This window comes from Sitophilus oryzae, unplaced genomic scaffold (assembly GCF_002938485.1).
Source record: "Sitophilus oryzae breed Bouriz unplaced genomic scaffold, Soryzae_2.0 scaffold_1440_pilon_pilon, whole genome shotgun sequence".
Taxonomy (NCBI): domain Eukaryota; kingdom Metazoa; phylum Arthropoda; class Insecta; order Coleoptera; family Curculionidae; genus Sitophilus; species Sitophilus oryzae.
Window position 1 is genome coordinate 6,618,694 of NW_022146105.1, and position 57,771 is coordinate 6,676,464.

Here is a 57,771-nt window from a genome sequence, read left to right on the forward strand (position 1 = left end):
TTTAACGATATTGAGAAGAACTTCAACGCACAAGTCACAGTACAGCTATCTAGCAACTAACGCAACGTTCAAACTTGTGGCAAGTGAAAAAATACGTAAACATCTAGAAATAATAAGAAAAACAGCAAATTGATCGGAGGAATTATTCTTATCATTTACTCTGATAAATGTTTAAATAAACTTTTCAAATTTCAATCCCTCATATTTTCTCAATGACTCGAGCCATTTTCAAAAACAAAGCGGGGAAATATAGAGAATAGAAAGCTATTTTCATTGCGGTGCCACTTGACCCCCCTTCCCATTTGAAAAAAGTTGGGGGATGACACCCCCGCTTAGAGTATTTTAACACACACTAAACCAATGAACATTGGACAACAACCAAAACATGGAATATACAAAATACCGTGTGAATGTGATAAATTTTATAATGGTGAAACATCTAGACCCTTAAATGTACGAATTAAAGAGCATAAAGATTATATTTAAGAAAGAGCGATTTTCACAAATCTAAGATTTGTCTGCATTCATGGAACACGGGGCACAGTGTAGATTTTAACAATGCAAAAATTATTATGAAGGAAGCGATAGCCCCTAAAAAAAAATCAGACTTTTAAATCCAGTATATCAATCAATTGGTCAATCAAATTCAGTCTATGAGTTGAAAATAAACCTAAAGTTTCCTTGAATAGCTGCATTTAGGTATTTTAATAATAATAGTATTTTTTTGTAGTGAAAACTAGCAGTGATTTCCTCCTTGTATTCTGTAGTAAGCGTCATTAAAAAATAAAAAAGAATACAAGACAAGTAAATGACGCCTAGGGTTTGAACTCGTCAAAATTATCATCGATTGTCGTTTCCCAGCCATCTTTGACGCGGTTTTTTTCGATCGCACGGTGTAAGTTCGTAAGTTTTTTGATGTCTGCATTATGGGATGAAAAAATTTGAATACTAATTAATTAAAAAACAATTTAGGTCACTTTTTTGAGTTTCACTTAAATCAGTAAATTGTTAAATTGTATTAATTAATTAGTATTCTTATTGAAATCCTGTCTGTCTGCCGTTTCCATAATTTAAAATATTAAATTAACTTTGGATATTATATAAGTAGAATTGTTCTTTCTTTGTCACTCGTTTTGATAGTCAGAATATTTTTGAAGAGTGGTTGTTAATAGGTTATTGATATACAGTGAAGAGTTATTTAGATAGTTTTCATATCGCCCAATATTAAGAATATTTTGATTAGTAGAATTTATCCAACAGAATCTATTAAATGAACATGGCCCCACAAAGTGAGGATATTCTAAATGAAGGCAACGCTTCTTTTGATGAGAATATTCGAATAAAGTCAGGCAAAATTTTGGCTGAACCTAATCCAGGCGAGGAGGTTGTGATTTCCGGTAAGTCTCATTTTTTGAAGAGGATTTAAGCGACAAAAAAAGAATAACAAATTACGATTTCACAACTCAAAGCCGCGTTTAAAAAAATATTTTCAAAAACTTAAAGTCACAACATTAACACTTAGTTGAAGATTTAGTACAATAACAGAGAATAACCGAGTATGACAATAGTGTAAGAATATTTTACTTTTATATATTTAAGACGATCCTCAGCAGCTATTCTTGGCATGACCTTGATTCATACGGATACGTAACACCTCCTTCCTTAAAAATCAAAAACAACGGAGTTGATTTTTGATGAATTTACTTCAGCTCGACATCTTTTCTTTCTTCTTTTATCGTCTTCTTGAATTTTTGGATAACAAATCGATACCAAATTGAGCAGATTTCTTCTAAACAACATTAGTAATAAGGCAACCAATATTAAGAGTCCCATTCCAATATATAGAGACCCAATGTATAGACTGGTATATAGAGGGGTCGGCTGGTAAAGTTAATTGCTTCGCCATGTCATCAATCGGTATATCTCTTCCAAATTTAATTTGATAATATTAGGTGCTACTATAATTTTGGTTACATTGATGTTTGATCTTTTAACTTCTGGAAGGATCAAGGCTTTCCCTTTTCGGACTTTCTCGTCGTTGAAAAAAAAAATATTGTGCATTTGAATTTCGCAGGACTCACACAAAATTCAAATACACATATTTGAAGTACTGCTTGATTGATTGGGATGTATTGATTGGTGTCACGTTTTGCCAACATTTTTTCTGTCTTTGTAGAGACAATTAAAACTATTTCTCTTGATATTTGTTCAACAACTGATTCTTCGGTGTTGACCTTAAGGGCTGAACAATAAACAATTGTTCAGGACTAATTCATGGACAATAATTGTCCATGCTACGGTTGCCTAACAAGTCTTCAACACACTGGTGGAATTGGAATTCTTCGACTGGGGGAGCAATTCTTCGACGCAGAAGTATGTTTCTTAATCCATCAGAAATAATTGAATCTGTTTTTTTTAAATCTTATTGTTTCTGCTATATTTTCTGTGTAGACAACGTAGGATATGAAAATCTTTACAAACAAAAAAGGTACACGAGTTCTGAAAATTGCCATGCATTAAAAATTGATGAACGCGATTTTTAATTTTTTTGAATGAAAAGAAAAGGCCAGTGAGCAATATTTTGTCAGATTTAAGGAACAGTTACGTATCAGTGTTTTATTTATGCGACCAATTGCACACACATGTTTCGAAACTGTTACTTTTATGAGCTCAGTATACGTGGGAAGTGAAGCACGGTCAAACAACGCATTTTAGGCAAAAATTCGGAATTCAGTTAATGCATGTGTGAACTACACAAATTAGATACTCATCACTCTTTTTAATACTACTTATTTTTTTAAGATTTACCAAGAAAATTATTCTCTCACACATCGTTGTCACAAAGGATACACATCATGGCACTTTATTTCGAACTAAATGGCTACATGTAAAATGTTTTTATTAACTTCTGTATTTTAACAGTAAGTTAGTATTAACATTGAAGTGTTCCTCCTGCGGTAGTCCAATAATTACATGCGTTGGAAAATTTTTCGTGCAGTTTTTTGGTATACAAAAGATAGCAGCGAGGGTCACAAAACAAATATTGTTTAACAAAAATATTTAACCTAACCAGCATTGATCGGCATAATAAGTCAAGATAGAAAATTGTTCACAATATGGCTATTACGCAAGGCTCCCTAATTGTGCCTTATTTGTGTCTACAGGCACAATATAGGCAATGTGCAATACACATTGACTATATTGTGATCCCTATGCGATTCACTTCAACACATGTGAACACCGATCCAATAGCAAGAGTTGCCAGCGCGGTATAATATTAAGAGTGAGGAATAAAAAAAGGGTGAAATAAAAATGAAATTTCTTAATAATATACCACTTTTAGCTATACGGCTGCCATGTTACATTTACGTTCTATAGATGTAGATTGATATTTAAATTTATAATTTTAAACATATTTTAATAATTTTTTAGGGTTGTCTGGTAAATATCCAGAATCAAGGAATGTATATGAATTCCGTGATAATCTTTTTAATAAGGTTGATATGGTGACTGATGATAATCGCAGATGGAACCCAACCCACCCAGAAATTCCTCAACGCACTGGAAAATTATACGACATCGACAAATTTGACTCCAGTTTCTTTGGTTTGTTATAGTCTTTATTTCTTTTTTTTGGTAGATAAACTAACACAGAACATATTTTGAAAGTTGAACCCCATAAGAAATAAAGCTGTTGTGTTGAATTTCTATAGGCTTCATTTATACTGACATACAGTTAGCGCCAAAACACACGATACGGCTTATAGGCGGCGTCGGCGTGACGTTGATTGCCGCCGACGATAACACAGTATATACGATAAACAGTATATACGATAACACAGTATAACACAGTATATTTAGGCCATATTCCCCTATAGGTGGTCATGTCAATAATGTGGTCGCTTAAACTGTAAAAAGTATTTAAAACATTGTGAGTTTCTTTAGACTTACTATAGTACAATCTACACTAACTCGAATAAAATTAATTTTCGCAATTTTTTTTTGTATAAACCTATAATTACTCTAAATTTATAAACAAAATTTATAAGCAGAATGTGGGATAATGTTTCCGTGGCCAATGCATTCTCTCCGAGATTGTTTCAATGCACTCTAATGTATGCACGCAACAAATTTCTGGAGAATGAACAGTGGCATTCAAAACTTTATCAACATTTTCCGGAAAATGTCAAGAAATAGAGACACCAAGCATTTTTTTCTATACTACACGAACTATACTACAGTTAAAATACTTGCACTTATTTCTGAGACACTCTGTATATGTTGGCTTAGCATCCAATTAGAACTACGCATAAATATTCTAAAATAATCTGCTACAGTAATTCAACCTACGACTTATGGCATAGAGTAGGCCTCTATGCTACCGGGACCTAAATAAAGCATCCTGATTAAATTGAATATTGCCTTGTATTCTAGGTATACATTATCGCCAACCAAATGAAATGGACCCGCTATGTAGACTCTCTTTGGAAGTTGTTTTTGAGGCTATATTAGATGCTGGAATTAACCCTGTCGATTTACAAGGAACAAATACTGGAGTATTCATGGGAGCGTCCTTTAGCGAAAGTGAAACCTCTTTGTATTGCGACGTGAAAAATCCTAATACCTTTGTTCTAACTGGGTTAGTGTTCAATATAACTAAACGTTTAAATGTGTGGCTGATTTTCTTATAAGGGTATGTTTTTGGCTTGTAATGTTAGTAGTAAAGATGAGCAGAAAATCGCAAACTGCGATTCAATTGCAGCGATTTTACCATACCATACCATACCGCCATTACTCGCTGACGAGTATTTGACACGCATCAGAAGATGGTCACGCAAGGCGTTTTCCTTCATGAGCTTTTCTGTGACTGAAAAGCCCGATACGTGATGTTATCTGTCTACCGCACTCCAGACATTCAAAAATCTCATTGCTTCGTTGTCGCTGTTAACTGAACTCCATTCCGTTCTATTGTGAGCTGCCCCTTCCCACTCATTCTGCTTGTTAATTCCTTTTAAGTTTTCGTGGAAAATATCCTTGAACCTTTTGAGTTGTCCACCCGGCCTCCTCTTACCGTCTACAAGCTCACCGTAAAGCAGATATTTTGGTATGCGGTTTTCTTGCATTCTGCATACGTTACCAGCCCATCTTAAGCGGGACTTTGTAATCATGATTTCAATACTCAGGGATTTTAGAATCGCAATCGCAACCTGCGAATGGCTCTCATAAGAAACTGCGATTGCGATTTATTCTATTTGCGAGTTTCAGATTAGTCAACCAATATTACTATAGTTGCTATTTGCGATTTTGCTGCAATTGTGATTTTGTAAAGTAGGACCGTGATAATCTTATATTTGCGAGTTTGAATTTTTAGGAATAGCGATTTGCGACAATGTTCTGAATGAAATTTTATGGTCTATTGAAGAATTTTATAGTAAACTGCGATTGAATTTTCTCTCTAATATTGACTGAATCTTTCATGATCCTGAATCCTCCAGCCTATTACAGAAAACCATTTGCCAGGCTGCAGCCCTCTACTTCATGACGTTTTGTTTGTTTGATTATGTTTCATATTATCTATTACCATTCTATATTTTTTAAAATCATGTTTTATTTTACACCAAAAACATGTATTTTGTTTGCGTGAAGAATAGTGGAATCCTACAGCCTATTACAGAAAACCGCACATTTGCCCGGCTGCATCCCTCTACTTCATGACGTTTTGTTTGTTTAATTATGTTTGATATTACTATACTTTTTAAAATCGTATTTTATTTAACACCAAATACAGCAGTATTTTATTTGCGTAGGAATGGTGTCTCTATCTATGAACATCAAAGAAAAAGTATGGAGATAGTAAACTTGACAATTCTTTTAGGGCTGATCGAGTGATGATTGCAAACCGTGTCAGCTATTACTTGAAATTGAGAGGTCCATCTATGGTCTGCGACACCGCATGTAGTAGCTCAATGTATGCTCTAGAACATGCTTACAGAGCTATAAGGAATGGACAGTGCGAGAATGCTATTGTAGGAGGAGCATCACTTTGCCTGTGTCCAGCAATTTCCTTACAGTTTTACAGGTATAAGGAGATATATTCTTGTTGGATATAATATGAGCTACAGCAGCGTTTCTTAACCTTTTCCAATTCGCGGACCCCTAAAAAATCAAGCACAGTTTCAAGGACCCCGCTAATAATAAAAAAGACAGAAATTTTAGGACAAATTATTTGAGTACAAAAAAATACATTTTTATAAAAAATCAAATGTTCATAGATAAAAGGCGGACCCCCCCATACCCATACTCGCGGATCCCTAGGGGACCACAGGTTAAGAAACACTGAGCTACAGTACCAATAAATGTTCTAAAAGTTAATTTATTTCAACTGTGCTTTTAACATTTTTAGTCCAACCACAACATTAATTTACTTTTAGATTGGGTGTACTCAGTATGGACGGAAAATGCAAAGTATTTGATAAATCTGGCAATGGATATGCCAGATCCGAAGCAATTAGCGCCATCTTTCTGCAAAAGTCGAAAGAAGCCAAACGAATTTACGCTACAGTACTACACGCAAAAACAAATTGTGATGGGTTTAAGGATTCGGGAATCACCTTTCCATCTAGGAATATGCAACTGAAGCTATTAAAAGAATTTTATGAAGAATGTCAATCGGTGAAACCGTACGAAATAAGCTACATGGAAGCACATGGAACGGGGACAAAAGTGGGCGATCCAGAAGAATTACAAGCCATCGAGGAAGTGTTTTTACCTCAAAGAAAATCTCCTCTTCTTATAGGATCGGTTAAGTCTAACATCGGTCATTCAGAACCGTCTTCAGGATTGTCGTCTATTACAAAGGTAACACTAACAAACATACCACTCCTGAAACTCGCACTTCCATTTACAATAGCTTATTGCGTTTACGCTTTTATTAAAGACCGATTGTTAAACATTGGCATTTCCAAAAGGCAAATTTAAGAATCTGGTTGCTTTAAAAAGTGGTATTCTATAGTTGTTATAATATAACCAAATAAAATATAAAAATAAAAAACAGTTTATAACATTTGCATCAAAAACATAACAGTTTTTAGTTTAAACAGTAACTTATATGAAAATAACAGTGCATTTAAAATCGATATTATAAAATCTCAAGTTGAAATTTTATTACCGAAATTATGACGGGCTTTCAAATAAACCAGTCGCTAGTATTTTTTGATTTTTGAAGAATTCACAACAGTCGCCAGTTTTTGTTATGTTATATATCTGGAACCTACATATCTTGTAGGTTGCAGACATCTCATTTTAGCTTTTTCCTTTTTTCCCGTCTATTGTTAATGTTAGAGGATTATAGGTAGAGATTAGATTATAATTATTATACAACTCTATCTATATTTTTCCTATATAGAAGGATGTGACTAATAAGTGATAATCATTTAAGTCATTATCGCTTGGTGGCCATATTGTAATTGTCATTTTTTAAAATATTAATTCAGAAGTCACTTCTGTCAGTTTCACAAAAAATCACGTCAATGCTTATGGCAAAAGAAAGATTTGGTAAAATTTATTATAATAAAAATGTTTAAGATAAGAAGGATATATGTATTTATTTCGTTGTATAATCTTTTGAGTACATCTCGATGTTTCGGGATTATCCTTCTTATTTAAAGGGATTACCTAATACTTTTATCTGACACTCAATGCGACAACGGCAACACTACTCCTCCTTCAGAGTCGTAGTGTTGCCGGGTAACGCATTTCGTGTCAGGTAAAAGTATTATTCCGTAATCCCGAAACATCTTGTTACATTCGATCGTATTCCATGTATATAAATAAATAGAAATTTTTTTTTAATTAACTTTTCTTTGACCAAACTAATATATTTTTTATTTAATTTTTTTTTATAATTTTAAGTTAAATGTTATGTGTTATCAGCTGTTATTTTATGCACCCATATTTTAATACAAGTTGGACGAAGGCAATGTAGGTTTTGTGGTAAGTTTTATTTATATTTTTTTACACAGTTGTAGTTTGATAATATCGTATATAGTAGGCTTGGAAAAAGGTTAAAACTGAACCGAAACGTTAGTTATATAATAAACACTTCCTAAACCCAGAAAAAGTTTAATATTGACCAAAAGCCAAGAACCCTTTAAATAAAAAATAATAATATAAAATAATGTTATATATCATATTCATCATCATAATTTTTGTGGTCCATTTGTTTTCCGTTCTTTTTGCCAGGAGTCCTGCCCATTGTCATTTGAGGGATTTGACTCTGTGGATGACATCTATTACCTGGGTCTTTTGTCGTATCCACTCTATTTTTTACGGTCTCTCTTGGTTATTCCCAACATAATTTTGTTCCATTGAGCGTTGTGCGACTTGCAGTTTTCTTATGATGTCCGTTTTAAGTGCCCAGGTTTCGCATGCATAGGTAGAAAATGACTGGTAGTACACATTGGTCGAATGTTTTCTTTTAGATTATACATATAAAAGTAAATGTAAAAATATATAACAGTATATTGTTTTATTAGGAGTAAAAATAATACTTCCTGTGGTGAGGCTGCGTCTGACAAGCCTTAGCGAGTCCAACATACAGGCGAGACACAAAAAGTCATTTTTACTCCGAACCGAACATGCTATTTTTTTTCAAACGCCACTAATAATTTTTTAAACAATTTCAAATGTTCCAAATAATATAAAAAGATTTAAAAGTAATACCTTCTAAGTAATTATATTTTCCCTGTCTTGAGTTATAACGAGTTTCTGGGCTTTGACAAAGTATCTGAGGTCAGAGTCCGAGGATTTACAGAGGTTATTTCTCCATCTCCGATATCAGACGTACTAAAGTTTATGGCACGAACTCAGTGATGAGGTGTTCGGGTGTATCTCCATCTTCCTAACAGAATCTGCATTGGCCGTTGTTTCGTAGCTTCAATCTACTGAGGTTGCAGTGTCCTGTTAAGTGGCACGATTTCTGCGTTTTGCTTGTTAGTTTGTTAGTAACTTACACAGCAATGCCATTTTAGAAAGCTATATCATTCTTCGCTATCAAGTATAGATACTAAACCTAAACATCCTAAAAGACACAATTTATTTTATTAATCACGGGTGTTTCTCTTTTATAGGTCATCTTAGGATATGAAACTGGGTACATAGCACCTAATATACACTTTAGCAGTCCGAGAGAAGGTATAAAGTCGCTAATGGATGGTAGATTTAAAGTAGTGACAGAAAAAATGGAATTTAAGGATGACAGAGGCTTAGTAGGTGGGTAGAAACATGTATTCACGACAAAAATGTATTTTCTTAGTAGTAGTGGTATCCCATATAAACCAATCATCAGAAACTATGATAAATTTGCCTATTTAGGAATCAGCAGCTTTGGATTTGGCGGAGCTAACTGTCACATACTCCTCCGACATAATCCTAAGAAAAAAGTAAACCAGGGTAGACCATTTGACAATATACCTAGATTGATTTGTGTCAGTGGTAGGACGCCCAATGCAGTCAACATTCTTCTGGATAGCGTAATAGAAAATAATCTTGATATGGAACATATCAGATTGCTTCAAGACGTTTTTAGGTACTTTGCCTAAATTTACTTATATTATTCTAACTTTATCTTTTCGAAATTTACAATTTTGAAATTATATACAATATTATGAAGTTTACAACTGTGCTACAAAATATTCCTGGTTAAATACAAATAAATACATTATATGTATTAAATATTTTCAAGGTTTTTTACCATTTGTTGTTCTTCTAGTAAGAATATAAGTGCTCATTGCTATCGAGGTTATGTGTTAGCATCTAAATCTGGTAAAATACTAAGATCACAAACCTATTTTGATTCCAAGCCGACTCCTTTACTGATATGCTTTGGCGTTATTGACAAAGAATCTACAAAAAATGTTAAAGAATTCTTGGAAGTGCCCAATTTTGCTGAAGTTCTGGATAAGTAAGTCCTTATTTTTCCCTATATACTAGGTGCTACAAATTCTGGGTACGAGCATTGGTATCTCGGTAACCGTAATAGATATAACAAATTAGCTGATAATTTGTGAGATCCAGAGGCCAACTTAATTTTTATAAATACGGACCTGCAGTTTTTATTTCAGATTTTGAAAGAACTCGGTCTTCTGAGTACAATGATATGCTACACTAAATATTTTTCTTTGTTTCGGACATTTAAACAATTTATTTAAACTAATTTGAAGTCCGGCTCTGTTTTTTTTTAAATATTTAACTCATTCATCGTTACAATATTGATAAGCTTTTAAACTTAACAATGACGTAGCGTAAAACTTTGAATACGGAAAATCAAATGCAATAAAATAATATAAATATCATATAAACAATCAAATCATTCCCCGGAAGATGAATTGTAAATGGTAGAGCTGTATAATGGTCAGCGGGGTTCCTGGACCTGCCGCCAAGGGGTGGAGGGACATTACTTGACGCCATTTGTAAAAGTGAAATCAATACATTTCAACATTTATAATAAAAACTACAAAATGCATTCGGAAGTATAAGAAGGAATATGTTCAAAGAGCAATAAATAAAATTGAACAAAAAATAAATTTGTGCAATAGGGAGGGTGGTTACCAGATAACCCCAATAATATGTGTGTCAGAATGTGCAAATAGTTTTTTGACTTTCTAGAAAGTAACGACAGGAAAAATAAAATAGATTTTCAGAAAAATCCGTTTTTTTCCAAAAAACTCAGCAATCCTTGAAATTTTTAAAACTTTTTTGATGGCATCTTGATGAACATCTCAAAGCGCAACTTTGTCTCAATTTTACCATATTCGTATCTATTACGGTTATCGAGTACCCCGAATTCGAATCGTACCCCGAATTTGTAGCACCCTGTTTAAAAATGATGTTTTGTGCCTTTTTTGACTGTTGTGGCCGAAGTTCAATCACTTCAGAACAAAACACACAAGAAACAAATAAGTTTGTTAGTTTTTCACAACCACATATTCAACTGTTTTTATAATACATAGCTTTGTCGAACTAGTCATGACTCTGTGACTCTACCTCACGAGCAGCCACTAATAGAAAACACTTAACAAAATTTATACTTGCAGAGTACATCTGGTGCTTAAATTGAAGAACATTAGTATTATAAATGTAATACTGAAGGATAGCACCAAATCAATTTTTAACACGGTTCTTACTAATGTTGTGTTACAATTGGCAATTTGCGATACTCTAAAAGCTCTACAAATCGCTCCTACAAAAATCTTTGGCGTTAATAAAAATTTATCTCTGGGTGGCTTGGCATGTGGCTATTTTGATGGTGCTCTAAGCTTGGAAGAAGTGGTTGAGCTGGCTTATGTTATTGGTTCTATTATGAACGCCGCAAATAAAAGTAGTACTGCAGAATTGTATGAATTAATTCAGGAAGACGAAAAATATGGTAAGGTGGTAAGGAATATATTTAGATAAATATAAAATCTGAAAAAACGGTATATAAGTGGGTGAAAGAATAACTAGCCTTTTGAATGAATTGCAAATTTTGAAAATTTTGCTGATAATTTCACATGTTCTAGTGTTTTACTGTGAATAAAAATATATTAACGAAAATAATATAAGTTTCATAGTTTTCGTACGTGACCGAGACATTTAATAAACATCAATGTAGAGATTTGATAGGTTTATTAAATACTAACAAAAAAAATTAGAAACACACACTTATTTAAAGAGAACATACTATAATTGCTGAGGCAGCACTGATTGAATTTTTGTATACTATTATTTTCATGAAATTTAGCTATCCGATATATTAGCTGTAAAATTATATGACATTTAACACTCATCTTTTAGCAAGAGATTTCGAAAATATTTTGGATATTATCATTCCAAAGCCGAGAATTTTAGGCGACAATGTAATTGTTGAATCATATCCTGCACAAATTGATTCCACCTATATCGTGAATTCATTAAAGTGCGACGATATTCCACAAAAAATCAGAGATTCTGTCAAAAAAACAGGTATTTTATTTGAAATTGGAAATGGTGAAATAAATGGTCTATTAAAGTCTTCTAAGAAGAGCGCATCTGTAGTAAGTCGAGGAGGATTAAATGAATTCCTAACATCCATTGGAAGGTAATGTATATATTTGTTTAAAGATGTTTTATTTAGTGCTTCATTAAAATAAAACTCATGTCAAACCTATATTTTTTATATCATGTATGCAGCCGCATCGGAGCGCATTAACAAAATCTTCTCACTTGGAAGTGGGTTCGGAAAAAAAAATTATTGCATTCTTGCGTTCGGTAATGCAAATCTAGTTACGACAATCAATAAATCATATCAGATATTACCGAAGTTGAAAATGAAGTGGAAAATAAGCACCAAATATCCCACCAATGAAGAAAATATGCGTAAAACTGGCATTAAAAAAAATAAATGATTTAAAATCGGAAAATAAGCAAAATGGCACAAGAAAACTTAGCCACAGCATCATATTTTGTAATTTATGTGTAGGTATATCATCAAAATATATCTGCCATCAAATATTACTTATGGCAGAATTTCTAGAAATCCGCGCTCTAATCATCAGACCTTAGTCAAAAACAGCGGTTCGATTAACTTTATATATAAAATAAAAAATGAAGATTTACGGCCACTAATATAGCATTTAACATTAAGTTTAAAACTAGTAATGATAAACTAGTATTAGTTTTAATCATCTGTTAGCAAAACGTGCGTCCAGTGCAAAAGTAAAATGTTTTGGTGTATTGTGGTGAATTAATGTTATATTTATTGTACTTTAATGTTTTAAGCTTTAAGGTTTGGTTTCTCACAATTTATTGTTCCATAGCTGTGAACAATACTAAACACTCTGATTATGAATTTATATATTTAAATCTAACTTTATAACTAGTATTTTCCATAATTAGTTGACTTTTTTTAGAAAAGCTACTATAATTAAGAACGTTATTGAGATATAACTGGCATTATTTTCTGTCTCGTCTACCAATGGCTATTCTCAAAATTTACTATTCAGTGTATGCTATAATTTAAATCCGATCCAAGAGAAGCTGGGTCTAATTGTAATTATTGTATTAATCTAATTTAGTGTGTCATAACACTTATTGAAATTATTAAATAGGATAAAGATATACTTTATTGCAATATAAACCAATAATATTAAATCGTTTAGTTATCATAGTCATTAGAAATGTTATATGGGGGGGGGTAAAATTAACACAAGATCAAAAAAAAAACAAGGACGCATCCTCCTCCTAGGTGCCTTCTCTGTTGAGGTTGGCAATTAATATGGCGTATGACTCTCTGTCCAGAGCTTGGTGAATAAGACTGTTTCCGTCGGTGTGGGTCCAATCTCTTATGTTACGTAGCCATGATTTCTTTTTCCTCCCTATGCTACGTTTTCCATCGATTTTTCCTTCTATTATGAGCTGTATTTCTTCATGTTCTGACTGCCGCATTATATGTCCAAGGTAGGACAAGTCTTTTTGATTTTAATTGTGCCTGTTAAGTGTGGACGAGTTCTCATTCTGTCTAAAACTTCACAATTTGTTGTTCTGGAGGTCCAACTTATCCTCAGCATCCGACGATACATCCACATTTCAAAAGCATTAAGGCGTTTGATGTCTTCTTGTTTTGGCGTCCAAATTTCGCATCCATATTGAAGTAGGGGTCATATACAGGGTGTTTCAAAACAAATGCGAAAAAATTCAGGGGGTGATTCCTTGTTAAAAATAAAGGGTAGTTTGCTTCATAAACGTTCGGTCAAAAGTCAACCATTAGGGAGATATCGCGGTACAAAGATGGCGGAAAAATAATTATTTAATTTTTTATCTTGAAAACGAAAAGAGATAGGCTAATGAAATTTTATTTAAGCATTACTGTTATGAAAACACACTTTCTGGTAATTTTTCACTTTTTTAAAATGAGTGGAAGGGGTTGAAATAAACTACCCCTATCATTCTTGTTAACGAAATTTAAAGAAAAATCTTATCAAACACTTGCAAAAAGAATTAATTTGGATAGTTTAGTTTGTTTAGAAACTTTTTTATCTCTTGTGTTTTTTTGATAAAACTCACCGATTTGAAATTAAAAACTAAAATGTAAAGCATTACATGTCAGGACAAAAACATTTTTAGATAAAAAAAAAGGCTTCGGAATAATTAATCGTAAGATAATAACGTATTGCAGTAGAGTAATGTCAAATAAAATAATATTAGAAACATCCTAAAAAGTGACAGAGGCGACTAGATTTTTTTCTAAAAAAATTACAGCAGCCCACTAGATTCTTTATCTAAAAATGTTTTTTGTCCTGACATGTAATGCTTTACATTTTATTTTTTAATTTCAAATCGGTGAGTTTTATATAAAAAAAACAAGAGATAAAAAAGTTTCTAAACAAACTAAACTATCCAAATTTATTTTTTTTTCATGTGTTTCATAAGATTTTTCTTTAAATTTCTTTAACAAGAATGATAGGGGTTGTTTATTTCAACCCCTTCCACTCATTTTAAAAAAGTGAAAAAATTACCAGAAAGTGTGTTTTCACAGTAATGCTTCCATAAAATTTCAGTAGTCTATCTCTTTTCGTTTTCAAGATAAAAAATAAAAACATTATTTTTCCGCCATCTTTGTACCGCGATATCTCCCTAATGGTTGACTTTTGACACAACGTTTATAAAGCAAACTACCCTTTATTTTGAACAAGGAATTACCCCCTAAAGTTTTTCGCATTTGTTTTGAAACACCCTGTATAACATTTTAATGTTCTTAGCCTCGTTGGTATACCTATTCTGGGATGGCACAAAAACTTCCGCATGTTGAGGAAACCAGCCCTAGCTATTTCTATTCTTCTTCTGATTTCTTTAGAGTGGTCTAGCTGGCTGTTTAATTCCCTGCCCAAGTAAGTATAACTCCGCGTGGTTTCTAGATGGACGCCGTTTACCATTATGTCGGTATTTTCATTGTCTTGCGGATGTCTGTCGAAAATCATAGTTTTTGTCTTGGCGGTGTTAATCTCTAGACTCATCCTGATACTTTCTTCTGTCAGTTTGTCCATTAGGGTTTGCAGCTGGTCTTCGGATTTTGCTAATACCACAGTATCGTCTGCATATCTTATATTGTTTATAATTTTTCCATTTATTTTAGCCCCTTCTGGACAATTTTGAAGAGATTTTCGGATTATATATTCGGCATAAACGTTAAACAATAATAGTGACAATATGCATCCCTGTCTAACACCTCTTTGTATGTCTACGTATCTTGTATTTCCTTTTTCTGTTCTGACACAACCTTTGTGATTCCAGTATGTGTTCCTTATAATGATAATATCTCTCTCATCCAAGTCTACTTCAGTGAGAACTTCTACTAATTTTTCGTGCTGTATTCGATCGAACGCTTTTTTGTAGTCAACGTAACATACGTACAGGTTCCTTTGGACTTCCATGTACCTCTCTGCAATTAACGTTAAACTCAGGATGGCTTCTCTTGTTCCTGTCCCCCTTCTAAAACCGTATTGTGATCTAGTAAGGAAATAATCACATTTGCTGTATATTCTATTGAATATTATTCGCATAAAGATTTTCGCTGCGTGGCTCATCAGACATATTGTTCTGTGGTCTTCGCATTTCTTCGCTTTATTCTTTTTGGGTAAGGCTATGAAGGTAGATATTACCCAGTTTTCGGGGATTGTTCCAGTTTCATATACTTTATTGAAAAATTGGGTCAGAATTTTGATGGCATTATCGCTTATGTGTTTGAAGTGCTCTGCTGTTATTTGATCTTCGCCCGGTGCCTTATTGCTTTTCGTTACTCTGATTGCTTTGATGACTTCATCTTTCAATATGGGTAGATGGTCTCCTTTCTCTATTTTTGGATATTCCTGTTTTCTTCTCGCATCTCCGAACAATTCTGTCAAATAGTTCTCCCATATAACCTGTTGTTTACTGGGGTCCAGTTCTATCACGTTATTTTCGTTTGCGATTGCTGACAGATGCTTGAGTTTCCAAAGGCCGGTGCTTGGGTTTCCAAAGGACGCATACTTACCAGTAATATATCGGGACTATTCTTGAATTATTGTTCCCGAGCACTAGTATATTTATGTAATTTTTAAAAATATTGTATACTTTTTTTATTATATCAACACCACTACAAAATACTCACTGTACTATCCGATCAAAACATCTTAGTTGTTTAAGAAAAAATGAGGACCATAGAAGTTTGAGAGTTATCTTTCAGAATATGTTTTTGTAATAAGTGCTTATCATAATTCTATGAATTGTGAAAATACCGATATTAGCCTTCATTCAGAACCTCGGCATTAGTGGTTTCAATTACACTTTATACTATTTAGTTTATGATCATTCACAACTTTTTTCTACTAATGAAAATATCTACCACTAATTTTGACGTTCCGAATGCTTACATTAAAATTAAAGGAACAAACTTCCACGCTATTTGAAACCACTAATTTATTCCGCTAATTTGGAGGTTCTAAATGAAGCTTTAAATTTTAATAAAAAATAGAGTATAAGATGTAACCAGTTATTTTTACTCAATAGATTATACGAGCTAGGTGTTAACCCTCAACTCCAATACTTATATCCTAAAGTGCCGTATCCGGTCAGCAAAGGCACACCTATGATTTCTCCGTCCGTAGGCTGGAATCATGAAAAACGTTGGTCCGTTCGTTGTTCAGATGAAAATTCTCAATTATTCGAACAAAGAACAGTTGTAATTTATATCAAATTACCTGATTTTTCTTATTTGGAAGGACATGTAGTTGATGGTATGTATATTTAAATTGCATGATAATTTCTCGGAGAAACAAATAACTGTTACGTAGCCAGTAACAAAAAAAAGAACTTAGTTAAACATTTTAGTAATATACTATAAATAAGTAATATACATACTGTGTGTTGCATCTTCAACCTGAACATCGGAAATCCCATGTAAATTTTAAAAAGGATTAGTAAGTTTTTCTCATTTTATGTTCATACAAATTATGATGAAACTTTTTAAAGAATTTCTTATATATTCTGTGAAGCGAATAACTTTGAATTTGACAGTTCCCGCGGGCTTTTCTAGTGTTAATTTTATTAGGTTAGCAACTTGCGGCCATGCTGATGCAATGCCGTCTCTAATAGAACAGCCTCACTTGACTATGGCTGAAATCGCACTCCATAGTCAATGTAGATAGTTTTAGTGTTAAGAATAATAATTTTAAAAAATATGTGGTCATCTTTTGACAAGTTTATATTAGTTTATTAATTGTAGTAAACATTATGTGGTGTGTGGTGTGAATATTTTATATGTAATTTTTTGGATTATATTCGACACTATTTTTTTCATATGATACAACACTGTTGAAGTCTATAATGTTCCCGAAACGTTTTTTTTAAACCAAATAAAAATAATGAAAAACCAAATGAAAACTTAATCAGCGTTTTTCCCGAACCTAAATCCCAAGAAAATCAAAAATTTTAGAATAATTTTACATATAAAATGACAGCGATCTTTATTTCATAGCCATCGCTGACGCCTTTTTTTTTATGATATTGTATTATTTGCAAATATAATTTTTCGAACATTGATACTTGCAAAATATACATATAAATTTTGTGAATGTAAATAATAATACATCACTATTAGTAGATATTGAATGTTTTTTGTTAAATTATATCGATTTTCAAACCCCAAAATTTAAAATATATTTTACATTTTATCCATTATCTGATGTACCTATTCATTATTTGTATATTGTAAAACATTTGCTGCATTTGTGTGTTTCATAGTTTATTTGCCAAAGTATTTATTACTATAAATAGGTATATGTATTGTATTTATTAACTGTATATTATGTATATTTCATGTAAACTATATCATTTTTAAAACACAATGTTTATGAATGAACATGTATCAATAACAATGTATCATGAATACATGTTTTCCATGTATTCTACAACATATTTATTAATCCGTAGTATCTAACTAGCGTGACGTCATCAATCTCGCTCCTAGGTTGTTCTATTAGAGACGGCATTGGTCTGATATTTAGAAATGTCAAAAGCTGATGATATTTTACTAATGGCAATTATGACATTTTGTGTTGATTTTTGCAAGAAGAGGAAGAAATGTCGCTTGTTTTATTATTTTCCTTTTCTATTTCACGAAAGTAAAAAGAGTTACCTATCTGATTCGTTCAGGCACTCAGTTTAAAGAATATCAGTAACTTTTTTGATAGAGGGATTTTATATTTGCCATGTTGGTAAAAAATAACGGTCAAAATATAAAGGTATTCATTTTATAGACTATATACAGGGTGATTCTTAACCTATACGCATAAACTTGGGAAATTATTGGTGATGACAAATAATGTCTAATAATGAAAAAAAAATGTTAGTAAAATATTTTTAGATTCTGAAATATTTTGAGTTTTTTGTTTCATAAAAATTTATCAACTTTACCAGTAATGCACATTCAATTTAAGGGAACTTACGTTTTTTGTTTTTATTTCAAATAGTTTGTTATTTCCGTAAATAAAAATATTTAGTGCACATTCAATTTAATGGAATTTACGTTTTTTGATTTTATTTCAAATAGTTTGTTATCTCCGTAAATAAAAATATTTTACTAACTTTTTTTTCATTATTAGTCATTATATGTCATCAGCAATAATTTCCTAACTTTATGCGTATAGGTTAAAAATCACCCTGTATATATATATACGGGATTTTTGATTCGACATTGAGAGTCCATTAATCAAGCATACAACTACTGCTGCTTTACCGTTCGCCTTCGCCAAACCTCTCTATCAAATGCATCCAGTTCTTCCAGCTCTCTGGATGCCATCGCTTGCCTGATTGTGTTGTTCCACGACCTTCTTGGTCTACCTCGCTTTCTTCTTTGTGGAGGACTCCACTGAAACAGACGTTTCGGCCATCGATCTTCCGGTATTCTTAATAGATGGCCAAACCACTTGAGACCTCTGATTTCGACCCTGTCTATAATGGTCTCTGTAGCATTCATTCGGTGTCTGATCTCTATGTTGGTAATTCGGTCCATTTTTGATACACCTGCGCTCCTTCTGAGATAGTCCATTTCGACCGCTGTAAGTCTCCGTTCCATTTCGGCTGTTAGAGCCCATACTTCGCAACCATAGCATTTTTGGTTCGAAGAGAGAGATGCTGATCCCACCCACAATGAATTTAAGCATCCCACTACTCTCTTGCCAACTTGAATGCAGAGTTTAATTTCGTCCTCTCCAATGCCCTGTTTAGTCACGATTGACCCTAAAGAATTTCTTTTTTTAAAGAATTTCTTAAAATAAAGCAACTTGTTGATTTCCAATAACTTGTACGAATTCGTTTTAGAGTTATGAGACATACAAAACCTACAAAGATACTAAATTAGGAGAACATTTAAAATAATCCAGTAGATACATATACCGGGTGCGTCTCAAAAGTGGCTCACCCCTATAACTTTTTTATTCTTTCAGATAAAAAAAACGAGATTTAGTATGTTAGTATATGGAATAAATTAGGATTGATTGACGTATTCAATTATTGTTTTTGGTCACTTCTTGTTTCACCGAAAATGACTACATCTTTTGATTTTTAAATGGCATCCTGGGAATATTCATTATTCATTAGAAAATGACACTCTGAATAGAATAACACATCATGTGTCAACTTTCGCATATATGGTTTATTTCAAGTTGTAACAGGCGGTTCATAATGACAATTTGACTGGAAATATCAAGTGTGTGGTATCAAATTATTCGTGAAAAAATGCTTTTCCCAAATATGCTAATGGACCAGCTGCGTATATCATATGTCAAATTTTGATATTTTCGCTTAAAAAAAAATTGTATTTTAAATTTTAATCTAGAGCGCCATGGCTATGTTAAAAACACTAACTTATAATCAAGGAGCATTGGAAAAATATATTTGATTGTCTAACGTTTTTCGTGTCTTGTCCTGGTCGGTTAACAGATGCCTAAATCGTGTTTTAATCATATCTATTTTTTTTTCAAATAGAACAGGGCACCTGCACATTAGCATATTAGGAAAAAGCATTTTTTACGAATAATTTGGTACCACACACTTGGAATTTCGAATCAAATTGTCGTTATGAACCGCATGTTACAGATTCGATTAAACCATATGCAAAAATACGAAAAGTGATAATAATCGTTATTATTAGTAGTAGGTAAAAGAAATGGTAACTTATTTCTAAAATCATCAGAAGATAACTATCGTATAATCTTAAAATTTTACTTTTAGGAAGAAATCTGTATCCAGCTATGGGATATTTATTATTGGCTTGGGAAGCATTGGCTGGTACTTACAGACTTATGTTAAAATATACAAAAGTTGTGTTTGAGAACTGTCGGTTTATAAGAGCCTGTTCCGTTTCGTCCACACATGGATCTCTGTTATTATATCTGCGTGTTTTATTTCATGCGGTGTCCGGCAACTTTGAGATTAGCGAGGGTAAGTCATTTTTTATTAGTAGGTAATGTAAAATGTAGAATGCAACATGAGTGGGGGATTAATCACTACGACCTTACAGATCTATTGTGTCCCTCGTTCTTGAGTTATAACTAATCCTACAATTTTAGGACTTTGACAAAAGCCAATTTCCGAGATAATTTTACAAAGGGTAGTTTTCCGTCTCCGATATCAATCGTACCACAGTTTATGGTACGAAGGGTTGTCCTCTCAGCGCACTCAGTGATGAGAAGGTATTCTGGTGTTTCCCCATTTTCCCACAGAATCTGCATTTGCCGTTTCTTTTTAGCTTCAATCATACTGAGGTGTTTATTGAGGAGACAGTGTTCTGTTAAAACCATGACAATCCGAAGATTGTTCTTACTTAAATAAAGAAATGTATTTGATTTTTCGCGGTCGTAAGTACTGAAAAACTTATTCTTTGTGTGTTAGACCGTTGCAGGATTCCCACTCCAGGTTACTGATGGAGTCTTCCACGTTCTTGAGATCCATTTTTCTGGTTCCAACCGTTCTGGTCCAGTTAGTGGAGCGTTCGTTTCTTTTCTAGCTAGATAATTTGCCTTCTCACTCTGCTCACTTGCTCTTTATTACTAATATTTTTTATTACTAATAGTTTCACAAAAAAAATACTTTTTGATCATCCTATACTTATATTTATAGGTAACTCAACCATTGTAACTTGAAGGATAAAACTAGCTAAAGGAGATGAAGCTGAATTTACGCCACTTCCGTTGCCAGCTGGTGTGTCAAGCACAACTGCACCTTATATGTCAAAAAAGGACGTATACAAAGAATTAAGACTGCGTGGATATAATTACAGGTATTTTGATATTGAGGTTTGCCAGAATATTTCAAACTCATATTTATTTTACCAGCGGAAAATTTAAAGCTATTCAATCTACTGATATTAGTGGCCAGGTTGCATCAATTGAATGGGATGGAAATTGGGTCACGTTTATGGACAATATGCTACAAGTAAAACTTCTACAAGGAGACACACGGTTGCTTTACGTTCCTACGTTTATATCTAGACTAAGTATTGATGGAAAAAAGCACATCGAGATGGTAGAAAGTCTAGGAGAAAATCCCAATGTGCCGGTTTATGCCTCCAAACAGGCGGGTGTTATTCAGTAAGTATTATGGTAAAGGGTAAAGACGAAATGTATGATTGTAATTAAATAAGTAATGTCAAAATAAAATTAATATGAAATACACGACTTTTCAAAAAATTATAAACACAAGAAAAATATTCTATATGGGTCCAACTGGAAGTACTAAATTATCTTGATCGTCCAAATTAGCGCTGACAGCAAAAAAGAAATGTTGACTTAAAATAGTTTAATTTTTAGATCTGGAGGTATAGAAATTCGTGGTTTAATTGCCAGTTCCATACCTAAAAGAAAAAATACGTGTATTCCAGTACTAGAGAAATATATTTTTCTATCAAATATGACTAATCTGAAGTTGGAACAAGCTGTAAGAGTCAATATGCAAATACTATTAGAAAATATTTTTACCCTTCAAGTAAAAGCTGTGGAATTAATTGACGAAGCAACGCCAGAAGAAAATAAAACAATTGGTAGGTTTATACATTAATTTTAATTTGTACATTTTCTAACAAACACGTTAATATAAGTAATACGTAAATGGTTTTAGCAAAAACTATATAGATTTTTCTAAAATCATTTATTACCAATAATCATTAATATACCCAGAAACACAAAAAATAGTATTTTCATCATTTTCATCATTGAGAATTACGGTCCTCAAATTCATAGAAATAATAAAATTATATAACAAAGAATTGATAGAATTCATACCAATTTTCCATCAGACAACAAGTACTTTTCTTGAATATGTAGAACGCTCTGAGGTTTATGATTATTGTTAGTTCCCAGTAGTTAGTACGCAGAAAAAAATCGTGGATGTTTGAGAAGGCTCGAAAGGAAACAATTATGTTTATTTTGCGACGTGTCGGGACTTTATTATCGCTTCTTCAAGCACTTAATATATGTTTTGGCACCTGAAGAAGCAGCAATAAAGTCGCGAAAAGTCGCAAAAAACATAATTGTTTCCTTTGAAGCCTTTCCAAACACCCACGATATTTATTCTGCTCTCTGAGGTTTGTTTTCCCTAAAAATATTATTAGGACTGTTGCAAGCATTATGAAATATTAATCTCGATATTAATTATCCCAACAGAACGGTATAAAAAAAATTAATATTGAAGTTATAACAGTTACTTCTTCTACTACTTTACTATATCATTAAAACTGAAAATTTGAAGACAAAATATTTTTAGGTGACACAGTATTCGACGTCCTCGCAGATCAACCACTAATTCAACCCAACATAACCGTCCTTAGTAAGTCTGAGTTAGTAGTGAATAACGTGACAGTAGAGGATAAGAAGCTGCTCACTGAGGTTGACTGTCAATTGGTTATCGCTTCACGGCTCTTGGAAAGACCTAATGTAAGTTCTGAGACTCCGATTAAATTGAGTTATTACTTCGTTTTTATTTTTTTAAGAAATATGGTTCTATTGAAAATATATTCTTGTCGCCCTTGGTGCAGAAGTATCTAATATAAATTGTTTTAGATATTGACGCTGGCATTGGGATCTCTACACACTTCTGGGTTTATACTATCCAGAGAATCAAAAGATCTGGATCATTCTACTTTTGATAACGACAATATCTCTACGATTACTGTTTATACAACGGCTAATGAAAAATTGATTTTAATGAAACCAGTATCTGAATATAAACCACCCAGGATAGAAATATCAGCATTAGACACTGAATTTTCGTGGCTCCCAAAATTACGTAGTTTTTTGGAAAAAGAAAAGGATATTCTTATATATGTCGATAAAGAACCTTTTAACGGAATACTTGGATTCTATTCTTGTATTCGCAGAGAACCAGGTAAACTATTTCTTATAAAAATGAACTTCAATAGCAGTGAATGTCTTTAAATCTGGCCAAGTATAATCAAAAATGAATTTTGCTCGGAAAGTCTATTTAACACTAAATACTATTCATCCACAAACAAAAAATAAAAAAAAATTCTGGGAGTTTTACAGCATGAAGTGATGATAACTATCTATTGTTGAGAAGTTGAAGTGCCTTTTTCAAGACCTTTTTAATAACTAACCGTACTGAATACATTTTAAGGATATACTGGGTGCGTCTCAAAAGTGGCTCGCCCCTATAACATTTTTATTTTTTTTTATTTTGACGTATTCAATTGTTTTCGGTTAGTTTCTCTTTCATCGGAAACGACTACAACTTTTGATTTAACTGAACAAAATGACACTCTGAAGAGAATGACATATCATATGTCATTCTATTCAGAGTGTTTTGACATTTTTGAATATGATTTATTTGAAATTTTGCTTTTTCCACGAATTTTTTTTTCCACATACGCTAATGAGCTACCCATTGAGTGGAAAATATTGAGATCTATGTTACCCGATATTTTACCGTATGATCGAAAAAAATGGCGTCCAGTTGGCTGGGAATTGACGGTCGATGACATTTCCCATATAAATTTACATATAAAACGACAGTGATCTTCATTTCATAGCCATTGCTGATGCCGTTATTTTTTCGATCATACGGTATAATATTTACAACCTACCACTAATTTCACTGAGCGTCAATTTTGCCGAGTAGAACGCGGTTTTGCTGCACTTGAATTGCTTATGCGTTCTTTTTAATTGGGTATCCTCTATTCTCAAGACTCCCAAAGAATCATAATTTTGATCAGAGAAATTTTCAGAGATTTTAAAATCAGAAAAATGCTGTTTTCTCCATCCCCATAAGCAAGATAAACCTTCCTTTCAGCCAAAATTTTTGTGTGTGAAAATCCAGACTGAAAGATCTAGTTGTATAACAGTGTATATAATAGTTTTAATCATCTCTTGATGGTACTAACATAGTTAGGAAAACGCGCGCCCAGCGTAAAAGTAAAGTGTTTTGGTGCATTGTGGTGAATAGTGTTTTTATTTTGCTGTTGTAAACATCAAAGGTTTCAACTCTCAACTGTAATAATAGCTGTATAACGTCAACTTGATTGTATCTTTATTTTGGAGAAATGTCTCAAAAGCTAAGGAATATTTGCAAACTTCGGAATAAATAAAAAAATGCCTTTATTGTCAAAAAAATTTACAATTTGTAGACAAAGGTAAAGTAAACAAATAAAAGAGAATACAAAATAAGTATACAAATTCCATTGTCAGTCTTATTGTTTAAAATAAACATTTACAACGACAAATACAAAAAAATACAATGTCAAAGAATAAAAAAATAAAAATAATATTCAAAAATATTTAGTAAGTTTATAGTAAATATAGTAATAGCAAACATTATACCAGTGTTTAGAAGGTCAAATTCTATTATCAAAATATAAGTGATTTACGGCGTAGAAAGCCTTGTTTAGTAAATAAGATTTCAATGCTTTTGGAAATGAAGAAAATGATATTATGGATTTGATTTCAAATGGCAGGTAATTGTGCATTTTTTTCGAGTTGTATAATATTGAACTTTTAACTAACTCTGAGCGTGGGGTAGGTAGATAAAGATCTTGTTCCGCGTTCCTGAGTGGATAAGTGTGAGATAGCCTTTCTTAAGAAGCTGATACATGCTGACGTATTAGGCAAACGGATCTAAATATAAATAAGGAAGGAAGAGTTAATTTTTAATTTTTTTAAAAAGTCCTGACACTAAATTCTGCTGTTTAGTCCCAGTGAATATTGAACAGCTCTCTTCTGGAGCTTAAAAATGCGGTCAAATTGAATCGCACAACACGTACCCCAGAATGGAAGGCAAAATGTCGATGTTTTCGTTCTTCCTTTATACAGTACTTCTAATTAAATAAAAATAGTTATAATGATTGGAAGACAATAATTATCAACGTTATATACAATTTAATTTTTCCTCTATTTAGTTTATTTTTGGTTTATTTGGTGTTAAATATTGTAGTATGGATAATAGCTCACAGATGACAGTAATACACTTAAAATAATCTAGAATATAATTATTGACATCATATACTGTATAAATCATCTACAGTCAAAATAATATAATGCTAAACTAACTTTATAACCTGCCATCTAATGATATTCTTCATTTTATAGGTGGTCAAAATGTAAAACTTCTTTTTGTACTCGATCCTTCTGCACCAGATTTTGCTGTAAACTCGCCATTTTACGAATCTCAATTAAGAAAACAATTGTTTATAAATATTTACAAGAACGGCCAATGGGGAACTTATAGACATATGCTTTTCGATAAAAGCAATTCAATCGAGGCTGAGCATTGTTATTTGAATTCATTAGTAAGAGGCGATTTGGGCTCGTTGAGGTGGATGGAAGGACCAATTTCATCAAATGATGTGAGATTAGAAAACCCTGATGAAGACATTGTGGCCGTAAGTCAAAGCTACTCCATTTTATTTCAAGAAGTTTCCGAAACAATAAACAATTTTAGTACTCTGTTTACAAGTAAAGTCCCGATCAGTAGTAAAGATTTTTGATTTTGGATTATTGCCTTCATTTATTGTACAATAACTAGTTTATAATTGAGTCATTTTAATGTTAAATATAATATTTTGAAGAATGCTGTATTGCCTTGCGATGTTGCTATCATATATGATATACAATCGAATCTCAAAAGAAAATCTTTTATGAAATATTTTTGAAATATGAAAAACATAAACACAAAGAATCATATAATTTTTAATTAATAAAATATATAATTTTAAGGTATACTATGCTTCGTTAAACTTTAGAGACGTCATGACTGCTACAGGAAAGATAAATGTGGATACAATTACTAGAGAACGAAGGGAACAAGAATGTGTTCAAGGCTTTGAGTTTAGTGGTCGGTTAGCAAGGTAAAGAATATTTTTAAAAATATAAATTTAAAATTAAATAGATTTAATCATATGGATTAGTTTGAGTAAAATACTGTATCTAGTCTACCCATCATTATGATCATTAACCAGCCACTAAAGTAGGCCCCCTTCGTTTGCTTTCATAACACCCTATCTTGAGATATTTGCATCCAGTTACTGTGGATACGTCTTAAGTCGTCATGCCATCTGGTTGGAGGACGGCCTCTGCTCCTGAATGCATCATGTCTTGGTCTCCATTCCATCTATTATTTTCTTCGTACATCGGTAATCGTTTAGCCTTGCAATGTACCCTGTCCAACTCTAGACTATCAAATAACGATAATAATAATTATTTATTTTCAAAAACAAGACAAAATTGTGTAGAAAATTAGTCAAAATAGCATTACAGGTTAAGTTAATATGATGTGTTGCTTGCTGAAAATCGTTCTTAAATCTAGTGTTAAAACCATGCATTTGACATTTTGTAAAATGTTTGTACGTGTTTACTTAAACTCATTTTGATTTTTTTTACAAGAAACAAAAAATATAGTAAATACCTTATGATCGAATAAAACGGCGGCCAGTTGCCTTGGAAATGACGATCGATGACATTTCCCATATAAAATGACAGCGATCTTCATTTCATAGCCATCGCTGATGCCGTTTTTCTTTCGATCATACGGTATTGTATTTGTATTGTATTGTATTGACTAAGAGTGGGTCCCGTGGGACCCTCCACTGCGGCCGCGAGGGCCTTGAATAAAGGCCGTATGATTTAAAGAGGGCCACATCATACGGTACTAGAAGAATTATTTTACAAAAAAAATCGGTCGTAGTTGGAGTTGAAAAAAATACTTCTACTAAAATTTATGTAGGGGTAGGAGTAGTTTCCACCCTTCCAGTACTTTTTCATGATTTTTGAGAAAACCAAATGTTAAAGTACTTAGCAAAGCATAGACTCTTAAAATATCTGAAAAAATATGTTTATTTTTTGAAAGTTTGATGCCCTCTAGCGGAAAAACAAACCACTTTTGTATAGAGGTAAATTGTGTCCAATGAACTTATTTTGATTTCAAAAATACGTAGTAGTTCTTTGTCCACGGAATATGGGACACCTTGTATAAGAATTAATGAAATACTATTCCTGTCTCTTGGAAACTTCCAAAATCCAATGATTGGTGATCATTGCCTGGTCGAAGTCGTGGTCATGCAAGCGGTATTTACCATTTTTTTATGTATTTTTTCCAAACGGGCCTTGCTATTTAGTCATCGGCCAGATTTCTGACATGGCTGGCTTATTACTTACTTAAGTCTACTAGACTTTATTTGTTTTCTTCTAGGTATTGAGGTGTTGACCCAAAAATAGTTTTTGCAGTCAATCATCAAGATTTTACTTTTATTCTCATTTATCTGTAGGTCTACTTCATTACTGACATCTTCAGTATTTTGCAAGATATTGAGTAGTTCTTGTTCTGATGTTGTTGTTAGACTAGTATCTTCAGCATAACCGAGGTTGTTAATTTTAATACCCTGAAGAGTATTAAAACTTAATATTTTATCTTTACAGGTTGGCGCACCTCATTCGCCTTGGTTAATTATACAAAAACGAAAAGATGTAGAAACAAAATATTTTAAGAGTATATGTGAGAAGACAATGTGCATAATTTAAAATTATTTTGAAATGTACAGGGTGTGTCAGAACTAAGATCCATTTTGGTTAGGGCATATGTTCATAGAAACTTTTTGTTTTATTTTATGTAGAATCTATCACCGCAGTTAGATACACTATTTTGTTGACACCCTGAATAGTATTATAATAATTAATATTATGAATTGATTATATTTTGATTAAAATGTATTAAAACTGTATTTTACTCAAATATGTTACAGTGGCAAGAGAGTTATGGGCATGGTATCCAACGGAGCTTGTGGCTCGTATTGCAAAGGCGACAAGTATCTTATGTGGGAGGTTCCAGAAAACTGGTCTTTAAGGGATGCTGCTACCGTTCCTGTGACTTATGCCACAGTTATATACGCATTAGTGTTGGTAATACCTTTTTATCAATATTGTGTAGCAATCTCTCTCTTTGCTCGTATGGGCAATTATTCAATTTATTGCAATTAATCCATTTCGTTATAATTTGTCATAAATCAAATTATAATTTGTCAAGAATTATCATAAGTTTTAAACTTAATTTTTTTTCTGTGCTTATACATTTCCATAAAATTTGATTATAACTCATAGTTATTGATCAACTTTAATAATCAAAAAGAAAAAAAAATGAAATAATTTCAGTTATGTTTAATAATAATTTAATATAAATTGGTGCTGTTTTTTAAGAAAGCGAATATTAAGCCAGGGGATTCTATACTAATTCACTCTGGTACTGGAGGTGTTGGTCAAGCTGCTATAGAAATAGCCCTTGCAAATGGCTGTACAGTCTATACTACAGTTGGCAATGAAGAAAAACGAGACTTTATAAAGAAAAAATTTCCACAAATAAACGGTAATGATAAATTTTGAATTCGCAGAAAATTATAACATTAAGTTTTTCTCCATTATTTTATTAAAAAAAAACTATTATAATGAAGTAGAAGTTCACTAAGAAAGCTTATTTGTCTTTTAGTTAGTTCTTTACAAAATTACACATATCTATTAAAATATGAGTCAATATTAGTTTTAACCTGACCGGACTCGCTAAAATTTAGCATCATCAGATGAATATAAATAATGAGATGAATTGTGACAATGAATTTAATCATCGGCTGATGATACTAATATGATTAGCGAAACGAGCATCCAGAGTTTTAACCCTTTATAGGTTGATGGTCGCTAAATCGACTACTTTAATTTAACCAATTAATCAGTCGCGTGGAAGTGTATTTTCGCCCAGATTGTTTGCTATTTTTATTTTTATGCGCGCTTTGGCCATTTAATCAACGTAACAAACAACAACGTTCAATAACGTAAGCGGTTGAATATTCGACCAGTGAGCATTGGTGACACTGAGTTGGTTAGCTTGTAGCTGTATATCATATAGGTAATAATTGTCGTCTATGTATTTTCTACGCAAATTTTGTGTGATAAAAATTTAAAAATATAGAAACAAATGTATCTGTGATGTGTATTTCTTTTTATTTAGTGCACCCAATTTACGGGTTGGATGGTATTTTCTAAAATCGTTAACATGTTCTGTATATTTTCGATCATTTCTAATAGCATGCCACTTTCTCGAAAAACATAATTTTATTTACTTGATATGGGCATATTTTTGAGCAGAGAGCTAACAGAGATAATCAAAATGAACTTACTTTTTTTTTTTTACATTGGATGATACATATATTATATACATTAGAACATTACATATTATCTATTTGCTTTAACAATCTCTGTTTAAAAAGTCAACCACCACCACCCTACTTCCTTATTTTTGTTAACTTTTTGAAAAATGTTATTAAGGAAATATGTTCCCTTTGTGCTAGTTTATAGATTTTTGAAGTCAATTTAATCAAACTAGAAATTAATTAGTACTGCCCTATAAAGAATTAAATAAATGGCTGTTTTTATTGTGGTTGATTTGTGGAGATTTTTGGTGACCTAAAAAATAAATCCTAAAATAACACTAAAACACACGTAGAATAAACACTTAAAACACCGCGTAGAACAACACAACTAAAGGATACACGTAGAACTAGAAATAAACTAGTTTGACTGTAGATACTAAAATGTAAAAAAAACATATAATTTATTTCTTTCCAGATGACCATATATTCAATTCAAGAGACACAAGTTTTGAAAAAAAAGTAATGAAAGCTACAGAAGGTAGAGGAGTTGACGTTGTTTTGAATTCGTTAGCTGAAAAAAAGCTTCTTGCCTCAGTTCGATGTCTGGCAAAAGGCGGACACTTTTTGGAAATAGGAAAATTTGATGCGGGCAATAATAATCCTTTGAGACTTATACTTCTCGAGAAATCTGCCAGTTTTCACGGTATTTTTCAATTATGATTAATATATTCAACGTAGTGTTTTTAAAAGTTTAAAGTTATACATTACAATCATTTGAATCATCAGTCATCAATAATCATTATACTAAAAATAAATTACTAATTATTTGATACTAACGACTAGTATGACATTATAGTAAAACAGTTTTTTTTCAATAACAAGGGACCGTCCTCTGCCGGAAACAATGCGACCCGTGAGGCCTATTGTATTTGTCCCCTTTCCTATTCCCCATTCTCCTATCCCTGTACCCTGCCCCAACTTATGCAGGTTCTTGATAGGATGGAAGCATAGTTCCTCCGGTTATAGTCTAGCTTTCACAAATAAAAAGAGTCGCTTGCAATCCAGAGTCTCGCAGTGACATATTATGTGGTCCGCTGTTTCAGGATCTTTGTCGCAGAGTCGCAAAGACTCCTTAATACAGGTTGAGATTGTTCAGGTAACATTGACAGTCGTGTGTGCTGTCAAGTGACCTGTTGTAATCCGCACTTTATTCCTGCTAAGCTTTAGCAGTTTTTTTGTGGTTTCGGAATTAGGTCCTTGGATAAAGGCGTTGCTGTGCCCCTGTGTGTTTCTCCAGTGGACATTCTGCTTTTTCCTAGTTTTAGTGCACTACGGGCCGTACATTAGGGTATTCCCAGTAGAGCTCTAAACTAAGATAGGATGCCCATGATCTTTGACTAGCTAGCTAATCGGCGTTTTTCGTTGTCGCTTGGATGCTGTTATAGCCCGGCCTCCAGCATAATTTAATTAATAATAAAAATAATAGTATATAATATATATAAGTCGGTTCAGAACGTTCTACGACGTTTTCCGACACCTAACCTCCACTCTTGTCTATTTAGCCAGAGATCATCATGTATTTCTCTATTTTCTAGTTCTTTATCCACACCTTCCCTCCAGCTTCGTCGCGGCCTTCCTCTTTTATTTCTGCCTCGAGGTGTCCACAGTAAAATTTGTTTTGGTATTCTGTGATCAGGCATTCGTTGCACATGACCAAACCATATGAGTTGTTTTGTTCTTATGTCGTCCACAATTGTGTGTTCTGCTCCCATAATCTCCCTTACTCTGTTGTTGGTTATTTGTTCTCTTTTTGATTTTCCAGCAGATCTCCTCCAGTAATCCATTTCGGTCGCTAATAGCATGTTCTCTGTTCTGCTTTTCAACTGCCATACTTCGCTTCCGTAAGTTATTATGCTTTTCACTACCGTATTATATATGTTCTTCTTATTAGCTTTAGAGATTCCTTGATCCCACAGTACACTATTCAACATAGATATTGCCCTTCTGCCTTGCATTATTCGATCTTTTTTTTTTTCCTCGATCTTTCGATTTTCCTCGTCGAGTTTTCCATCGTTAGTTATTTTTAATCCGAGATATTTATATTTGTCACAGGTTTTTATCACGCTTCCAGCCTCTAAGACTATGTTCTCTTGTGGCCCCCCTACAGTCATACATTCAGTTTTGGTGATATTTACCTCCAACCCCCATTTCTTATACTCCTCTATCAGCTTCCTTGCCATATATTCAAGGTCGTCGTGATATTGGGCTAGGACTATCTGGTCGTCCGCAAAAAATAGCGTGTATAGGGTGTCCTCATTTATTAGGGGGATTCCCATTCCTCTACACTTAAGCATCCATTTTTTTAGTGCTTGTTGCAGGTATATTTTGAATAGTATAGGAGATAGGCAACATCCCTGCTTGAGGCCTTTTGTAAATTTTATGCTTTCTGATAATGAGTCTCGTATTTTTATTCTAGTTGTGGTGTTCTGGTATAAGTTCTTAACTGCTTTAAGTAGGTTGACATTTATATTAGTTATTTCCAACGTTTCCCACAATTTATTTAATGGTATGCTGTCATATGCCTTTTGGAGGTCTATATATAGTAAATGTACCTCTTGATCTTTTGCCGTTTTTTTCTCTAAGACCTGTGTTATGGTAAACAGATGATCCACAGTAGACCTTCCCGCTCTAAAACCCGCCTGTTCTTCTATTTCTAGCTCTTTATATTCATTTTCTATTTTATTCTTTAGTATCTTTCCATATAATTCTACTTAATGTACTTGTCACTGCCAAGCCTCTATAGTTTGCACAGTCTTCTCGATTTCTTTTTTTTTAAATCGTCGTGATATATGAGGTTTTAAAATCTTTTGGTACTTCTGCGCCATCTATGCACATCTGGAAAAGTTTTGTTATATGTCGGTGCAGATTTTCCGTCCCATATTTTATTAGTTCTCCTGGTATATCTCCCGGGCCTGCGGATTTACCATTTTTTAAATTTTTACATGTCTCCCTTACTTCTTTAGTTGTTATTCTGAGGGGAGATGCGGCTACTGTTATCCTTTCTTGTGTTTCTTTACCTGTCTCAAAATATGTTCTGTTCTCGGTAAGTAATGTTTTAAAATACGATTCCCATTTGTCCATTGTTACTGTCGATATTATGTCCTTATTTTGATTTTGTCTTAATTGTTTTATCATTTTTCAGCTTTCAGTACTTTTTCTTTTACCCAGATAAGTATTGATTTTCATACATTTTCGTTCCCAAGCTTCATTTTTCTTCTGTGTTATTTTGCGTCTGACTATTGCTTGTATTTTTTTATATTCTACTTTATCATTGTCACTATTTGTATTTAAAAATTGTTGATATTTTTGTCTTTTTTCAGTTATAATACTTTCTATATCTGGATCCCACCAATATGGTTTTTTACTTTTAGTATATTCATAAGGTTCCAAGGCCTCCAGCGCAGCTGAGTGTATACTGTTTTTAATGTGTTCGTGATATATTTCGGGGTCTTCGAATCTTGTATTTATTAATTTCTGATCTAGGCGTTTTCTGTATAGTTCTTTTGTACTCTCATTGTCAACGCTATCTATGTTATACCTCTTTTGTTGTTATTTGTTGCTTTTTTGTTGTTCTTTGTCTTCCATATTTACATCGGTTCTTCTCGGTTTGTGTACTATTGTAGCTTTGAGTAGATTATGATCACTATCACACGTGGCTCCTCTATACACTCTTACATCTTTTACTTTTAGTTTGGAGTCTTTTCTAATGATATTATAGTCAATTATAGATCTTAATCCCCTTGTATTTTGTATCCATGTGTATTTGTGTATATATCGATGTTGGTAGAATCCATTCATTATTTTTAAGTCATTCTGTTCGCATAAGGTTATTAGTCGATTTCTCCGTTGTCATTTTTTGTATCTTCTCCATAGGGTCCTACAACTTGGCTATCTGTACTTTTGCCAACTCTGCAGTTCAAGTCTACTAGTATAATGATTTCTCTAGTTTTTCCCACTTTTGTTCTTTCGTTATTCAGATTTTTGAAAAACTCGTCTTTAACATTTACTAAAGAGTCATCGTTTATACCATATACCCCAAAAATAGTTATTCTATTTTCACGTACAGTCGTATTTATCTTAATGATTCGTTCACTGATAGTTTCCCATGAATGCACATGTTTTCTAAGGTTTCTTTTTATAAGTACTGATACTCCTTGTTGTGCTCTTCGGTCTTTAGATACTCCACTGTAGAAATGGTCATATTGACCCATGCTTTCCGATCCTTGTCCTTTTTTCTTTATTTCTGTGATTACCGCGACGTCTAGTTTTAGATTTTTAATTTCTATCATTACTTCATTTATTTTCCTAGTGAGGCCCTGTACATTCCATGTTCCATAACTCATTGTCCTGTTCCGTTGCTTAAGTCTGCTTTGATTTTTCCGTCCAGTTCCGAGGCTTTGGTTAGGTTTTTTAGCATTTGTAGCTTTTACAGGTTATAGGGAGCTAGCCTATAGCCCCAACCCTCCTCCTTTATCCGGGCTTGGGACCGGCAATGGCCCCCTTAGAGCTACTCAATTCACTCCTTAGAGACCACAGGCGGAGTTAATAAAGAGGAGAAAATAATAGTAAAACAGTTAAATCGTTCCAGTAGTTCTCAAAGGGTCGGTTTAGAAACAAAGGGTAATTCATTTTTATATAATTTTTGCGAGAGAGAAATATAATTATTGATATTCGTGTTCTAACATATATTTCTTTTTAGGTGTAATGCTGGATAGATTTATGAATCTTGACTGCTACTTTCGCCGAGAATTAGTAGCTGTAATGACAAAATATTTGAGTGATGGTCGAATTCAACCTCTCAATTCAACTATCTTTCAAATGGACCAGGCTGAAAAAGCATTTAGATTCATGATCTCTGGAAAACATACAGGCAAAGTAATGATAGAAATCCGGAAGGAAGAAAAGATAAATATTGCACACAATTCGACGCCGGTTCTGTATCCATGTATACCGAGGTGTGTAATTTTAACATTTTTTAATTTTTGTTTTGAAACTGTTTACCGCAAGACTGTTTCATCATTTACTCACCAAATAGAAACTATTCGAAAAATTCAAGTCATTTTTTGTGTTGATGGAGTGATTTGGTTACAATCTATACATTTTTTTTTATCTTAGATATTATTGTGATGGCAAGAAGACTTACATAATCTGTGGAGGACTGGGAGGATTTGGATTAGAACTAGCAGACTGGCTAGTACTAAGACGATGTAGAAACCTAGTTTTAACATCTCGAAATGGAATCAAAACCGGTTACCAAGCATACAGAATATCGTACGTCTTTTGTAAAATAATTTCATTATTTCTTTATTAACTTTTTTTATTTTATTGGTAGAATATGGAGATCATACGGTTGTACCGTCTCTATTTTTACTGATGATATAACCACAGAAAGCGGCTGTGAGAGTTTAATCAAGAAAGCCAGTTATCTTGGACCTGTGCATGGTATATTTAATTTAGCTGTTGTACTCCAAGATGGCATTTTTACAAACCAAACTGAGGATATGTTTAAAACAAGTTTTGGCCCTAAAGCCAGAGCTGCCAAACATTTGGACAAAGTAACGAGAAAGTACTGTCCAGAACTGAGGTGCGATATTAAAATAATCATACGAAAACATTAAAACATCGAGTGTTTCTCCACTAAAATCAAAAACTAAAAAGAATGGTTATTTTTTTTTGGTTGTTTTCGATATTTTTACAATATCGCATTTCATAAAACTTTTCTAGAATAAACCTTTCTCGAGATCGAAAAACAAAATTTACTTTGGAAGTACGAAATTACATCTTAGTTATTAGCCGACCATACCAATAGGTATGGTAGGCTATTAAGATCGGCAAAAAAAGGTTTTTTAATTTCACTCAAAATGAGTTATTTGGGTCATAAATAACTTAAATACAAAATATTTTCATGGTGTCTGTCTGTCCGTCTGTAACACGATAACTCAAAAACCGCTAAACCGATTTTAACCAAATTTGGCACAAACATACTGTGGCACCCGAGAATCTGGCCATTAGTTTTTTGTGAGGGTGGGAGGTTGGTAAGGGGGTATGGGAGGGGGTATGGGAGGAGGTATGGGAGAGGGTATGGGAGAGGTATGGGAGGGGGTATGGGAGGGGGTATGGGAGGGGGTATGGGAGGGGGTATGGGAAGGGGTATGGGAGGGGGTATGGGAGGGTGTTAAAAATTTTAAAAAATCGTAACTCCAAAATTACAGTAGCTAGCGAAACGCGGTTTTCAATTTAAGATTAGGAATAATATTTGCAACAAAATTTGTAATAACATCAAAATCAGTCAAAGTCCCAGTTTTTGAGATAAAAAAAATGGGAAAATTCCTTTACTTTGAAACTAAAAGAACTGCCTACCAACTTTTTATTAACATATTTTAGTATGGGCGGCTATACGTGCCTCCCGGCGCCAATTTTTTTGATATTTTGGTTAAATGTAAAATACGCTTACTTTAAAGGTTTACAGTAAACCAATATATTTAGGCAGATATTTAAATTATACATCAAGTTACACACTAAGCATGAGAATGGTGTTAAATAAATAATAATTATTTATTAAACAAAGACATAAATCCTATAAACCAAACAATAATAAATAACGATTACTGCCAATCTTTAATTAAAATAAACAAATTAAATTCAAAACACAAACTACAGATACAATACCCATCATTATAACCAATTTTATTTTCTATATGCGTTTCCCAACTTCTCTGATATACCGGTGCATCGTCTTTGGAAACATAGGAAATCCCATGCAAATTTTGAACTGTTCATATATTGGTTTCCCTATCGATTTTACAGCAAAGTCGTAAATATTTTTTTAAGGTTTATGTATGGTAAATACACATACCAAATTTAAACAATTTTGGACCAGCCGATTTTGAGTAATTGAAAAAAGATTGCATCTATTTTTAAATTAAAACCGAATAGGTAACAATCAAACACCAGTCAAAATCTGACATACCTTAGGTTTACAAACTATGATTTGTCATTGTCAAAAGTAATTCGGGAGTCCAAAATTGTTCAAATTTGGCACATGTGTTTACCAAACGTAGATCTTAAAAAATCTATTTCCGACTTTGCTATAAAATCAATAGGGAAGCCAATATCTGGACAGTTAAAAATTTGCATGGGATTTCCTATGTTTCCAACGACGATGCACCACCCGGTATAACAATTATAGAAATTGTAATTTTACTAAAACTTATTCAGATTTGAAAATGTCTATAATATCTATCTGTAATATGATCTATGGCATATATATTTTTTTATAAAAAAATCATATTTTTTTAGAGATTTTGTGATGTTCTCTTCAGTTTCCTGTGGAAGAGGAAACCCTGGACAGACAAATTACGGTATGGCTAATTCCATTATGGAAAGGATTTGCGAGAAAAGAAAGACTGATTGTTTACCAGGATTAGCCATTCAGTGGGGAGCTATTGGAGAAGTATGTAAACTAGCAGCAAAAGCTATACCTATAAAAATATTATGTATTTTTATAAACATATACTAATACTCATTTATACCACCAATTAATGAATATTTAATCCAATATATCATTATTTCCGTTAGTTAACTTCTGAATGAATGCTAATAGTTATTCTAGTTGTAGATTAATATTGATAGAATGTTATATTTATTAAAAATATATATTTGTCTCAGGCGTATAGAATGGGTTGTAGCCGGCTTTTTCTAACAAAAAGACTAGGCATATTATAAAACGCCGGCGAATTTAAAAAAAAATAAATTAAAGAAGAAATGTTTACAAAAAGTTTACCTATTTCCAGTCTGCAAAAAGACTGTCTGTTTTTATTTTACAAACTACCAAAGCGAGGCCAGGAAGATTAAAATATTATCAAAGTTTAATCAGCTAAGGACATAAGCATATTGAATAACTTGCGCTTTAATAAAAATATCACATTTTTATACAATTTGGAAAAATGTTTTCAATTAAAATTATATTAAAAATATTGTTTTAACCAGGTGGGATTAGTAGCTGACATGCAGGACGAATCTATCGAAATAGAAATAGGAGGCACATTACAACAGAAAATTGCTAGTTGCTTAGAAGCAATGGACTTTTTCCTAAGGCAAAACGAATCAGCTGTAGTTTCCAGTACAGTTGTAGCGGAAAAAAGGTCGGAGCTGGTGTCTGATGATATGGTTGGCGCTGTAGCTAGTGTTTTGGGTAAGTTGTTTTTATTTGTTAAGATTGGCAAACATAACGTTTGAACAGTAAACAGAATTAATTTGTCGAGAAGCGTATAGGGTGACCTACAATTTTTCTATTTGAGATTTTCACTGCAATATTTATATAAAATATGAGGGAAATAGTAGCACACAATTTTAAAATTATTTCAATGATACACACGCAGGATATTCAATTATATTTTTCCATTAAGGATATTGTTCAATATTTTGATCTGTGGATTTTTTATAAAATTCCAATTTCCAAAAATACGATCATGACTTAATCTATAACTAGACGTCGCAAACCACGATAATGAGAGGACCTCAAAATAAGCATAAATAATAATGATTACAATAAGTAAACACATATCGGATGATGCTGTTAATATTCTTGTATTTCTGTAAGCTTATCTTTGAAAGATTTCAGTTAAAATTTGAATTCGTAGTTGATGATTTTGCGGGTTACTGCTTTAATTTTAGTTGACAATTTATAAAAATTGTCAACTAAAATTAAAGCTAAAATAGTATTGAAGGATAATTATGATTTATTTAATCGAAAATCTGTGATGTTCTTAAGATAATACTTTATAAACATAATCTATATATATAAATCTGACTGTCCTGACTGATACTGACTCATCAACGCCCAGACCAAACCCTTGACCCTAGAAAGCTGAAATTTTGCACAGGGGTTCCTTTTATGATGTTTACGTAAGATAAGAAAGGATTTTTAAAAATTCATCCCCTAAGGGGGTAAAAAGGGGGGTGGAATATTACAATATTTTTTATTTAAAAACGGTCAAGTTTCGAAAAAACGCTGAAACACGTATATTTTATTTTCTTTTTTTACATATTTTCAGATTTTTTAAAAATGTATACAGGGTGTTTCGAAAAATCTGGTCATTGATTAATCACGATCCTGCTTAAAGCGCTTGACGTAAAAAGCTGATTTTGGAAAAACGGATTGACTTTAGGGTGTAGAGGTTCGATAAGAAGGATTTTTCGAAACTCGAATTCTAAAGGGAGGTGAAACCGCCCCTCAAATATTAGAATATTTTTTATTTAAAAAACGGTCAAGTTTCCGAAAAAACGCTGAAACACGTATATTTTATTTTCTTTTTTTTACATATTTTCAGATTTTTAAAAATGTATACAGGGTGTTTCGAAAAATCTGGTCATTGATTAATCACGATCCTGCTTAAAAGCGCTTGACGTAAAAAGCTGATTTTGGAAAACGGATTGACTTTAGGGTGTAGAGGTTCGATAAGAAGGGATTTTCGAAACTCGAATTCTAAGGGGGTGAAACCGCCCCTCAAATATTAGAATATTTTTATTTAAAAACGGTCAAGTTTCCGAAAAACGCTGAAACACGTATATTTTATTTTCTTTTTTTACATATTTTCAGATTTTTTAAAAATGTATACAGGGTGTTTCGAAAAATCTGGTCATTGATTAATCACGATCCTGCTTAAAGCGCTTGACGTAAAAAGCTGATTTTGGAAAACGGATTGACTTTAGGGTGTAGAGGTTCGATAAGAAGGGATTTTTCGAAACTCGAATTCTAAGGGGGTGAAACCGCCCCTCAAATATTAGAATATTTTTATTTAAAAACGGTCAAGTTTCCGAAAAAACGCTGAAACACGTATATTTTATTTTCTTTTTTTTACATATTTTCAGATTTTTTAAAATGTATACAGGGTGTTTCGAAAAATCTGGTCATTGATTAATCACGATCCTGCTTAAAGCGCTTGACGTAAAAGCTGATTTTTGGAAAACAGTTGACTTTAGGGTGTAGAGGTTCGATAAGAAGGGGATTTTTCGAAACTCGAATTCTAAGGGGGTGAAACCGCCCCTCAAATATTAGAATATTTTTATTTAAAAAACGGTCAAGTTTCCGAAAAAACGCTTAAACACGTATATTTTATTTTCTTTTTTACATATTTTAAGATTTTTTAAAAATGTATACAGGGTGTTTCTGAAAAATCTGGTCATTGATTAATCACGATCCTGCTTAAAGCGCTTGACGTAAAAGCTGATTTTGGAAAACGGATTGACTTTAGGGTGTAGAGGTTCGATAAGAAGGGATTTTTCGAAACTCGAATTCTAAAGGGGTGAAACCGCCCTCTCAAATATTAGAATATTTTTATTTAAAAACGGTCAAGTTTCGAAGAAAAACGCTTGAACACGTATATTTTATTTTCTTTTTACATATTTTAAGATTTTTAAAAATGTATACAGGGTGTTTCGAAAAATTGATTAATTGGTCATTGATTAATCCACGATCCTGTTGAGTTTTCGGAAAAACTCTTAAACATGTATATTTTATTTCGTTGTTTTACATATTTTAAGATTTTTTAAAAATTTATACAGGGTGTTTCATAAAATATAACCATTGAGTAATCACGATTCTACTTAAACTGTTTGACTTTTAAAGCTGATTTTTGGCAAACGGATTTACTGTGGGGTGTAGAGGTTCGATAAGGAGGGGTTTTTCGAATTTCAAATTCCAAGCGGATGAAAACGACCCACAAATATTACAATATATGTTATTTAAATACGGCGAGCCTTTCGGGAAAACACTTGGACACGCTAATTGATTTTGTTTTTTACATATTTTGAAATTTTAAAAAATCATACAGGGTGTTCCAAAAAGTTGGGTAATTGATTAATCACGATTCTGCTTAAACTGCTTGACGTAAAAAGCTTATTTTTGGCAAACGGATTTTTCGAAAGTCAAATTCCAACGAGATGAAACTACCCCTCAAATATTATACCAAGTTATATAATAATATCGCCATATTGTTTTTTCTCATGCTGACATAAATGTAAGAAAATTTTATCTTAGTTTGTATGTTAATGGAAATTCTTGCTTTACTTGATCATCACCATTACAAATGATTAATCCGACGCGAACGAAGTCGCGGGTACACACTAGTATTTTATAAACATAAAAGGCATTTTTAGTTTAAGCTGGCAGCAAAATGTTTTTTTTTATTAAAAAAATATAATTATCTATGAGATAATAGTGTTATTTGTAATTTTGTTGAATTCATTTTAATAACATTTTTTGTTTTATTAGAGTACTGTCTGTACAGGGTGTCCCACTAAAAATAGCTCTCGGCTGTATCTCGGAAAGTATTAGCCGTAGAGCCTACGGAAATAAATATTTATAACCAAAGGGGATATGAGAAATTTCTGAAATTATTTTCAAGTTTGTAAAACGGCCGCTAGAGGGTGCATCTGCTGATGGAAAATAAGAAAATAGAATTTTTACAGAATTTTGCCTACATGGGTACTATAAATAATGGCTTCATAATCTTTAGTAAATTTTGGATTTTTTTTGTTAGAGCCATTTTTCCCTATCTGCAAAAATAAAGTGGTGGGGGAAGGTTAGATCTCTCTTTATTTAAATATTAATAACTCCGAACTCTGGATAATCAGAATCCAACAAACGAGGGCTTGTTTAAAAGAGCGTTCCTTACTCCATATTATACCATAACAATAATAATAATAAGCTTTTGAACATAGACACTAGGGGGCGCTGTCTTACAAATTAATAAATATTGCGCGTTTTTTCCAAAAAAAATAAATACGATAGTATATGTAATTTTAGCTGGTAGTAAAGAGTAAAAAAGTCAACGAAAACCGCATCTTGATATCTTCTTTCAAACCGAAGATATTAGCAAAATTATAATAAATACCAAAACATGAGCTCTTAATTATCTTATTTTTACAACACGGTATCGATAGCCCTTTTGATTATTCCCATTCAAATAAAAAAATAAGATAGAAACAGTAAGTTTATTTTAACATGCACGATATACCATAATACCAGATGTATTAATATCTAATAATTAAGATAAATACCGTATGATCGAGAAAAAACGGCGTCAACGATGGCTATGAAATGAAGATCGCTGTCATTTTATATGGGAAATGTCATCGATCGTCATTTCCCAGCCAACTGGACGCCGTTTTTTTTCGATCATACGGTATTAATAACAGTGAAGAAGAAACGATGTCTTAGTGAAGTCACGGTAGGCTTTAGAAAAAAGTTGCTTTTGACGTAATAGTATACTTCACAAACGTCAAATTGTTATTAGATCGATATTTTGATAGTATTAGCAGCGTTTTTTTTAATCTTTTTATTGCTTTTTCAAAACGCTAACAACTTCAACTGCTTCAAATAATAGAGGCATTTTGAAAAAGCAAGAAAAGCGCTGCTAGGACTATCAAAATGTTGATGTAATAACAATTTGACGTTTATACTATTAAAATACATTGAAAAATATTATGCTACTATTTTTTTTATTATATAATACTATTTATACTTTGGAAAAAAGTAACTTTTTTCCAAAGCCCACCATGACTTCACTGAGGCATCGTTTCTTCTTCACTGTTATTAATATCTTAATTATTAGATATTAATACATCTTCTCATGGTATTCTGGTATATCGTCGATTTTAAAATAAACTAACCATGTCTATTTTATTTTTATATTAGAATGGGCATAATCAAGAGGGCTACTATTATACCGTCTTATAGAAATAAAGAAATAAGGGAGCTCTTATATTTTGGTATTTATTATAATTTTGCTAATATCTTCTGTTTGAAAAAAGATATCAAGATGCGGTTTTTTTACTATCAGTTAAAATTACATATATTATCGTATTTAATTTTCTTGAAAAAACGAGTAAAGTTAGTTAAAATGTAAGACAGCGCCCCCTAGCGTAAAAACTTATTATTATTATGGCATAATATAGAGTAAGGAACCCTCTTTTAAACAAACCCTCGTTTGAGAGAGAGAGAGAGAGAGAGAGAGAGAGAGAGAGAAAGAGAGTCCTAATCTACACTTTACTTCTTATACCGGGTGCGTCTCAAAAGTGGCTCACTCTTATAACTTTTTTATTTTTTCAGTTAAAAAAACGAGATTTGGTAAGTTAGTCTATGATATATCTATCTCTATATGATATAAATTAGGATTGATTGGCGTATTCAATTGTTTTTGGTCACTTCCTGTTTCACCGGAAATGACAATAACTTTTGATTTTTAATGGCACCCTGAGTATTTTTTTACTTTATTCGACAGAAAATAGCATTCTGAATAGAATGACATATCATATGTCAACTTTTGACATTCTCGCTTAATAAATAATCGTATTTTAAAATTCAATCTAGAGTGTCATGGCTATGTTAAAAACACTAATTTTTAATCAAGGAGCTTTGGAAAAATAGATTCGATGGTCAAATGTTTTTAGTATCTTGCCCTGGCCATTTAGAACATGCTGAAATTGTATTTTTAATCATATATTTCATTTTTTTTCAAACGGAACGGGGGTGGCTCATTAGCATATTTAGAAAAAACATTTTTTACGAATAATTGGATACCACACACTTGGTATTTCGAGTAAAAAATTTTCGTTACAAACCCCAAGTTATAATATCAAATAAACCATATGCGCGAAAATGTCAAAAGTTGACATATGGTAAGTTATTCTATTCAGAGTGTTATTTTCTATCGAATAAAGTAAAAAAAAATACCGAGGGTGCCATTTAAAAATCAAAAGTTATAGTCATTTCCGGTGAAACAGGAAGTGACCGAAAACAATTGAGTACGTCAATCAATCCTAATTTACTAGCATACGAAATCTCGCTTTTTTATCTGAAAAAATTAAACAAAATTATAGGGGCGAGCCACTTTTGAGACGCACGCGGTATAGACTAACCGGGTATAGTTTGTTTAATTTATTATTTGATGTTGATTTGCTATTTAAAAAATGTAATTTATGGTAGCTAAAAGTTTACCATTTTGTTTAATTGATCTGATATATCTGTATAAATTGTAATAAAGCAAATATTGAAATATATCATCTTGTATTATTAAACATTTTGAAATTTCTTGATACTCTAGAAATTCTGGTAACAAATTTCCGTACCTGGACGCCGTTTTTTTTCGATCATACGGTATTAATAACAGTGAAGAAGAAACGATGTCTTAGTGAAGTCACGGTAGGCTTTAGAAAAAAGTTGCTTTTGACGTAATAGTATAAACGTAAAATAAAAAAAGTCGAGTAACCAGAATCCCTACCCTGTGTCTTTAAGACGAGCCGCCAACTGTAAAAGCCATTCATTTTAATAACATAACAAATACATCTATGAAATTATTTCTTAAAATGTTGTGCCAAGCGCATTTTGCCTAAAAACAATTATTGCATTTAAAATTTCTAATAGAAAATCAAACAATTATTTTAAATAAAATAAAAATTTATACTTTTGCTTCGCAGGAATGAAAGATATAAAAACCATTTCGATGCAAGCTACATTAGCGGAACTTGGTTTGGATTCGATGATGACTGTGGAAATTAAACAAACGTTAGAAAGGAACTTTGAGGTGTTTTTGACGCCGCAGGATATTAAGTCCATGACTTTCGCCCGGCTCCATAAGATACAAGACGAGAGAGAATCTTCGAGTTCAAGTATAACTTTAAATAATTTTATTAATTTATATATTTTTTTGTATTATTGATTTTTAGACTACATGTAGATTGAATGGGAAGGGGAAATTTAATCACCGCGACCTTATATATCTATACACACCGGAAAAATCTAGGAATATCATTTTATTAAAGTTAAAAATAAATGTTTTGAATAAACAACCACATATTTGTAGGCCGATTCGTTCTACTTCGATTGAAATGAAGTAGTCACACTAGTTATTTCTAAATTTGGGGTATTTGCAGAAGTGTTTGTGCATTTTTTGTCAAATGTATAAAAAGCACCTAGCATCAATTGTTTGAATTTAACCTGTACTGGCTATGTTTTTATGATAACTGGCCAGAATTCATTCAAATAACTGTGTTTAGTATTAAACGACATTATGGAGCGTAGACATCTTAACAGAGACGAAATGCTAAGTGCTATGGGTATGCTTGAAGCTGGAATGCGCCAAATCGACGTAGCTGGAGCATTAAATACAACGCAAAGTGTAATATCGCGATTAAGTGCACGCTATCATGAAAGTGGTGATGTTGCTGAAAGGCACACAAGGCGACATCGCATTACTACCCCTCAGCAAGATCATTTTTTTACAATTAAATGCTCGACGCCGACCAACTCTTACAGCACCAGAGCTTAGTTTAATTCTCCAGGAAACACATAATGTAACCGTTAGTCCTAACACTGTTCGCAATAGATTAAGAGAGGTCAACTTAAGAAGCAGACGCCCCTGGAGAGCTCAACCCTTAACGAGAGTAAATCGAGAGGTACGATATTTGTGAGATCATGTTCAGTGGTCGAATGAACAATGGGTCAATGTTCTCTTCACGGATGAGTCACGCTTTGGAATTCATCCGGATTCGAGAAGGCTTAGGGTATGGAGAGAACCGGGAAATCTTATTCGGTTGGATCATGTTCAGGAAGTGCACCCTTATCAAGGTGGAACAGTTATGGTCTGGGGAGGAGTCCAGTTAGGCCGAAAAACCGATCTCGTTTTTCTTGAAAGGTTTCTAACAGGAATCACATATCGTGATTTAATTCTTGAGCCTGTCGTGTTACCATATGCCAATGATTTTGGGAGAAACTTCATTCTCATGCATGACAATGCACGGTCTCATACAGCCAGAGTGGTAAGTGAGTTTATCAATGCTCATCAATTAAACATCTTACCCTGGCCGGCACAATCTCCTGACCTCAACCCCATCGAGCACGTATGGGACGCGGTCCAAAGAAGAATTTTGAGAATGGGTATGCCTCGTGAAACTCGTAGGGATCTGGTTCGGGCCGTGAATGCAGCGTGGCAGGCTGTACCTCAAGAAGAGATCGACAACCTGATCAGGAGCATGGAGAGACGATGTAGGGCTGTAATGAACAGTAGAGGAGGCCATACCCTTTATTAAGTAAAAATGGTTTTATCTTTTTTTTAATTCGCAGTTTAGAATTAAAAAAAATGTGTGTATTTTTTTGAGTTCAATAAAAATCAAGGTAAATTTGAAAAATTCGGTAAATTTCGCATTTTTATTTAAAATACGTCCTGTAAACTATTTGTTTATTTTAATTTTATTATATCAGAAATGCAAATAATAAAATTACTGACGATGGCTGGATAAAATTGTAATATCCCTAGACTTTTCCGGTGTGTGTATATTGTCACCCTTTCTTGATTTGTAACTCATGTTACAGTCTCAGGGCTGGACAAAAGCCAGTATCTGGGACGGCTTTATAGAGGTTCGTTTTCTGTCTCTTATATTGGTCGAACCAAAGTTTGTGGCACGAATGGTTGTCGTCTCGACGCACTCAGTGATGAGGTGTTCAGGTGTTTCCCCATTTTCCCCACAGAATCTACATTTGCTGTTTTTTCTTAGCTTCAATCTACTGAGGTGTTCATTGGAGAGACAGTGTCCTGTTAAAAAAACCCGTGGATAATTCGAAGGTTGTTCCACAAATAAATCTTTGATTTTCCTTGGTCGTTAGTTCGCAGAAACTCCTTGGAGTGTCTCACATCGTTGCAGGATTCCCATTTCAGGTTACGGATGGACTCTTCCAAGTTCTTGAGTTCTACTTTTAGTTTGTTTTCATTTGGGAAGCAGAACTGTTCTGGTCCAGTTAGTGGAGTGTTAGCTCCTTTTCTAGCTAGATCATTTGCTTTCTCATTATCTTCTATCCCTTGGTGAGCTGGCACCCAGAGAAGGAGGACTTTGTTTTCTTTGCCTAATTTGTTCAGCTTTTCTATGCGTTCTCTGATTGCTATTATTTGTTTCCGATAGTTCTTATCTAAGATAAGTTGTACGTATCTTTTGACAGCGTAAATTTCTGCCTGTTAGATGCTAGGGTAGGTGCCCATTGGTTTGGAGTATTTAGTTCTTGACCCAAATATTCCGATCCCTGTTCCTGCATTGATTTTGGAAGCATCCGTATACCAAATTATGGTATGGTCTTTTAACTGCTGAGCAAACGTTCCTCTCGTCTAATTATTTTTATTGCCCAATACTACATTGAGGTGTTTCTAAGAGTTGTGCATTCTTGGTATGTCATCCACTGGGAGTTGGTGGAGTGGCATTTCCTTTTTGAGGGTGTTCCAAGCCCCTGGTCTGACAATTCTCCTAGTGTAGATTCCATTAGTGACCATTCCAATCATTGTCGCATTGGCATATCTACCGATGATAATGTGCAGTAGTGTTACATCTAGAATGTCCTCTATTTCTGCTGTTGGACAGGTTCTCATGGCTCCTGTGATGCAGATGCATGCTATGGATAGCCTTGTCTCTGGACGTTGCACAGGTTTAGCCTTGCCGTACGTTGCGCTAGTTTTGTGTACCAAGCAACTGCTCCATAAGTAATCATGGGTCTTAATATTATGGTATATATATTCAACGCAAAACGTTAGGGGCGCAGCCCCATCTTTTTCCGGCCAGTCTTCTGCATATCATCAGAGCCTTTGTGGATTTGCTTGTAATGTTCTTAATATGTCTGTTCCATAGAAGTTTACTGTTCAGGGTTATTCCCAGATATTTGACTTCCTGTGATGGCAGTATTTCTTTTCCATCAAGTTGGATTGCGCGCCACCTTGAGTTGATGCTCAACCCGACATTCATGCAACCATCTCTCAGTGATATGGAGTTCTCTTTGGATAATACCACACAGGGTGCCTTCATGTTTCCCCCAAGCGATCATGACTATGTCATCTGCATATTCAATGCAGTATATTTCCGCTAGAGTTAATTTGTTTACTAGTTTATCCAAGGAGAAAAAAAAAACTATCCTCGACGCCATTGACAGCAAAACATTAAGTTGGTTCGGACATCTCCAACGAATGTATGATAACCGATGGCCAAAAAGAATTAATTCTTCGACACCAAGCGAAAGGCGGCAACGTGGAAGACCATCTCGAATTTGGAGGCAGGGTGTAGTTCACCCTATATATGAATTCAAGGGGCATTCAGGAAGAAAACTGGACAGACAGAAATCTGTGGAAGTTGAGAAGTGGGAGACAACAAATGTCGTAAATAATCCGCAATATATAGATATAGTTCATCCACTAGCGAGCCCCACAACAAAGATAAAGTTACTCCACCGTGTGGAGTTCCTTGCGTTGTTTTAACAGCTACAGTTTTGGTGCCCATCTGAGCCTCTGCTGTCCGTGTTGACAGCATTTCCCAAAATCAGCAAATAATAGTTCTGTTTACCCCTCTTGTACGGTATTATTAATTACCACCTTATACGGTATATTGTCGAACGCCTCCGCAATATTCAGGAAGGCACAAATTGCTGTTTCTTTGCTATCCAGACTTGCCTGTATAATTGGCCTGATATATAATAATAACTAACTTCGTTAATTGGTACAGAGCAGTTTCTGTGAATCGGCCCTCTCTATATGCATGCTGACTATCATGCAGGGTGTTGACCAAAACTGAAAGGGACAGTGAAAAACTTTTCATTGCAAATGAAAGACAATGGTTCCAATGATTTCACTACAAGGTTTTTTAGGAGCAATTAGGACCTGATTACAATTGAAACAAGAATTAGGCAATTATTTGATAGAATTATTACAGTTTATTTTATTTAAACTGATTTCTTAATTACACATAATTCAGAGGATGACAGACTTTAAGAAATTCCTGCCCGGGCTGATTTGGTTGAACGGGGCACACAGTTTTCAACTGTAAGCAACAATATTAACCGGTTGTTTCGCCACTGCACTGCAAGAAAAATCTACAAAATAAAACAGTTATTTTTTGTAAACACTTCTGCGTTAAACCTAAACGGACGCTGCTTGTCAGAAGTTATGTTTACAGTTATAACTTTGCCTAACAAAGAAAAAAATGCTTAACGTTTCGGAAAGTTTATCTCTTTCCGTCGTCAACGGTTTCTTGTAGACGTATCTATTTTAAAAAGTAAAGTGTTCTCGAATAGTTCAATTTAAATATTTTAAATAGTTTTTTTCTTTATTCTTTGTATTTTTTTTGCTTCCCACTACGGAAAGAGATAAACTTTCCGAAACGTTAAGCAATTTTTTCTTTGCTAGGCAAATTCTTATAACTGTAAACATAACTTCTGACAAGCAGCGTCCGTTTAGGTTTAACGCAGGAGTGTTTACAAAAAATAACTATTTTATTTTGTAGATTTTTCTTGCAGTGCAGTGGCGAAATACCCATAAAGAATTTTTTTGGAGAGATGAATCCGCCACATAGATATAGACATTTTTTATTAACCGGTTAGGTGCAATCGTCTATCCTGTCTTGGTTTATAACACTCTGATTTCTCACTCTTTGTACCCTATAATATAGGCGCCCAGTTGGAAATAACAGTCGATGACATTCCTCCTATAATTTTATATACAAAATGAAAGCGATCTCCATTATGAAGCCATCTCTGGCGCCGTTTTTTTTTCGATCGTACGGTATATATTTTTTATACATACACATTTCAACAGTATTAGTAAAGGTACCGAGTGATAAAAAATGGCGTCAAGTGCGGTAATGGCGATCGTATGGTATAAAACGAGAAAAAGCATTATTATTTTATCATGGTTTCTATAAAACTACTCTAATCATTATTTTTAGGTGTAACGAAGGAGCGAGCTTTGACGGGTTATGAAATGATTTTAAGTCGTCTCTCCGATCAAAAAAAAATTGATATACCGATAATGTCTCTTGAGGGTAAAGCATCGAACAAATCAATTTCAGACAGCGTCATTCTTATCCCTGGAATTGTGGGAATAATAGGAGAATTAGAACCTCTTTATAAACAATTAGAAGGCGAATTGTATGGCGTGCAGTTTTGCAATAAAAACCAAAAGGACACTATTGAAGATATAGCTTCAATATACCTTGAGGTGAGATATTAGTAAATAAATAAAAATTATTTATTCTGTAAATATACCTACAAAAGATGTAATTAAACACAAGTTTTGGCGTTAACCACTCTCACACACCACTCACAAAGAAAAAAACAAATAAACACAAAAAATTACCAAAATGACAGCGATCTCCATTTCGTAGCCATCGCTGACGCCGTTTTTTCGATCATATTGTAGTTCAGAAATCGAGTCTCGTAGTTTTTCCGAGCTTTTCCCGAAATTCAGTTTCCAAAACCTATAATTATTTATAGGAAATTGTGGTCATACTAACAGTTCAGTATTACAGTTGAGAGTTGGAACCTTTCGTGGTACAACAGCAAAATAAAACACTAATTCACCATAATACATCGAAACACTTTACTTTTGCACTGGACGCGTGTTTCGCTCACCATGTTAGAATCAGCACCAGTACAAAAGTAAAGTGTTTGGTGTATTGTTGCGAATTAGTGTATAATTTAGCTGATTTTGTATTTACTGTTAACAATCACGGAGGAATAAAAGGGGAAAGACGCTACTACGTATTTCTGTTGGATAAAAATGGCCAGAAATCAGTTTCGTTGTTTGAGCGGGACAAAAGGAGACCACTTGGACCGGATTAGGTAAAACTTCAAATAATAAAAGCAAACAATGATTAAAATTTGCCTCGGGCTAATGTAATATCATTGTGTAATTTTAATCGTGTTTATCGCAATGAACATATTACTTGGCATTACTACACCAAACTTAAAATAGGCATGATTGGTTGGTTTAAGTGGCGAGTGCGACTGCTTGTCGAACTCCAATTAGCAGAATTGCCGTTTTGCTACCACTCACTCTGATAGTAAACTTAAAATAGACATAAAATACTAATTAATGTGCATTCGTTAATTCGGTCATTACGGACCTGTCCAGTGTTTATGTTACCTGTGAATTTTTACTCCGGTGAGTTTCTTCGAGTCAATACCTTTCCTGCTCCTACAACGACGTACATATTACCACAATGTGAGGTTCTCTTCCTTTTTGAGAACGCTTACAGACGCCGAGATGCCTTGGTTCGGTTCTCGGGCGCCACCCCCAAAGTTTACAGTGTTTGAGTGACCACTAGTACCAGTACGGGTAGCTTTTATACAGTGGAGATACCAGGGAGTGATGAGATGAAAAGAAAATAAAACACACAATTAACTACAACGTAACACTAGGTTTTTATTTAATCAATTAATTATGTACAACAGGAATCAAAGAAAGTTTACATTCTCGAATTGTAACAATAATAAAATAAAATAAATGTTTAGTACCTCGTAAAGCAAAATTTACAATAACAACCGGGTACCTCTAGAGTTCTGATTGATTATTCCCAATACGCAACTCTCTGACTGACTCTATCACTCGAACACAAGACGCGTTACCGAAGTGACGTTCCGTTACACACGACGACGCGAGTTCCAGATCGGCGTCAAAGTTAGCGGCGTCCCGATGGTCACAGCAACGTATTTATCGGAGCGGCGTCCTTTCTGACAGCGAAACACGGACCCCGGATCGGCGTCGGAGTTAACAGCGTCCCGTGATACACAAACGCGAGTCCTGGATCGACCTCGAAGTTAACAGCGTCCCGTTGGATACACTCCCGGATTGACGTCGACGTTAGCGACGCCTCGGCGAGTTTTACGCCGTTCGGATAAGCGCAGCATGCACACACACCGCCCGGTCAGGACAGCCTCGGGATTTCGGCGAGATCCCGTCCAGCGTCACTGTTACAGGGTGCCGTCCGGACGACACACCTAGAGAAAAGCGGTCGCGACAGAACCAGCCTCGGAAGTTGGGCGAGATCCTGTTCAAGCATCATAAATATTCGCGACCTGTGCGTTTACTGTACTACCCTGGCTGTCCCTTAAGAAAATAATTAATCATTAACCCTTAACTAGCTTTTCCCGAGAGGTACGTTTTACCGGAGCAGATGTCAGACAGAACTCCGAAGAGCCACGATTCCTGGCGACCTGCCCTAGCACTGTGTATTCCCTCTTTCGCCTGGTCGGCAATGATTGTTCTCCCGCGTTTTTAATGTTAATAAAGAAACTAAGGACTCTCGTCTCCGCAACCGAAGGATACGTTGTACTTGAGCAGATGTCAAACAGAACTCCGAAGAGCCATGATTCCTGGCGACCTGCCCTAGCACTGGGTATTCCCTCTTTCGCCTGCTCGGCAATTGTTGCTCTCCCGCGCTTTTAATATCCTAACAATCCCGGCGACTAACTCCCTTATCCCTATAACGCACCCAGGTAGTAGGTAGAGTAAACGTTAATAACAATAATGAAAAAAAATACGACCTACCCTCGATCACTTCGGCGGTTGGTGCTTACCTTGCATAGTACGGCGGCGATCGGCGGTTGGCAGCTGGCCACTTGGCGGGGCACTCCGGACCCGACTTCACTGTTTCGCGTGCGACCACAAACTGTCGTTTTGAACTGCTGCAGCAAAGGTACTCGACTGGCGCTCCCCTCCACTCAGCCTGCACTAGCAGAGTAGGGCGAGCGGCGCAAATGGTTCGTTTTCTCGCATTAAAATATAGCGACCAAAACCGATCAAAACTCTCTTACAATATGGCAATTAAATATTTAACTTGTTTAATTTAACAATCGGAACACTAATGAAGTTCATTACAATAATGATTTAACAATAAAATACATTGACTGTCATTATCAAAAGAAAATGAAGTCTCTTTATTCTGGTATAATATTAATTAACACAATATACATTCCTGGGAGATGAGTGCAAAATTTTTTATGAACTTCATTACAACAATAAAGATTACCTTTCAATAAGACATGATATTTAAATGATATTGCTCACGATCACGTTCCTTCAGATATTTATACACCCTTATTTTTTCCTTTTGTAGATTGTCGAAGAAAAACTGATCAAATCATCGCCTTTCAAAATTGTCGCTTATTCCTTCGGTGCGTTGGTTGCTTTGCAGCTAGTACATGAGTTGGAAAAAAGGGGATATCAAGGTACTCTCATATGTATAGATTCGTCGCAAGATTATCTAAAATCTTTAGCAAATATGCTAGAAGCCGAGTCTGACGATAAAACTCAAGTGAGCTTAATCTCTTACATAATGGCAATATTTCTTCCAGCAGATGTCGTAGCAAAAAGTTGGGTGAGTGGTGAGAAATTGTTACTTCTTACTATTTTTTTTTCAGTTTTAGAAGTAGTATCAGAACTATATTCAATATTATTTTCCTATACATGCACAAATGTCATTTTGGCCCTTGATTATCATCCGTCCAGAAAAATTGGCGTTAGAATAAAAGTTGGTTACTTTGCATAAAAATATTAAGGAAGGGTCCTAGAATGGCTGACTTAAATTCCGGTTTAAATCAGTGCCGTTCTAATTTTATTCAAAACGTGGAAAAATATGATGTAGAGTAGACTCAATAATTTTTATTTTATTTTACGTTGTCCAAAACTGTTGCTAGTTAAAAATATATAATTCTAATAAAAATAGATAACGCGCCCTATAACGAATAATTAATAATTATTTATTAACACAAGCATCCGATATGCTACTGAAGCAGGTAATTCAAATCGACGTATCTAAATTCGTTGAATCTTTGACAAGTAAATAAAAGCAAAAATGCAAAAAATACTGTATAGCTAGTTAATTTTAAGTGAATTACATAAATTATCTGTTTACTACACGTATGTGTATTATACCTATAGTCACTTACTAACGAACATTTATTCCATTATTTCTCTCGATTTTTAACCGAGATCTACTTGCTCGCTACACAACCAACTATTTTACAGTTTTTTTTTTCGATAAATCGCAATAATAGTGTCACTGTTAATTTAAGTTTTGCCACAATTTCCTTCTAGATTTACTACATTTAAACAACTATCAGTTCTATGGATACAACTCGATACAACTCACTACAGCAAGCTAGGATATTCTATTAGTTTTAAATGTATTTTATAGACATTGTGAAGGATCGTAAACTATTAAGTATAAAGTATAATTGAAACCACCAATTAGTTCCACTAATCTTGACTTTTTTGCAAAAATTACAATATAAATTTATTTTAAAATGATAAACCTAAAACTATCAATTTTTATTTTTCATCAATATTACAATAATTATTCATATGCATGTTTTATTATTTCAAATGTTTGTATTTTTACTAGTTTTTGCAACAAACTGACGATATAATATTAATAAAACAAAGATATACGAAACTACATTATTGGAATTTTATAGAAAAAATATTATGCCTTTTTTCTCAAAAATTATAGGGTATAAATTGATAAATACGGATGTGAAGCTGTGGCCAATATGCTTTTAAATACGCTGTACGTTATACCTTATAATCGAAAAAAATAACGTCGTCAAAGACGGCTGGGGAATTACAATAGATGATAATTTTGGCGAAGTATATCTCTAGATCTCAGTTACTAAAAATTGACATAAACAGTGTTAAAAATTATCACGAATTCTAGAAAGATTAAAAAAGAAAAGAACGTTGGCACACAGAAATCTATTTCAAAAAAAATTATTTTTCTCGAATTTTAAATTACATCATTTTTACTCATATTGAGTACTTTTTTATATTAAACCAACCAACCTTCTTAATGCACAAAAATAAAGAAGAGTACAGGTCAAGTAAATAACGTCTAGGGCTTGGCCTTGGCAAAATTATCATCGATTGCTATTCCCCACCTGTTTTAACGACGTTTTTTTTTCGATCGTATGGTAGCCTTATAATTTATTTATTGAAAATTGTACGTTCACTAATAATCCTATTTAATAGACATTTCTGCATTTTGATTCACATTTCTAACGTTAACATTAGGTTAAAAATTAGTCGTTGCAAGGAAAATTTAAGTAATCTAGATAATTTATTTTTTCAGAACTCATTATTAAATTGCAAAAACATTGAGGAACGTTGGGCTCTAGCTGAAAGTATTGCTGCACCCGTAATCATACCTCTAAGTAAAGAATTTATCATAAGCCTCTACAAGAGACAGAAAGCCATAGTATCGTGGACACCAACTTTTAAGCTGGAATCAAAAATCGTCTTGTGCAGAGCCAAACTATCCAATGTCAAGCTGAAAGATAAAGATTATGGACTTGAGAAAATTTCCCAGTATCCGGTAATTGTGCAGGAATTCGATGGAAATCATGTAACGATGTTGAAAAATCCAGATTTAGCCAATCAGATTAACGAAACTTTTTGGATTGATGACACATCTACTCATGAGAAATACTAATTTATTTTTGATACGTTATCAATAAAGTAATTTCTGTAAGCAGCTTTAGTTTTTTTAATAAACTCAATTATATCATGATTGACAAAAATCACCCATATTACCCGACTTTAGTAATTTTTAGTTCGTTTTTAGTATACAGTGCCTCTTACTAAATAAATGATTACAAGTACCTCCCGTATAACCAAACAGTATAGAACCTCTATCGAGCCTATATTAAAATATTTAGTCGATAAAGGCAGCCTTTATTCTTTTGGTACAGCGACGATACGTGTTTGAATACAGTCTAGCCTGTACTGAATAAAGTTGGCCTGTATTGATACTTCACAGCCACTATACATTCTGGATTTAGATTGAATAAAGTTAATTTGTCGATTCGTTATCGTACCGATATACATACTGACGGCGTCCTTTACACATTATGTATTAAAATATCCTATAGAAAGTTTTTCTTGTTACCTGAATTAGAAAAGTTATGTTTAAGTAAATTCTTAAACATATCCTTTGTAGTATTAATATTCCAAATATTAATATAAATATTCTAAAGGCAAAAAATACTACAAACGATATGTTTAAGTATTTACTTAAACATAACTTTTCTAATTCAGGTAACACTAAGAAAAATTTTCTAGATATATTTCAATACACATTTTGTAAAGGACGCCTATCAAACCTATAGGTTAGATAAGATTTATATTGGGGCGATTTAAGTAAAATTACTGAAAATTTGATTACTCTTTTATTACATTTTTACTTACAAATTCGTGTACACTACTGTTTTCATCAGTTTGAAAACTTACATCAAGTCTTCTAACTTCATTAAGGGTGTTCATGGGAAAATTTCATCTTGTTACTTGTTACCCGCCAATGTGACCATGTTACCATCAGTACCGTTATTATAATTACCCCGCGGAAGTTTCTTCTGTTATTTACATATATTAGGTACGACCTGCCCTTCAATAACTCAACTTGTGGAAAATACACAGATTTCAAATTTTAGATTTTTCTTCCGTTATGTTATAGTAGAATGTAGAAACACGGAGAAGCACATTTGTATCTGGCATATTAAAATGATTATAACCCCAGAAATGATGCACCAGCGGAATATCATTATAGATATATAAAATACATGAAATTGTAAAGGATCATATATTTACTATGTATAACTATACAAATTTGTATAGAGTTAATAAAGGATAAGTAAAGTTTTCGTAACAGTGAATATTGTCATCGAAAAACTGTATAGAATCTGTATTTATGCGTTATCGATACTATATAGATTCTTTATTTTTTGCGTTATAAATATCATTCATCTATTCTCTATAGGACAACATATACAGGCAGTGCTTTATGGTTGCTATAAAGATTAAGCACAGAACATGTCTGTAAAGGAAATATTTGAGTATTCTTTAAATAATATGCTTTATATATGAAGTCTTTATCGAGATATCTTTATAGCAAAGAAACTAATCTATATAGGCTTGAGTTTATTATATCGCGTGGTTATACGGGCTTCATTTCACAACTTGTCAAAGTTTCTTTATAAAAAAATTGTGTGTGTCGAAAATTATAAGAAATTTGCTAAAACTTATATAGGGTTTCAAAAAAATAGTGTATCTAACTTCGGTGGGTGATTCTATTACAGGGTGAGTTTCCTACGATGTTCTCTATGGGTATCTCAGAAACTACTGGAGCTAGAGAGTCGGTTAAATGTGGAAAGAATTGCAGTTTTGTGGGGTCATAAATATGCGTCTTTCTTCGCCGAATTTAAGGTATTTTAAAAGTCATTCTGGGTGGCTAGTTCTGAAATAAAAGGCCTGAATAATATAAGTTACATCAAGTTTGAGTTAAAACTATTGGTAAACAAAGTAATAAAAGAGACGAAACATTTAAGTTATTTAATTTATTATAAGTTAATATTAATTAAGCACAATTGAAGCCAAAAATTAAATTTATAAAACTCAGACATATCAGGTATATAACAGATATCTACAACAATAATAAATGGATATTATAAATAATAATTATTCTTTAATGACTTACAGCAAAAGGAAATGAAATTATTTATGTTTAGAAGAATAATCACAAAGAAACACGAAAAATAATAAATATAAATAATTTATATCTATGCTATGCATAGTTTAAACTTAACATATTATCACAGATACACAAAAATAAAAAGATTTCAATTATACTAGTAAGAATATACGAATCCAACCAACATCTATTTTTTGTCAGGAAGCGTTCTTTTGACCTTCCTGCAGCCGTCCATCTATCTGATACTTTAGCGGAATAATTGGCTAACTTAAGCTTAATATCTCTTAAGAACTCATCGGAGATTTAAATTAAACTTAGTTTTCAGAAACTCAAATAAATGAGAGTTTCGCTCATCTTTTGAGTTTTTTATTCATTCTTCAAAACAGTTGTTCTGAAAAAAATCAAAAAAAATAGTTGTGCACGAGTGTGCAAGTTGTAAAATACATAGTTTTATTGGTAACTATTTTAGCTAAGACATATATAAAATTTAGCCTGGGTACACACGGGTACAGGTTTTTCCTGGACTTTTAATGTGATTGAATTGGTAGGAAAGAAGCAGTAAAATTAACTATATTTCAATAATTTCTTTCGTAATATTTAAAATACCTGGGATGTATATTATTAGGCGAAATTATAATACTTACACTCAAAAATGATGTCCACTTTTAAAAATTGCAAAATATCACTGGGTA

General features: G+C 33.3%; 3 protein-coding genes across 3 annotated transcripts; all 3 read left to right on the forward strand.

Annotated features, from left to right (window-relative positions):
• The first annotated feature begins 1,276 nt into the window (after positions 1 to 1,276).
• On the forward strand, positions 1,277 to 5,945 carry LOC115876590 (fatty acid synthase-like). Its single transcript, XM_030892409.1, has 3 exons — positions 1,277 to 1,397; positions 3,433 to 3,606; positions 5,876 to 5,945. The coding sequence occupies exons 1-3, from the start codon at positions 1,277 to 1,279 to the stop codon at positions 5,887 to 5,889; spliced, it is 309 nt and encodes a 102-aa protein (XP_030748269.1). The 3' UTR covers positions 5,890 to 5,945.
• Positions 5,946 to 5,966: 21 nt separating this feature from the next.
• Positions 5,967 to 21,066, forward strand: LOC115876591 (fatty acid synthase-like). Its single transcript, XM_030892411.1, has 10 exons — positions 5,967 to 6,079; positions 6,432 to 6,858; positions 9,129 to 9,270; positions 9,373 to 9,586; positions 9,743 to 9,961; positions 11,094 to 11,425; positions 11,833 to 12,115; positions 16,561 to 16,787; positions 20,284 to 20,493; positions 20,954 to 21,066. The coding sequence occupies exons 1-10, from the start codon at positions 5,967 to 5,969 to the stop codon at positions 21,064 to 21,066; spliced, it is 2,280 nt and encodes a 759-aa protein (XP_030748271.1).
• A 154-nt stretch (positions 21,067 to 21,220) lies between these two features.
• LOC115876927 (fatty acid synthase-like) lies at positions 21,221 to 55,087 on the forward strand. Its single transcript, XM_030892976.1, has 19 exons — positions 21,221 to 21,331; positions 21,387 to 21,641; positions 21,861 to 22,090; positions 22,813 to 22,982; positions 23,109 to 23,433; positions 25,647 to 25,939; positions 26,274 to 26,404; positions 28,295 to 28,451; positions 28,746 to 28,911; positions 30,165 to 30,392; positions 34,449 to 34,704; positions 34,865 to 35,020; positions 35,082 to 35,333; positions 37,049 to 37,202; positions 37,739 to 37,943; positions 44,231 to 44,422; positions 49,505 to 49,776; positions 52,676 to 52,936; positions 54,686 to 55,087. Exons 1-19 carry the CDS (start codon positions 21,279 to 21,281, stop codon positions 55,043 to 55,045), a joined length of 4,116 nt encoding a protein of 1,371 aa, XP_030748836.1. The 5' UTR covers positions 21,221 to 21,278; the 3' UTR covers positions 55,046 to 55,087.
• Positions 55,088 to 57,771: the final 2,684 nt, after the last annotated feature.

Excerpts from the sequence above, each read along its gene's own strand:
- LOC115876590 (XM_030892409.1), top strand. The coding sequence starts at position 1,277 with ATGGCCCCACAAAGTGAGGATATTCTAAATGAAGGCAACGCTTCTTTT. Across the intron at positions 1,398-3,432 it reads CGAGGAGGTTGTGATTTCCG|GGTTGTCTGGTAAATATCCA; the intron begins GTAAGTCTCATT and ends ATAATTTTTTAG.
- LOC115876591 (XM_030892411.1), top strand. The coding sequence starts at position 5,967 with ATGTATGCTCTAGAACATGCTTACAGAGCTATAAGGAATGGACAGTGC. Across the intron at positions 12,116-16,560 it reads TTCCTAACATCCATTGGAAG|ATTATACGAGCTAGGTGTTA; the intron begins GTAATGTATATA and ends TTTACTCAATAG. Across the intron at positions 16,788-20,283 it reads GGAAGGACATGTAGTTGATG|GAAGAAATCTGTATCCAGCT; the intron begins GTATGTATATTT and ends TTTTACTTTTAG.
- LOC115876927 (XM_030892976.1), top strand. The coding sequence starts at position 21,279 with ATGTCAAAAAAGGACGTATACAAAGAATTAAGACTGCGTGGATATAAT. Across the intron at positions 30,393-34,448 it reads GAAATCTGCCAGTTTTCACG|GTGTAATGCTGGATAGATTT; the intron begins GTATTTTTCAAT and ends ATTTCTTTTTAG. Across the intron at positions 44,423-49,504 it reads GAGAGAATCTTCGAGTTCAA|GTGTAACGAAGGAGCGAGCT; the intron begins GTATAACTTTAA and ends CATTATTTTTAG.